The sequence below is a fragment of the Poeciliopsis prolifica genome, unplaced genomic scaffold, assembly GCF_027474105.1.
Source record: "Poeciliopsis prolifica strain line A6 unplaced genomic scaffold, Auburn_PproV2 SCAFFOLD026, whole genome shotgun sequence".
Lineage (NCBI taxonomy): Eukaryota > Metazoa > Chordata > Actinopteri > Cyprinodontiformes > Poeciliidae > Poeciliopsis > Poeciliopsis prolifica.
Window position 1 is genome coordinate 3375731 of NW_026562401.1, and position 70260 is coordinate 3445990.

At 39.3% G+C, this 70260-nt stretch overlaps 5 protein-coding genes across 9 annotated transcripts in view; 2 read left to right on the forward strand and 3 right to left on the reverse strand.

The window, feature by feature from the left end:
• Positions 1-1321: 1321 nt before the first annotated feature.
• si:dkey-92i15.4 (uncharacterized) lies at positions 1322-10208 on the reverse strand. Of its 2 annotated transcripts, none has more exons than XM_055048126.1 (7): positions 10134-10208; positions 4067-6480; positions 3776-3971; positions 3147-3245; positions 2840-3047; positions 2627-2743; positions 1322-1920 (listed from the first exon to the last, which is right to left on the reverse strand). In XM_055048126.1, exons 2-7 carry the CDS (start codon positions 6226-6228, stop codon positions 1757-1759), a joined length of 2946 nt encoding a protein of 981 aa, XP_054904101.1. In that variant the 5' UTR covers positions 6229-6480; positions 10134-10208; the 3' UTR covers positions 1322-1756. The 2 variants fall into 2 exon arrangements, with proteins under 2 accessions (XP_054904101.1, XP_054904100.1); XM_055048125.1 differs by lacking the exon at positions 10134-10208 and adding an exon at positions 8436-8727.
• A 1189-nt stretch (positions 10209-11397) lies between these two features.
• cunh1orf43 (chromosome unknown C1orf43 homolog) lies at positions 11398-15346 on the forward strand. 2 transcript variants are annotated; one of them, XM_055048200.1, is made up of 7 exons: positions 11398-11642; positions 12513-12614; positions 12716-12824; positions 12915-12968; positions 13045-13211; positions 14116-14174; positions 14287-15346. In XM_055048200.1, the coding sequence occupies exons 1-7, from the start codon at positions 11577-11579 to the stop codon at positions 14504-14506; spliced, it is 777 nt and encodes a 258-aa protein (XP_054904175.1). In that variant the 5' UTR covers positions 11398-11576; the 3' UTR covers positions 14507-15346. The 2 variants fall into 2 exon arrangements, with proteins under 2 accessions (XP_054904175.1, XP_054904174.1); XM_055048199.1 differs by having other exon boundaries at positions 12716-12968.
• An 858-nt stretch (positions 15347-16204) lies between these two features.
• On the reverse strand, positions 16205-30057 carry tuft1a (tuftelin 1a). Its single transcript, XM_055048036.1, has 12 exons — positions 29863-30057; positions 23263-23340; positions 21924-22025; positions 21758-21844; positions 20511-20561; positions 20296-20370; positions 19509-19619; positions 19201-19424; positions 18627-18732; positions 18437-18520; positions 18183-18277; positions 16205-17129 (listed from the first exon to the last, which is right to left on the reverse strand). The coding sequence occupies exons 1-12, from the start codon at positions 29920-29922 to the stop codon at positions 17057-17059; spliced, it is 1146 nt and encodes a 381-aa protein (XP_054904011.1). The 5' UTR covers positions 29923-30057; the 3' UTR covers positions 16205-17056.
• An 11206-nt stretch (positions 30058-41263) lies between these two features.
• LOC129371345 (cingulin) lies at positions 41264-61634 on the reverse strand. Of its 3 annotated transcripts, none has more exons than XM_055047908.1 (20): positions 61435-61634; positions 52643-53525; positions 52434-52504; positions 52278-52347; positions 52078-52173; positions 50515-50636; positions 50211-50322; positions 49923-50135; positions 48795-48943; positions 47992-48112; positions 47053-47265; positions 46740-46961; positions 46407-46655; positions 46123-46293; positions 45595-45756; positions 45312-45485; positions 44782-44900; positions 44527-44635; positions 44284-44447; positions 41264-43851 (listed from the first exon to the last, which is right to left on the reverse strand). In XM_055047908.1, exons 2-20 carry the CDS (start codon positions 53522-53524, stop codon positions 43713-43715), a joined length of 3558 nt encoding a protein of 1185 aa, XP_054903883.1. In that variant the 5' UTR covers position 53525; positions 61435-61634; the 3' UTR covers positions 41264-43712. The 3 variants fall into 3 exon arrangements, with proteins under 3 accessions (XP_054903883.1, XP_054903881.1, XP_054903882.1); XM_055047906.1 differs by having other exon boundaries at positions 52434-52531; XM_055047907.1 differs by lacking the exon at positions 61435-61634 and adding an exon at positions 53621-53663 and having other exon boundaries at positions 52434-52531.
• Positions 61635-62863: 1229 nt separating this feature from the next.
• Positions 62864-70260, forward strand: part of she (Src homology 2 domain containing E) — a 9262-nt gene continuing 1865 nt past the window's right edge. The window contains exons 1-5 of the mRNA XM_055048127.1: positions 62864-63729; positions 64716-64842; positions 66865-67119; positions 67346-67685; positions 69277-69396. Coding sequence (XP_054904102.1) covers positions 63283-63729; positions 64716-64842; positions 66865-67119; positions 67346-67685; positions 69277-69396 — 1289 coding nt within the window. The 5' untranslated portion in view covers positions 62864-63282. The remainder of the gene's footprint in view (positions 63730-64715; positions 64843-66864; positions 67120-67345; positions 67686-69276; positions 69397-70260) is intronic.

A 70260-nucleotide genomic window follows, 5' to 3' on the forward strand; every position in this document is an offset into this window, starting at 1 on the left:
TTCTTGAGAACAGGGACAAAACAGGTCCTATGGATAAAGCACAAAATTTGAATAAAATATACTCAAAATACATATTTTTTCAAATATCTCACTAAACTAATCTGGGCCATGTAAGTAGATTATGTTTTCCTGGTGTTTTCTGAAAATGTTATGTGAAGAATCTGCATTTAGTACTTGGTTTTGGCTCCTTTTGCATGAAAGGTGGCATGGAGGCGATTCACCTGCGGTGCCGCAACTCGGCTTCCTTTAATTTGCTGGCAACAGCTTATCTACACTGTCTCATCTTTCAAGTGGCTGTATCTCATAGCCGTAAGGATCTGGGCCAGGTCAGCATGCTGGCCAATCAGGCACAGTGACACTGTGGTTATTAAATCAGGTATCAGTACATATCACATGTTTGACAATGTGATCAGGTACAAAGTCCCGTTGATAAAAAGAGCATCTCCATAAAGCTAGGGAAGAATGAAGTGCTCTAAAATTTTCCAACTGGTGGTTATGCTGATTTTGGACTTGATAAAACCAAATGGACCATCACTAACAGATGGTATGACTTTCCACTGGCTGTGGAAACGTCACTGGATATCAAATAACTTAGAAATTTCACTCATCCCGTCACCCTTTCACATTATCGTGACCTCGGTTACATTATGTTTAGATGTAGCACTCTATGGACAAGCATCTTCAGCACTGAAGGTTTGTGGTTTACCCAATGCCATTCATCAACTGTCAATAATCACCTCCTTCTAGCTGGTTGACAATTTTACTAACAAACTTTAAAATGGTACCAATGAAAGAACCTTTATTAATTCTATATTAGTGTCTCTTCACTTGTGTATAATTTTTAAAATAATATTTATATAAACATTATCTTAGAAAGATACTGTCATCAACTCCGTTCATCATTCAACGTGGAAATGACCTGTTCAGGGTTTGTTGGTTTTCCTCCACTCATTTAGCATGTCTTGCAGTCAAAACATGCAAAATGCAGTTTTCCTGCCACCTGAGTTGTTGAACTCTACAGCTCTTCCAGAGATGCCATGAGCCTCTTGACTGCTTCTCTGATGTCTTAAACAGACAGCAACTGAAACGGTGTTAAAAAGAAATAGACAAGAATACTACAAAAGTGTGTGGTAGAAAAATATAAAGTACTTTTTTTTAAAGTATCGTTTTCTCCCTTTAACAAACCCTAAAAAATTAAGTCAAAAGAAATATTTCATAAGCATTTTAAAATTATAATTGTGTTACAAACATAAACCCATATGTCAATCAAACTAAAGCAGGTTAATATTCCTCTCTCTCTTATAAGAGTAAGAATACTTAATTTAATGAAAATATTGGTATTTATTAAAAATACATCAAAGTACAAGCAGTTATTCACAATAAAACACTTTGTGTAAAATACATTAAGTGCCAGATTTTTACATAATGACAACATTTTCTCTTTTTAAATGTTGGTTGGTTTTATAACACATGGATACAATTCATTACTCTAAACAACTCAGGCCTTGAGGTAGATTTACATGGCAACACATAATGAGAAAAATGTACACCTTTGACCTGGTTTCAGGCGTCCTTTGCTCATACTATCATGATGACGTTTGTCATCATGACTGTTTGTTCAACACATTCAAAGTTCAGACAGTTTCATTGTCAAAAGTTATTTTCCATGGCAGGATGCAAAGCCGTCAATTGCACAGAGTTTCTGGTTGGTCCACATTCTTTAAATTGTGAACAAGGTGAAGCATCGGCACTGTCCTCATGATTGCGTAACTTTAAGCGGGCGTCGTAGCACCACCTCCACAGGCCCGGAGGCAAGAGTTTTGATGAAATTCCACACTTCCAGACGTCTCTTCCCCTCCACGCTGAAACCTTGAATTTCTAAAATCTCATCACCAGGGAAAATCTTGTCAACAGGACCATCTGAAAACAAACAAACAAAAACCTTTAAATACAGTTTTATGACAGTGGTTTTTCAAAAGATGCAGGAAAAAATATTTTAACAGGAAGATGTCAATTAAAAGTTGTTTTTTTTAAAGCCTTACTAACTTAGCTCATGCTGCAAGCAAAAAGGCCTGGGACTCAGTTTGTCTATTTAATATTTTCAATTAAAGCTGAACAGAAAATCACATATTATCTTCTGTATTACACATACAGGGCACACTTCTAAATCATTAACATTTTCACAGCCACATATCTACTGTTGCACAGCACAAAAGAAAGAAAACCAAATACTTCCAACACACCCAATATTTTGACAAACATAAAACTGGAAAAACAAATGGTGTGATTGTTGGAGAAAACTACTGACAGATTAATTTGCGTCCTGATGATTAAAAAGTGAAAATTAACTTTTGCTTAAGTCTCTGCTCTTACACTTTAAGTTTAAGGACATATTTATGTCCTCAGATGTGATTACTTTCTTGCTTTTCAGCCACACTTAAATGATGCAGACCACCAAATCTAACATTAGATTAAGTCATCAAATATAATGTAACATAATGTAATAAAGTATAATGTAATGTAATATGGTGTGATGAAATTGAGGAACTTGCTGATAGTTTTCATTTAATAAGTTATATTGGTCTATCCCGCATAAATGGTACAAATAGTTTTTTGATGTTCTTACCCAGGAAGATATTCTGAACGGTGAGTGGTCTGTTCCCTAGATTGGACCCTACACCTCCCATCAGGCTGAAACCCAGATCTCTTCTGTTCTTCTCGAGCTGGATGCACACACGCTGGCCTTTAAGGTGTAAAAATTCACACACGTTGGACTTACTTTAAGTTCCAATGTCAAAGACTCGCATGTTTAGACTCTTTGTAAAGCATCGCCTCTCACCTGCCTCATACTGAGTCTCTGACTGACTCAGGTCACCTTTCCTCAACACCACCACTGCCATCTCTCGAAGCTTTGCCCTTCTGAGGGTCCTCTGAGCCTCCCAGTGAGAACATTTTGAAAAAGCAGTGCCGTTAATGGACAAAACATGGTCTCCCTCACGAATCGAACCCTCCTGGGCTGCAACACCTGAGTTAAAGACCTTGTGAACCTGAAAGCAACATAATGAGACAGCAGAAAAATGAAGACATAAAATGTTTTAACATTTAACATGGGAGAAAAAGAAATGGGGTTAGGGTAGTGTTCTCACAGTGACAGGTTTGTTTTGGTCTACACCTCCTGCCAGACTGAACCCAAGTCCTACTCCCACCTCCTTGTGCAGAACCACTACATTCACATCATCGTAGTCCTGCGTGACAGACAAAAAACAGAAAAAAGATTAGTGCCATAAAACATTTCATTCCAAAAACATAAGAAGTTCTGAAGAAAATGGTAAAATTGAAATGTAGAGTCTATCAAGAAAATGTTATTCTGTATCATAACTTGAATGAACTGTCTGAACATCACACGCCTCAGACTACATTCACACACTCACACAAGCTCTGCATGCAGGCCTTGCACATGCTACTGGAATGCAGATGGATCAGTTTAGCATTCAGAGCTTTTTACTACAGAGACAAAGGTAGTTTGGTTGGAAACAAACAAATGTGAAACAATAGTTTCACCTTTTCTTCCTGAAATACACGAGACCTTGAGAAGACCAAATGTTTCCTATATGAGAGTAATAGATGGAAATAGTTCAGCTCTCACCCCCTAAGAAATAGATGATTCTTTAGCCTTAATTACTGCAGTTGGATACAAACACAGTTTTTTTCCAGTTATCATTTGTTTAAAACACTGACGTAAAAAGATAATAGAAAAATTGTTCAACGTCTGTACCTGTAATGTTTCATCCCCTAGGTTCTTGACCTCCTCCACCAGCTTGTCGAGCTCATCACTGGGAAGCAGAGAGACACAGGAAAAGGCAGAGACATCTGAGCTTATTGAGGCAGATCGTCGACCTGGTCTCTGCCAATCGTCCTCGTCATTATCTGATTCGACGTCAGTACCAGAGAAGTGGCACAAGTTTGAAAGACTGATACAGCCGGAGTGAGAGAGAAAAACAAACACAAGTCACTTTAACTACAACTTTCATGAAATAAGAAATCCAATAATTCAAGCATAAGCTACCTGAGGCTAAAACTCCTGTTTTCTGACTGGCTCATGTTGCTGGTAATGGTTGCTGAGGAATCCCCAGAGTCGGAGTCGGTTGAATCATCGTCCTTCTGTGTGCTTCCATCATCATCCTCACACTCCCCCATGTATTTGTTCCAGTTTTTATACTCTGGGTCCAGGCTGGCTATCCATGCATTCAGATCCAACAACTGTTTCCTCCCTTTAGGTAATTCTGCTTTTACATTTGAATAGAAGACATCCGACGAGTTGTTTTGGTAAGAATTGTCAGGAGGGAGATCGAAGGAGTCTGTATCTTTAGCTTTGTCTTCTTGCCCAGTGACATGAAGACTTGTGGTCTCTGCAATGGGAAAGAAATCCTCTGGTTCTTGGACAGGTGAAGGAAAAGGTGAGGTGTTCAGAGGGATGTTTGTTGGAGTCTTTTCATCATCACTGACTGGTGAAGAAATTTGCTGCTGTGGCCTTGGCTGTATGTCTGATGTATGTGTGAATGTCACAGTGTCTCTCAAGTTTGAGTCCTCGGAGAAAAGAGATTTGTTGTGCTGTTGCGCTCCTTCATTAAGAGGGATGTGGAAAGTTTTCTTGTGGCTGTAATATTGACCTAAATCTTTGGATAAATTGTTGTTTTTCCTTCTGTCTAATACATTACTTGAATCTGTCTCTGACATTCTTGATTTGAATCCAAAGTCAACCAGTGATAAAGACTTCTCTGATGCAAACATCGTCCTTTTTTCACTGCTTCCATCTGTCTCTGTCTCCCACTTACAGCTTCGCTCACCTATGTAATTTGCGGACCCACTCTTCTTAACCCCTTCTTGGCGTGAGCAGGGCTGTGCCTGTACAGACAAAGTTCGCCTTGGGATCTGGACGTCGTTTGCTGCTCTCTGTGTCAGAGCTTCAAATTGATTTATCTTATTTCTCACGCTGGCTGAAGAGGAGGCCGACAGACTCTCTGGAAGTTTTTTCCACTCTGATGATGGCAAGATGCCCTCACTTGGATTTGCATGAAAAACATCATCTGCAATTCCACTCCTGGGTTTACTTTGTTGTTTTGTTCCTTCATCTCTTTCTTTGCTGCCCTTCTGGGCTTTACTTACTTCAGTCATGTCTGTTTTTTTGTCTTCTTGGTTGTACGTTCTCTGTGCATGTATAGATCCTTCATATGTTTGGTACTGTGCCATGCCAGCACAAGCCCTGGCAGACCTAATTCGACCTGCGACTGTGTTCCTGCTCCTAGCTCTATCCAAGGACTTTGTGCCCACTTCTATTGTCTCCCTCCTGTAACCATCTCCCTCTAAATACTTTCTACCTAACTCTTCTTGCCTATGTGTCTCTGTTGATCTCTCTTTGAGTTTGACTGTCTCAAAAGAAGCTAACGTCTCAGAGTTTTGAGAATTTGCTTCCTTTGGAGCCCAGATGGTTGCGGCTTTTCTCACCGGACTGTAGTCGTCACACAATGAGAACCGCCTGGGAAAGGTTCCCCCAACTGTTGTATCACCAGCAGATTCAAAGAGTTTCTGTATGCGTTCTTTGATGCTCTTCCCACGTTGGGGCCCTGACGGACAGTCGAGCCCCAAGGCAGGCCCAGACCCGGTCTTAAATCTGACAGGCAGTGTGTTGGCATTTCTGACTCTGTTTGCAAAGTCTTTGTTATTTACAGAACGATTGTCTTCAAAGTAACATGGACTTAAGGAAGAAGTCCCACCTCTTGGTATATTCTCAATTTTTGTCCTTTGTTCCTCAAAATCTCTTGCTTCTGTTTTAACAAGCAATTTTGGTTCGCCATCTGTGGTAGTCCTAGGTAGACATCTTGGCTTTGATCTCCAGTCTAAGCTCATACTTCTGCTTGGTAGGTTGCCTCCCCTTTCCTCTGTCCTATCCAAGCCATGGAGTGCCAGGCTTCCTCCAACAACAGTCCCATTCTCTTGGGGGTTTCTCTTGACTGTATCATTCTGGTTGATGTCTTTCTGGTAGACAAAACCCAAGTCCTTTTTTGTGTTTGAACAATCGGTGTCATCAGCATTCTCAGCTGTCGGTCGCTTCCTTACCCCTGACCTACGAGTGAGACTGTATGAAGGAGAGTTAGCTGAGCGGACAGTGAATCGTGTACCAGTCCTCTCTGGGATATTTTCACTTGTTGAAGGTGGGAGCAAGTCCATTGTTTGAGAGTTAATAAAGAATTTTTTTTTTATGAAATTGTGTTTCTCAAAAAGAAAAAAAGTAGAAGTTAGTGTTTGACAGATCCCAGTCTTTTTGAAGGACTTTTGCAAAAAAAAAAAACAAACAAAAATACTCTGGAAGTATCTCTAATTGTGGTTGACTATTAGATCGTCTTCTTTGGTTCTTCTTCTGAATTTGTTCTCGGACACTTCAAATTTCAATTCTCAGCTTCAGTTACATACTTCCAGGACCTGCCAAATATAAAAAGGTAAAGTTTTAGTGTTCAGTGTTTAGTGTTCATAATACATTTTGACGACTAGAGCAGAAACAGTCAAACAGGCTTACAGTGACCAATATATTTAGGATGTAACAGAAATACTTTACTAGAGAACAATTAAAGTGGCAAACATATTGCTTTTTGTAATAGAAAATGACACTTTGAAATGTATGTTTTGGAAAGTGTCATTCCAATAAAATACATAGAATTTGATGTGACAGGCCACCTAAACTAGTAAATATCTGGGAAGGAGAAGGGAAATGTCTCAATTTCTTTACATTTCCATTTTTTATGAATGAAAATGGAAAATGCTTGGTGAGCAATTGCATCCTATTTTACAACCCATAAATACAATTCAGCAAGAGCCTGCACCAGTTACCGTATTAATAATGAGCGTCTGTGTATGTATAATTTGATTGGAGCATAAATAGAGACTACTAAGATGTCAGAGTCTTGTTAAAAACAGTCAGCAAATAGCATCATTACGACCAAGGAGCACATCTAACACAGCTTTTCCTTTATGAAAGAGTCAGAAGACCAAAGCCTGTGTTAAAAACTGTGTGGCAGGAAGAATGAAGATGGGGAAGCTGTTCTTCAGCAGGATGACAAAAACTAGTCAAAGATATATGGAGCTAAATACAGGGCTACTGAAAGGAAGTTGTATTTTGGTTACAGGAGCATAATACAACCAGAGTTATCATAGAATGGTTTAGATCTAATCATATTCCTTTGTAAGAATGGCCTAATCAACGTCCAGATTTAAATCCAACAGGAAATCTGTGACAAACTTAAAAACTACTGTTACAGTCTCTCTCTTTGAAGTATAACTAAATTTGAGCTATTTTGCGAACAACTTGACGTATTTTTTGTGTGTAGAGTTGGAAGAAATGTACCGCAAAAGCAAAAAATTATTAAAAACACATTAATTCCTGTGCTGGCCAAAATATTTTGATTCAAATTTGTGAAGAAAACAAAATAACATCTTTTTTTTTTTACTTCCACTTCCCTATGTGGAATAATGTGGAAACTTTATGTTAGTATTTCAACAAAACTATAATGTGTGAAATTGCATACGTATTAAAGTTGTATGGGTATTTTTGCAGGCCACTGTAAAAAAAAAACTATATTAACTGGTAGGAAAATATAAAAAAAACTAAACACACTTTGAACTTTTCAGTCATCTAATATTACAATATTTTATTGTCTTCATGACATTCTCCTCAAAGTAAAATAAAAACACCTAAACCCTGACCAGCTCTCTGCTTTCGACACACACCATGATATCTGTTTATACAAGCAACAAGCTCAAGACAACTCGTTGGCTAAACTGGAAAAACTCACCTTACAGCAATCCTGCTCAGCTAAAAACAATGCTTTTAAATCACCACCACAACACCAGTCTCTATGCAGTGCGTATCGGTCTGAGTGAGACAGCCAAACTAATTGAAAAATCTTGTGTTGGTGGATTCAGATATACTAAGCAGACATCGTAACAACAGACAATGACAAAGCCACCTTAATTTCCATACAGGCCACTGAGAGAAAGATAATATTGCTGTCAGACAATGTCCTTTCATTGACCTGAGTATACAGCAGCAACATAACAGGCATTTCCAGCAGGTGAAACTATCCCAAAGTCATGACTGACAAGAAAAAAATCCAATAAATTATTCAAATATAAACTCTAAAAACCCAAAGCACCATAACTTGTATGGTTTGAAGCATTTTAAGTCTATATAACAGTATGTATTTTCTTAATAATAGCCTTCAGTGGTGCTTTCCAGTGTAGAAGAGTCCGAGTGTCGGCTTACAGAAACACCTGTGCTGCAGGCTTCCCAAGCCTCCCATCTGTGTACCCTGGGATAAAACTTTAAACCTGCATTAATACAAAGAAAGAAAACTGCTTATTTACATAAACACTAACCGTACCTTCACAAAACGTGTCCTCTGATCACATCCCAAGCCATCATGTTGGTCGTTGTGGACAGGGCTCAGTGGTGACATCAGCACCTAACTCCTCTCTTTTTCTCTTTGTCGCTCTTCTATTCGCTTTGCATGATGGACGGCATACAGTGATGCAAACCTGCTACACTGGTTTGTCTTCCTGTCTTGGCTCTCTGGTTTCCTCTCAGCTTCTCTCTCTGTCATTCTGTCTCCTCCCACTTTGCCATTGTTTTCCACCCCTAGCAGAGTAGCATTCCTGACTGCAGAGTGTAGTCCTCTGCAGAGAAGTCCAAATGCATTTGCTCCATTGCACATTTCTTCTGAATTCCACAAGTTATGTAAATGAACCTTGCCATCAACAAACAATTTGTTTCTCAATTGAGGGAACTAAGACAACCAAACGAAATTGATCTTCTAACCTTGATAATTGGTTCTGCACCCTTGGCGGTAAATACTGCCATCAGCCCTTTGTGTTATGTGCCAACCGGTTGCTGAGGAATTGATTGTTTAGTCACATTGGAAAGTTTTTAAGCATAGCAACCAGTTTCACACTACAGGATTGCAATTGGATTTAAGTCCAGACTTTAACTAGGCCACAACAAATACTAAAATGTGTTATTGGAACCATCCACAGAAAGACTGTTCTTAAATTCAGGTTCAGTCTGTGTGATTATCTTAGCCAAAATATTTTGCCAGGCAAAAACGACTGGTGTGACAAATGCTTTAAACATCTATTCACCAAAAACAGCCTGACTCAAACATCAAGCATCAAGCAGTGTCTGATACTTTCTGGGAAAATATGACTTTGTGGATAATGATTCTTGCTAGAGCCCCAGAGCTTTATAAGAGGTTTTCTAAATTAATCCACATGGAAACATATCAATTTATCTTTGTTTTTAACCTGTTACTGAATTTGTTTAAATTGTAAGAAAAATATTAGCCTGCTTAATGCAGTCAGGGAAGTTATATTTAAAGGACTTCTTCTTTCTGCAGATCAACAATTCAACCAATTAATAATTAGACTGATGATTTAAAACATGTATCTGTCACTTTGCTGGTGTTCCACAGAAATTGTGGGGCAATAAAGGATATTTCTATTCTGTGTCTATTTGATCTCTCCTCTACTCTTTGTACACTTGACAAAGAAGAGCAAACTGTGCAAACAATCTTTAAGGGGGAAATACTTTTTCAAAAGACTGTTTGTGCACACATCTACCAACCAATGCAGTTAGGTTTGTTATGTTTATGTAGGCTCTACACATTCTTTAGACACCTTCAACCTATGAAACGTGACATCAGCATTTTAGCTTCCAGAGAAAGAAGTTGTGATACTTGTGTGAAATGCACATGATTGGCATTTCCCACAAGACGATGATAATTACATCCACCTCGACACAATGCGAACAAAACTGGAGTCAATATATGACAACTCTTATTAGCAGAGTACTCTTAACCTGAGCCGAAGGAACCAACAGAAAATATTAATATTTTATTTGTAACTCTGATGTCATGGCTTCTACATAACAGACATATTGGTTGAAAAGCTAAGGCAGAGCAATGTTGATAAGATAAAAAGTACTACTTTGCAGCTTATTAAAATCCAGTTAGTAGGCTAGTGAGCACACATGTTTTCTACAGAACCAAAGACGAAACTCAGATAAATTTATTATTAAATGTACTTACAGGATTTGTTGTAGACTTGGGATGTGTCAACCTCCTACAACTGCTGTTTTGCATGCACCTGCTTCTCGCTTTGTCTTCTGTCTAAACAAAGGAAACTGTGGTTGCTGCTGCTCTAAATATGAGAAGGCTTGATTTCTGCTACAGCCTGTCAAACTAAGCTGAATTAAACTCGGTAATTTCAAGAAACCTGTTAGTCTTATTTTCTCAGTGAAAGACGCGCAGTACAGATGTAAGGGCTGGTGCCTTTCTGTTCTGGGAAAAGTGTGTGAGTGGGGCTAAATAACTCAAACACAACTCCACAGACACCCACACTTGTTCATGACAGAAGAAAGACCCTCAGTGTGTCTGCAGATGGATGCAAATGAAGGTCTGCCTTTCTCAGCGCCACCGCTGCTCTAAATAGATTTTTTGATTTATGGTGTAGGACTCTGTAAATGTCATAAGGACTGGAATTGGCTCTTTGAGCAACAAAGAGCAAAACAGCAAGGGAACATGGAGAATAAAAGGCAAAGCAGTGAATGATAGAAAATTAGATGAAACCTTTTCACAATATGACACACAAAAAGGGTTTCTTAATGTTTCCAAAAAGATTTCAGTCCTTTGAATGTGATTTGTCTATTTCTTAAACTTGGAAGACATTTCTTCAGTGAAGTAAAACTGCCAGCAGGTGACAGCAGAAGTCACAGACAGAATGTTGGACTGGAACAAATCATATGTCAGAGCCACATTGTGAGTGGCACTTTCTTTGAGCCAAAAAGATGTGCGAGACATTTCAGTATCAATGGAGTCACGTGAAACTGTGGGAATTCGTGATCTGGTATATTAGTGTTTCACATTAGATATAAACAGTAATGGCATAGTTACTTTGAAAAGTAACTTTAATCAAATTACTGTTTATTACTTGATTTGGAAAGTAACGAAGTTACATCAGAAGTAACTTTTTTAGTTACTTTCAGCGGCTGTTGACATTGATGTTCCACCACATGTGAAAATTACATTGAGTTCTGTCAATACGTAATTGGAAGTTATTGTATGATGGTAACATCAACTATGTGTCTCTTCTTATAAGGTTGAACTGAAGGAAGACTGTTTAATGGTTAAAACAGAACAGAAAAATAAAATAAAACTTTAGTATTTGCATGTTTTCGTGCGTTCCACTGAGGCCTGTCACGACAACAAATTACGCCGTCCCACTGGATTTTCTGGCAGAATCTTTCTCTTTACGGTACAACGTCAGTCACGTGACTATTGCGGAAGTCAACAAAGAAGACGGGGAGTGTAGCGACCCGAACCTTCCTGATGTTTGTCACTTTTTTAGACATTTTATAATGTATTTTTTAAGCGGAAACCTAAGGGAAGCCTCAGGTCGAATGAAGATAAAAGTATTAATTTACTGAGAGACAATTTTTAGCTGCTTCATCTGAAGAGAAACAGATTTGAATCATGGATAAAGATAAATATGGAGCCTCAAAAGTGAACGTGTTTCTTGTTTTGACTTACGGCATTTTGGTGAGTTTCATAATTTCTGCAAGTTTGTTTAAGTTTTAACCAGATTGGACACATCTGGCTCTAAAAGGTCTGATTGGAAAAATGAACATGATCCAGATGTATTGATTTATACCGAATCTGTTACCACTACTTCAGTCAGCTGCTTAGCAAACATGGAGCTTGTGACTTGTTAACTGAATCCTCTTTAGTTTGCACAACAAACTAAAGGCTGTTTTTCGCTGCAGAAAGTATTTCTAATCTAGCAGATTTTGATTTTCAATAAGAAAAGCTTACTACATACATTAATGCAGCCAGGGAAAATTGTTGCATCTCATTGGAATGACTTTAACCATAGGAGCAGTGTAATATTTTAACAATTTTCTTTTAAAACCGTGTTTTATCATACTGGCATTTGGCCCATGCTTTGCCATCAATGTTGCTTCATTTGCTTGTTCAATGTCCGTCTTTAGTCAATATCAGTTATTCAATTTCTGTTGCAGAGTGTAATACCACTTCAGTTTAAGTAAATTACCTCCTGAAAGTAAAACTTATAATACAAATAACTGGCTCAAAATTCTGTATTTGAAAGGAAAAAGAAAAACAAACCAAGATAACTTAGAATATTTTTTTTTTTTCATAAAGACATCTCTTCTAAATAAAGCAAAGAGTCTTGTTATGAGGCAGTTTTCTGCTGGGAAACTCTCATTACCACAGACAGACTAATAGGGTCAGCTGCTCACATCAACAACAGGAAAGTCCATAGTTTCTGTGTCCCAGCAGGACAAACCTGTTCAACTGTCAACAAGGTGGACAGATGGTTCTAATGTTCTGGCCAAGTATTGTGTAAGAGGAGTTTAAAAAGACTATTTTATTCTTCTGCTTTGTGTTTAGGTATTTGTTTTGCTGTTCATCTTTATAAAAAGACAAATTATGCACTTTGCCATTAAGTCTCGAAGAGGACCACATGTTCCCATTGGCCACAATGCTCCAAAGGTGGAACACACACACGCACGCACACACACATCATAAGTTTGATCCTGCAAAGTATTTTAGTTGTTAATCTACCAGCTGAATGTGTTTTGTTGGTCTTGTAGGAGCTGAAACAAGTAATTGAAGCCAAATTGTGCGAGGTCCAGAAAATCCACTATGAGCCCCGTCTGTTGTCCCCAGCGGATGACCGACTAACACAGAGACGACAGTCTGGTCAGAGTGTACAGAGCCTGCACATAAGCACTGCAACCATCAGGAATCATACCACTGATAGAAATGTGTTTTGTGTGTTTATGTTTATAGGTTCTGATGACTATCTGTACAGGATGAAAGCACTTGATGCTGTCCGGGACACTGGTAGTATCGCTTTTCTGTAATTGCAAGAGAAATAATCCCATCTCCTACATCCATATATTTCCTTTGATTTCTTTAGATTTTCCTTTCCGTGAACTGGGTGGGACACCCAGCGCTGTGACGGGAAAAAGATTTCGGACCTGGCTGCTGCAGCTGCAAAATTCCCACAGCATGTTTAGAGACAAGCAGAGCTCTCTGATAGACACAGTGTTAGATGGTTACAACAAAGCACGCCATGGGGCCGAGGTCAGCAGTTTCTCTCATCGACTACGTTAATCTGAATTGTGTTACCATCAATAATATCATGCAGTATGTTTTGCTACAACAGGAACCAAATGATAAGTATTTTGTCTAAATTTATAGAAAAGACATGGAGAAACGTTTCATGTTTTACATTCTTCCTGATATAATCATTGTACTTTTATCAGTCAGAAGATTTACGGTTGAATGCAGTGGTGGGTAAAGTATGTAAAAATTTTACTTGAGTAAGAACTACTTCAACATATTTTTCTGCAAGTTAAAATAAGTTTAAAAAAAATGTAAAAATGATATAGAAGTACTCTGTAATTGATTATAACATTCAAATTTTAAAAATGTCAGACCAAAATATAAAGTTATGTTCAAGTTCTTGTATTTTCAAGACTAAAATGAAAAAAAATAAACCAAATAAATAACCATCCAAAATCTTAAATTTTACAAATATTTTTTTCAGTATAAAACTTTGAAACCAGTGGGTAATAGATATTTGAAAATGTTGCCATAGTGATGATAAAAAGTGTGACAACTACACACATCATGTCTTGTTAAATGTGCACATAATGCACTTGGTTCTCATCCACAATCACTCTTTGTGAAACAAAAGTTTTCTCATAGTTCTCCAAAAGCCAAACCTTTGTTTTCTTCCTAGTGTGTTAGTTTTAATCAAATGTAAAGCATTGTGACTTCTTTGAGGTGTTCTGATCATTTCTTCAATCTATTTGGAGTTGTGCAGCAGTCATGATGAAATACATTCACAAAGTGCTGTCATAGAAGCATTTTGTGCAAATCTCTCTTATAAAAACTAAAGTGAATTTCTGTCTGTAACGTTGAGGACCAAGTACGACACGATAGATTCAGTTTTCTCTGATGTTCTACCTGTTTGTGTCCTCAGGCTTTTGGAGAAGCAGAGTTCATCAAGTACCAGGAAGCTCTAACTGAGCTAGCTGCTATGTAAGGAAGCACAGCCTTCCCCCACTCAGATTCTTCCCAGAGTTTGTGTTAATCCCAGCACGGAATGTCAGTTGCGCAGTAAGCAATCTGCTTTTCTGTTCTGTTGTTTCAGCGTGAAGTCTCGCGGCAGCACACTGAGCCACCACCACCAGACTGCAGCCAGAGACCTTACCGGCACCACCGAGCCCAGCAGCCCTTCCTCCTGCTCCTCGTCCCCCACCCAAACCACCTACCTCACATCTGCAGCGCAGCAGCGCAGTAAGAGGCCCAGGAACTTCCTGGAGCTGAAGAACTTCAAAGATAACTACAACACGCTAGACAGCACGCTCTGAAATAATTATGGATGTGTCCAGAGGAAAAAAGTTTTAAGTCATTTACTACTGCCTGTAATCCCAGTGCCTCGCTCACTGTCACCTGACAGTATGTGATTAAACACACTGCCTTCTTATTATGACTTGCACTGCAGAACACTGCACATCAGACTACTGATTCAAACACTGCTATTTGTCTACGTGTGGCACCGTCCTATTACTGCATGTATACTGTAAGTGCTATAATGTAACAAAGTAAACAGGGTTGACTTGACCAAAACAAAGAAACTTATCATGCTTATGCAACAGCATAGGACAATCAGTATTTATTGCACAATGTAGTCACCTATGCAGATATGTTCAAATTAACCTCCTAAGTGTATAAAATAGTTAATAGCTATGAAATAAACTACTGTATGTGCATTTTTCTATCATGAAAGAAAACACTGTTTATGCCAGTAATTTTTATGTTTATGTATGTTTCTATGTTGTTCCTTTGAGCCATATATATATATATTTTACTTCCTTTAAGCCTTTTCTTACAAAAGCCATATAATTCAGGAACTGTATTGATTAAGTGCCTCTTTTTTGATCAATTATCTTAATTGAACAGCATTTTAATGTTTTAATATGTGTTGGGGTTGAGGTATGACTTCAGGGGAAGACCGTTGACTGTTTAGTCTTACAAATTAGCCTGCTGATATGAGAAGCATCTATTTTTTAATTGTTTGACTTGTCTAACTTTGAGTACTTTTTATTTCCTGTGGTGCTTATGAATACATGCTGCCATGCAAAAAGCAGCCAATCCTGTCAAGTTGCAAAATATGCTTAACGTAATAAACTGTAAATTCTCAACTGAAATATTAACTTCTTGCCATTTTCCTTTGTTATGGAGTCTGCACAATGTCAAAATGCAGAATGACACGTTTCTCTCAAACACAAACATCATTATAAAGACTTAAAGTCATTTGGTGAATTTGTTGTTATAGAGGCAGCTTTAAAGGACGTGAACTCATGTACTTTAAATCGTTCTACTTGTCACAGCAAGTAGGAAACATGTCCTAATCACAAACATGTCGTTTGTGATTAGAATGTGTGTGTGTATTCTTAGAGACATTTGTCTTTCTAAAATAAATGTCGTTTATAAAGTAACTGAAAAGATTTTAATCAGAAAAAGTATTTACAAATACTACTTCCAATTGCAGGTAATTTACTACTGTAAAATATTCATATATATATATATATATATATATATATATATATATATATATATATATATATATATATAATACAGAGAGTAAATAAGACACAGATCCGGGTTAATTTCTCCTCAAATTTTACTCCTAATTTGTTCTGGAAATCATTAAATCGTTGAACATTTTTGCAATGTTTGAGTTTGTCAAAGTAGCATTTTGTAGTGAGAGAAGTGTCCAGCAGAGGTCGCCCTCATCCTCACAGGAAGTTTTCATTTTGTCTAGGAAGTTTCTTTGAGGAATTGAAATATTTTCTTTTGCCAGGATTTTTTTTTTTAGTTTCCAGCTAACAAGTATTTCCAAGAAATTACCAGATTAGTTGTTTATGTGTCTCTTCACAGTGACTTATTAATAATAGTGAATATTTCCTGTCAAGCTATAACAACTATAAAGCATGCACTTTGTAAAGTGTTTATTCTGAAAATTACAGAGATAACAGATCAGGACATATATTTAATACAAAAACTCTTCTATCAAACAGGTTTTATTTTAGCATAAATAAATAAAAAGCAGAAAGTCGTTTGAATTTTCAACATCTAATTACATTCACTGAAATATGTACAAGATGAAGATTCAGACAATGACATGGAAGTGAAATGAACATTATTTTTGGAGGAAAAATGCAAATTAAGACACTTTCAGTTTTCCTTCTGTGCGCTCACAGTTTCATAAAGTGCCCTTCTGTTTTAGGGGCCCAAACAAATTCTGAAAATGTGAAAGACCCAAATAGTAATTTGATTTTTTTTGTGTATATAAATTTCTACTTGCATATGGCTGTGTACATATGAAAGGGTCATATATTCGCAAATGACAAACCTGTACAGACACAGTCTAGATGATGTCAATGCTTTTTGTGTCGTTTATCACGACAGTGTGAGAAAGCAACAGTACATCGATGCTACATTACTTTAGTAGAGCGTTACGTTGTCATGAATAGGGCATAAGCTGCACAGTCAACACTATAAACTCAAAGTTCAAATGTGTGATAAGAATGAAAACAGGTCAGAACCAGGAGAGGTCTCACTCTACTAACAGCAAAAAAACCAAAATGCACATCTGAGTCACTAGAGTATCTACGTAAAACTGACTTGCACACAGTCATGAGGCAAATATACAGCGGGTGCTGCTGATCACTCCACTGTTTCCTTCAAACATTGTTTAGTTGGGAAGCGGCTTTAGTGGAGCTGTTAAAGTTGCAGTTTGGGAAGGCTCAGCTCTGATTCTCCTTTCAATCTGATGTGGTCACCAGCAGAGCTGCTGTCTCAATTCAGTCTGGAAAAATGTCTGCTGCTTCCGGTTGTCAGGTTCCCCTGTTTTCTCATGACCGGATCTCGATGACTTTGATGAAGGGCAATGGTTTGTTAGAGGAGGTGGATGGCTTCAGTGGTTTACTGCAATAACAAGGGCAAAGGGAGTTAATCACTTTTACTAAAAACAGCAGAACATAAAATAAACATTTAGGACATAAAATAAATAAATGAAAAGACACTCACATTAAATTAGAATAAACTTTACATGTTTTAGTTCAGTTAGGATTACCCCAATTATTAACATTTTCTAAATGCCAGAATAATAAGAGAGAGTTTTGAGATGTATTTTGCCTTCAGATTCAGAATATATTTGGAAAAACTGTCACATTTTTTGGGGTTATTGTTCTCCATGGTTATGAAAGAATTTGGATCCATTTCTCTTGACAGAAAAAAATGAGGTCAGATTGTTGCATTGGTCACTCCACCTCATCCACTTTATTGTGTGGAAGTTACTTTTTAACAAATTTAACTGTACACTAAGCGTCATTGTCTATTTGCTCCCAAGTTTTAACTTCTTGGCTGATGTCTTTAGATGTTGCACCAGTTTTTATACATAATGTTCTTTCCTCGTGATCAGTCTTATGATGTGCACTAGTTCATCCTGCAGCAAAACAGCCCCACAACATAATGCTGCCACTCCCCTGCTGCTCAGCTGAGATGGTGCTTTCATGTTTGTGGAAAAAAAAAAAAAAAAATTAGGACTTTTGTCCTTTGTGTGCATTTGCAAACTGCAATCTGGCTTGTTGCAGTTTTTAATTATAGGCTTTGTCTTTGCTGATTTAGTGATAATATATAAATAAGGTCCTAAAAAATATTTTATTTGTTTTGGCTAATTTAGTAGTGGCTTGTCAAAATGGTTCTTTGTTAAATATGACGTGTACTGTAGAAAATCAGAAAGTCACAGGTTTATAGATATAATCCCCTTAAAAATATTTATAAATTAGAAACATTTTTCCTCACTACTTAAAGATAAATTTCCTAAATTTATAGTGTTTGATTATGTTACTACAGAACAAGATGAATTTATTTGAAGTTTTTTTTTCAGATAATTCACATTCTTACCACAGGGGTGCCATAAATTGTGAAAAATTGCTGCTTTCGCAGAAAAAAAAAATCAAGGACAAAATAGGTTACCTGTACACAATCTGTGGATTGCGCTCTGTTGAGAGATAGGAGCTTGACCTTTGTCCTCCCAGGAAGTAGTCCATCTGGTCACGCATTTCTCGATTCTGCAAACAAAGTGGTTTAAGGGTTATTAACAGTATTACCAAGCATTGCATTTTCTTTCTCTTTCTAGAACAAGGTTTTTCTTTTTAAATTTGCTCCCACAGTCCAGATATTTTTTTTCTCTTCTCTTTACTATAGCAGAGGCCAGGAGCGCTTCTCACCTCAGCCTCCAAGAATGCCACTTTCTCCTCCAGCTCTTGGATCACGCGGTCTCGCTCCTGGATCACCATGCGAGAGTTCTGGAGCTGAAGACGAGCAAACAGAGAAACCAAACAGTGAGCAAACCCTGCACAAATACGAGCAAGAAGTCCGTGTGTTTGCCTCACAGAGTCTGGCGTATGTGTTTCTCACCTGCTCAATCATGTGTCTGACTTTCCTCTGTTGGCTTTTCAGCATGTCATCCAGATGGTGGATCTTTTCTTTGAGAATAGCCACCTCCTTCTCCAACTGCTCAGCCCTAAAAATACACATCGTAGATATCAAAATACCGGAATTCAAACTCTGGGACCTTTTTATGTTTTTGTCACGTTGCAAACACAAAAAAGGGAAATGAAAGGCAATTAGATATAACTTTCAGGGTTTCTATGTTTTTTGTCTATATTTTTTTCCATTGTACAGAATAAAGAACCTATAAATTCTTTGCCATTTACTCTAAGAGAATCAGGGAGAAATCTACAGTCTGAATAAAACTAAAAGGTGTCCAGTTTGCTGCATTGAACGGGACATAAGACACATGCATAGGAAGGTTTTCTGGTGAAATATCCATTTTCTTCTGCTTTTCAATTATGCACTACTTTATTTTCTTCTACTAGATAATATCCCATCAACTACACTAAAGTTTGAGGTTGAAACATGTCAAAATGTGGAAAAAGTTCAGTGAGTCCTTTTGTGATGCAGTTGGCGTTGTGTGACTTTGAAGGCTGACCTCTGCTCCCCCTGATGGCCTTCCTCTCTCATCTTCCGCAGCTCACGCAGTTCGTCCTCGCGGCTGTGGATGGTCTCCCTCAGGGTGGCGCTCTCGTGCTCCATTCCTCCCAGCAGCCTCTGCAGCTCTTCAATGCGCTTGTCTTTCTTCTCTCCGGCTTCTTCTGAGACCCTCAGCTTCTCCTCCTTGTCGCTCAGACAGTCTCTAAGCCTGCTGCCTTCAGCCTAAATGAGACAGAGAGTCGAGCTTCTTTAGATGAGGAGATAAATAATGGAGGGTAAAGGTGATAACCTTTGTGTATATATTACCTGCAGTTTCTCTTTCTCCTCCTGGTGCTTCTTTTCTGCCTCCTGCAGCTGTGCATACAAACGCTTGCTGACCTCTCTCAGCTTGTTTCTCTCTGCTTCTTCATCTGCATCCTGTAGATAAACAGCTGTTAGCTTTGCAACTTTTCAGTTGGGCACATACTTTTATGATAATAAAAATTGCTTTTGTTTCGCCTAAGCTCTGAGGGTTTGCCTATCATAAACACAACGGGCGTGTCTGCGTGCGTCACTGGAACATTTAGGTTGCAGTGACCTAAATGTCAGTTTGTTTGTGCAGCATGCAATGCATACGTTGGAGATGTAGTGTGACTCACAGATACGAGTACAATTGGGACGTAAACACACAGAGAGCTGAGTTGTGTTTGTACAAAACTCTGAGGGTTGTGAAGGTGAGGAAATGTGCAGGTCGAAGACCAAACAGGAAAACTATTTTAGTTTAAAGCATCTGTGGAATGAGGAGGGTCTGAAAACAACAACATGTGTAGAGGGAGGAACAACAAAGCGTGTTCCAACGATATTTTTCACACAGCCTGGGGGGAATATAAGGAACATTGACGCTTTGATATAATTTCTTCATGTTCTTTTTCCCTCATAACCTTTCTGTTTGTGCCTCTGGGAGCGGATTGCTTTACACAATGTTCAGTGTGCTGACGCTACAAACGTGAGATTCAATATGTTCTCTAAAAGCCTCACGCGGACGAAAAACAAACAAAAAAAAAACACCAACAGCAGCTTGAAGCAGAGCATGTGCACATGTTTTTCTGCTCACCTGTGCGGCGGTTTTGGGAGCAGACAATCCGTTCTTTCGGAATGGGATTCCGACCTTCCACCCGTTTGTGTGCGGCTGTATAAAGAAAGACAGGAAGTCAGCAGGGGGAAAAAAAATTAACCATGGCAGGAATGATAATAGAGGAGAAAGGAAATGCCATAAAGCACAGGATGACGGGGAGAAAATAAATGCAGTGAGGGACAAATTTCGGGTACCTTTGTTTTGGCCGCCATCTGCTCTCTCAGGTTCTTCAGACAGTACCTCACCTGCAACCAACACAGACACAGTGTGAGTGTTTCAAATGCTATTCAGGCATTTTAATGAATGAAAACAAACAACTCCCCAACTTTAAATCCTCAGCATGAGGAATTTAAAATTACTCAATTTCATATCTACCAGCAACCTTTAGTCATCAGATGTGATAGACACTAAAATACAGTCATGTTAGGCTCTTGCTGGATTAACGTACTGGTAGTTGTAATTACAAGTTTCTGCAGAAACCAAATAGGAACCTGTCAGAATTTTCTTGTGCTATTTTACAACCACTAACTTATTTTTACTTTTGACACATTAGTTATATTTTTAGAACTCACTTTTCATATATGTCCAAATATATTCCGTTCCACTATGTTATGTGCATTTCTTGGATAAATTAGTTTCCTTTTTCCTGCTCTTGAGCAGGAATGGAGAAGAGGAAACTTTTGTTGACAGACTGAATATATTTAGTGAATTAGGCCTTACAGTCTGTTTTCAGACCAATTTAGAGATTAAATGACATTTTCTTAGCACACTATACAAATTTGCTCAAACGTTTGTCCTGTTTGCAGCTGAGATTGATGCTGGTGGAACGAGAACTGTGATCAGTTGAATGTGAACCAGACTATATCTGTTTATCTGGAATTTAAGGAGCTAAAGTCATTTTAAAGAATTCCTGTTGTGATAATTTATTTTTCTTGTTTTGAAAATATTTCACAAAAACTTCTCTGCAATCCTGGCTCGACATCAAATGTAAATAATTAGTGACACCTCATGTAAGAAATACTAGAGAAAATCCAGTCTGTTTAATTAAAAAGTAACATAGATCTAAATCTAGCTGGATCTCAGTTCTGCAGTTTTCTATTCTGTTGTAGCAGAACAAAAACTTATTTTTACCTCAAATGCAGTGCACTTTAAAATCAACAACAAAAGATACTGAAGCAAATGTTTTAGAATTGCACTTAAATAGGTGTATTAAGCTGCAACCCTCATTTGTTTGGGACTTTTTTTTTTTTTGAACATGCATATTTTAGTCTCCAATTTTCTGAGCAGGAACGTAGGAAGCTGAGATGAAACAAGGAGGAAGAGATCAGCATGTTTGCCAGAAGGATTATTTACATGTTCCAAAGATGCAAATGCTTCATAATCCAGGAAACATTCTCACTGACACTATTGTGTCAGCAGTAGTCATAGTTCAGTCACTGACCTCCTGTATCTGTGCAACTTCATCTGACAGCATCTTCAGGTTTTCTTGTTGTTTCTCCTGCTCTTTTTTGCGAGCTTCCAGATAAACCTAAAGCAAAGAGCCAGATCAATACCAAGCCAAGTCAAATGCCTTCACAGAAGCAGACATCCATATCTGCTACACACACCTTGATGATCTCCACCTGCTCCTCTTTGGACTTCACTGGCTCAGGGTACGAAGCGGTCCTATCGCTGGCCGGTTGCACCAGGGCGAAAGCTCGTCCAATTGGCTGCAGATCAGTGACGAGAGAAATAGTTTGTGATCGACTTTACAACACAGAACATGCAGGAGCAGCTTGGATGTTAAATAATTGTGAAACATCGCTCTGGAATGTCGGCAGCAATAATGCAATTAAACTGTTAGCTAATAGAAGAAAGGGGGACATACTGTCCCTACATGAGCAAGCCATTCCTGTGTTGCATGACATTATTGTGAGCCTGCATCACAAGAGACATTTAGTAGAAATCTCTATGGAGACCAGCCCATAAACATCTGCTGGGTGGACATGAGACTTTGAGCACAGAGAGAGAGAGAGAATGTTACGTAACCTCGCTGCAGCGGACGTCCTCTCAGTTCTGTTAGAACAAAACGAGTCGCAAGACATCTAGATGTGTGTAAACTACCGTGATAAAAACCTGATGTCCACTATGACATGTTTATGGGCTGTACTTACAGTTGATATGCAAGAATGCTGCATGACCCCCTCTCTGAACTAATTGCTTACTCACTGAAAATGTCACCTAGAGTGTCAGGTTTTAAATAGAGACTTCACAAGTAATTTCTCGGAATATTTATCCGTGAGTGTGTGGAAATTCTGGCTTGGATGTGCAAATAATTAATACACAAGTGAACACAACTTTCCTTTTACTCCTAGAATAAAAAAAAAACTGTACAATTTTGTATGACTCCTCAAATCTGGGTCTGCCTTGTTTAGGTACAGTCTCCTTTGATGCATTAGCAAACCCAACCCAATTCACTAAAAGATTGTAAAATCTTTATAAATATAAAAACTTCATATTTTAGACAATCAGCATTACCAGCCCCTTTTTACTACGGTATGAGACAGAGAATATCTCTTCCACACCCCAGTAAAATTCCCAATCAAACTTTATGACCTTTAAAGAGCAAAGCATCTCAACATTCACTTTAAAAGATTACCAGAAAACCCAGAAAGTTGCAAGTGAGCCTAAAAGTCCATATCACTCCAAAAAAGAACTAAAATATAATGTTGAGACTTGTCCATTTTTAATGTGTTCCTAGCATATCAAAGTAAAACCATTATAGTAAGTGTTTATTTTTAAAAGATTCATAAAAATATAAAAATGTAAATACTGATCTGGACAAGTGCTAATCACAGTCAGTCTATCCTCAGCACTTCTCCTTGCCGCTACAATCACATAGTTTTCTTCCACATCTGCTTTTTATCACTTGTCCAAAGTGTTTCTCATCTGCAGGAAATGTCTTACCTTATCTCTGTGCTGGTCTGCGCTCTGGTTCGCCTCTCTCTGGTCGTGGAGCGTGAGTCGCAGTCGTCTGCAGCCGTCCTGAAAAACGAGGCAAAACGAAATGATTCAAAAGAGTCAGTTATGTGATAAAGAGTCTGTTTGAGGGCTATTTTGAGGAGGAGAAGAGGGGGGACGGAAAGAAAGGAGGAGGACAGAATGAGTCATAGGGTGGGAGAAAGTGGGCAGCAACCAGTGCAAGACTGGGAACAAACGTCAGAAAGAAAGCGAAACTTTTTCCAGCCCTGCACAGAGACAGATTGTTTGGTTTAAATTGTGCGCTGTGGACGTCAGAGGGACTTAGATGCAAAACCCTCCAGAAGCTCGCAGCCAGCTGGAAGCTGTTATGTGGAGTGAAACAGAGCCTTTCCATGGCAACAAATCCTCCCAGTAGCCATAAACAATCTGGCAGAGGAATAAAATAAGTGTGTCCATGAAGACTGAAGATTGAAATAGGTAGAAAACACTGAAGAAAACGACCGTCATTACCAATTTGACGAGTTTATGCCATTATTCAAAGTCTCAGACTGCTTCAGTTAATGAAGCGACTCTTTCTTTTTTTTTTTTACCCCTATTATATTTGCACTGTACATCACACAGATGATCTGCAACTAAACCCTAAAAATTAAGCAAGTCAAGGTTTAACTGAACTGAAAAGGCGGATGGAAGTCAGCTCTTTCAATTTAAATGAAAGCAAGACAGAAATATAGAAATATTTGGAATCCATAGACGCTGCAGTTCATTTAGCTCTCAGTTTGGACCCTCTGGAAAACTACGTAAACCTACCTGTCCTTACGCCTGGACTGCAATGCTCTGGATTTTGAGGTAAGCCGTCTTTCCTGTTCCATGTGCAAACACTGAGCCACAGGCACGGTGAACACTAGATGTTATACTACATGGATTTTAGAGTCAAACTTCATAATTCTATCTCTTTTTGAGAAGACGTTGCCGGGAGGAGAAGCAGCCTTCATCGCTGATCTCCTTCCTCATTAGAGAGCTGAGATCCACATCTTCTCTCTGGTCAAACCTGCCGTTTGAGGTGGAAAGGCAGCCAAGCCCTTTTGAGGCACAGCCCAAAGCACACACACTTTTTCAACAATGTCTGCTCTTCCTATTTGATTTCAGCTTGTTGTTTCTCTGTATAGTACAGTATGAAATAAAAAAGACTTATTTTGAGGAGAATGCTGGACATGCATTAAAAGGAATGTGAAAGTAGCTTCTGTAGCGGGAAATCTCTGGAACAGGATGTTACTGGGAGTGTGTTTCCCAGCACAAGGGAAGTCCCCCTGAAAGAGGGGCTCAGTAAAATGTCAGGGGTAAACTCTGCAGATGTGAGGGAAGAGGTGACAGACGTTACGTAACTGTAATGTCTCAAATCAATGTAGCATGTTCTGTTTATTGGCTCATCTTTTGTTCAACTCATAATCAGAGATTAATACAGCAGCGCAACAAATTATGTCATAACTTTAAAATACAAACACGGACGCAGAGCTTCGTTAACAGCATCACTCTTGTGCAAAATTGAAAATCTGCTTTAATCTCCATCTGTGTGAAACTCACAGTGAAACTATGATGGATCACTACTTAACCTGGTCGTGGTTAAGTAGTTATGATTTGCCATTTGTTTTTCAGAGCCTTAGCTTTCTTTCAGCACGTGACCTGCCAAGCTCCGACTTGTTTCCATGTTCGTAACAGATTTAAAGACAATGCTTCATCAGCTGAAAAACAACAGCGTTCAGAGGCGGGGTGGTTATGTAAAGTCCTGCTTTTAGCTTCAAGATTAGATTAAGCACCAACAATGTCTTTCACATCAAAACAGAAATTATTTTAGTGGCAGCAATAACCCGACGATGAATCAGTTAGTAAAATAAAGAAACTGCTAATTAATCCAAACAGATAAACTCCTTCATCTTTGTGAGGCATTTATTGACCTGACATGTTCTTGTTTTATTTATATTGCTTCATATTTGGGCTATCAAGGAAAGTATGGAAGAATTATGTTTTTCCTTCCGACCTTCTATCATGTTTCTGTGCATTGAAATGATGTCTGGGTTTGGTTTTCTGTCCTTTTTTGAAGTATTGGTTCAGTAACTCATTAACAAACATATAACCAAAACAACCAAAGCAGTAGTAAAATGCTGAGCATCCATGAGGGGGAGATGGGGATTTAGGTGATTTTCTTTAGAGACCTCTATTGCTAGGGGTGTCTGTTGTTGTGCACAAGCTGCAGTAAAATACAAAATAAGAATTTGTTTTGTATTCTGTTAAGAGTAAAGTGGGATTATCAGTCAGGTTTTGCAAGGGGACCCGACTGTCTCTTAATTTTACCCAATAAATTAGGTCTTGTTGTGTAATATCACGATAAGTTGTCATAGAAAAGGAGCTTTGTTTGCAGAGTCTTTAAATTTGCTGCTTATCTTTTCAGGACTAACAGCAATGAAAGATGTGGATTTGAACGGGAAAATTAGAAGGTAAGACATGAAAAGCCCAAAAAAAAAAAAAAAAGAACCCTCTAAATGACACAAGTCCAAGTAAACCAACAAAAATCCAACTACAAAAGGTAAAATTCTCCTATTGTTCAACAGGCTTTCCTCTCGGATTGCAGACTGAGAGGAAAAGCCGTCTCTGAAAGCTCGAGTGCACCCCGATGACGCCAGGAGTAGAGAGGAAGGCTTCTGAGAAACAGGGAACAGTGGGAGAGCTGTTAAGAAGGAATGCTTCATTGTATGACTTCCCCGGCTCCTCGCACACAGGACCCTGTTAATCCTCATTCTGGTGCGAGCTATTTACACGGTAGCCTCCCTGTCTGTCCATCCCTCGGCTGTAATACTAGCCTCCCGGTGAACTCAGACAAAAGAGAGCAGTTGGACGGGACCTGCAAACAGCCACTTTAACTCAAACACGCATTAGCTTCTGGCCACTGACAGAAACATGAGCCTAAGCTCACACACAAACCTCGGTGCGTCAGTGGGGACAAAAGATCAGGACACGCCGAAAGGACATGGGGACGCTTTTGTTTTGGATTTAAACATGAGGAGGGGTGTAAATTATCGGAGGTAAACATGCTGAGGGGTAGGGAGACACCTGGGAATTCACCTGGTAAACAACATTTTTGGAGATCTGTTACACACAAAAACAGGGTTTAGATTTCCAACTTTGTGCCGTCAGGTGTGGTTCCTGCATACCACAAAGGATACCACAAGATGTTTTGTGTGCACACACCATAATGCATTTAATGTTTTGATTCTCCTGTGCACTCAGGCTGAACAGCTGTCACTTTTGTCTTTAGTCCAACAGCAATATAAACCTCAGCTCTGAGAGGACAGGTGTGATCCGACAGATCAGCAGCGGGTGAATTAATTATCATTCCAGATTCATCCATCCCTGCACCGATCCTTTACCAAAGGTTCAGTATGATACTTGGACCAGGGAACAACAATGCAAAGACTGTTCCTCTGTGAGCATCAGGAAATGCTTTTCGTCCAAATGAAAGATAATCTCCCCTCTGAGTTATTTCTCAGATCAGGAAATATTTGACTAAAGAGTAAGTCAACAAAGCTCTTGCACCAACTTTAAAGGCCTGACAGAAACTTGGGCTTTATTTATTCGGGGAACATCAATCTTGTCAGTAAAATAAATACTGCGGCTAACACACCCAGCCTGAGTTGACAAGGTGCACTTATCGGTAAGCTTAAGGCTTTGAGGGTCCGAAATCTCTCAAAGGTTGATCGGAATCAACCAGTTTCAACTTGATCAGCCAGTCAGAAAATCAGAAATCCAAACAATCAGGTAACTAGCTTTTTAGAAAGAAAACTGCACTTATTTTTTTGTATCAAGAAATATCTGCATTTCCTTTAAACTACATGAGTGAGAAAGACCAAGACTTTCAGTAGATAACAAGAAGACAAAACAAGTACAAAAAATGTCTGTTTTATCCTTTGAGCTGCCAATTAGGTTTGATTTGGTCGGTAGGTTAGATTTGGAAATTGGCAGCAATAAAATATTAAAGCCAGTTAATTTGTACTTAATTGTGTTTATTTTAAAGTATTAGTAAAAGTTGTTTTTTTCACATTAAGTCTTCTGTGACATCATTTGTGCTTAAAAAATGATTTATTATGTCAGAAGGAAGAGATTTTTCTACAAAACATATTTTTGTGATATCTTTTCATAATATAGATTTTAAAATCAAAAGAGAGAGAGTTGAAGTTGGGACTAGCGGGTCAGACTTCACAAAAACCAGATTGGTAAATCGTATTGGTGCTTCTCTAAAATATATTGAAGGTTTTTGGACATTTTGTTTATTTGTAGTGCCACTTTTAGATTTGAGAAGTCACAATAGTTATGCCTTAAACAAGGAAACGTTTCCCAAACACAAAAATACGCGTTAAGTACTGGATGAAAGGTTATTTTATAGAATCGGGTCAGAGCCGCAGGAAGCTGGGCTGTTCCACCATTGCCATCGTGTGACACCTTACAGGGCTGAGAATGCACATAATAAAAGTATTTCCATGGAACTAAGTCACAGAGTGAGAGTTGTTGGATCAGGACAAACTCCACACTGATATGGAGATACTTGAAACTTAACAACCCTCCTCCTAAAATCCACACGTCCTACAAAAACCAGGTGTGCTCTGGCATGTTTCAGATGCGTGTGTAAGTCGTGTCTCGCCCATTCCCTGCCGCTGATGTCAGCCTCTCCTGACGAATAGTGAGGAAAGTCACGAGGAATGTGCACAATGGGGAAGTTACAACAACTGAAGGGATAATTATGTCATTGTTTAAAAAGAGCCTTACCAGACGAAAAAGGGAATTTGTAAGCAGTAGTTTTAAATTACAAAATATCACATACTGATAACAGGTTTATAGATGATTTTAGAAAATGTTTTAGAAACTTAGTTTTAAAGTCTGTGTTAGTTTTTCTTTATTGTTTGAAAGCCACCAAAAGAATGAGACACTTGCTGAACAAAATTCCCTCTCATCACCATTTATTCACATTTTAGTTCTGCGTAGCCTTTTTGGCACGCGAGGAGGTGAGACTGCATCCATTTACCTTACCTTGAATAAACATATCAGTCACCAGATATGTAAATACTGAAGCTAGGAGATTATTTGCCTGCTGAATTTAACGTTGATAAGGTTAAACAGGTCGTCTGTGCGACACTGCTGCAAAGCTGCCTTTTTCAAAAAGTAATGGCTAATAGATTAAATGCGGCCTGGATAAACAGATGGTTTATTGGAGCTGTGCGCATTCTTCTGTGCCGTTATCGGTTTAATAGGTATGTGAGAGGTGCTGCCCTTGTTACACTTTGACCTTTCTGTTGGATCTACTTTGCACGGAGAGGAGCGATAGATTATCAGTCTAGACCGCAGGGCAGAAATGTGCAACTTTATCTTTTAGAGGGTTACATCTTTCAGCTCAAGCTTAGCTGGTAGGGTTTATGAAGTGCGGCCTGATGGGAGCTCAGCAGGAGAGCACCGAAGTGGAAGATAGAGGCTGAAAGTGTCATGTTGCGCCGCAACCTTGTAAAACACAGTGCTGGCGAACAGTTTGCCTTTTCGGCGAAGGTCAATGATTAAACCGAGAGAATCACACACTGATAACCCCAGTCAGGGTAAGTCTTTTTATGAAGTGTAGAACTGTGTCACTGTCATGTTACATTAACATAAAAAATTTTAAAAAAAACTCTCTTTTGTGTTTTTACACATAAATTGTGCCTTAATGAATCCCTGTTTAATTCAGAATAAACCAGGTCTGATCAGTCTCAGTGTCAGTGAAATTTAAAAGAGGGAATTTCAAATGTTGACCAGATTACAAAAAAAAACAGGCCAATAACAGCCATATTTTCTCAATACAAGGAGGCACCTACTCCCATTTAGGTGAACTTGCAAAACTAAAAAAAAATTAAAACTTGCTTGGACACCCCTTGCACAAGGGTGCCCTTGGTAAAGAGTCATATCACCTTTATTAAAAAATTTTTTGCACAAATGTTCCAAACCCTAAGCTGCAAATTAATAGAGGACTTGTGATTCCCCCTGATGCGGTGAAAATCACCCTTACTGAAGTCAATCAAGCACATAGAATTTAAAATATCCTCCAGTGGATGAATGTAGCAAAGCAAAAGCTGGAAAACAAACAAACAAACAAAAAAAAACCCACTTTTTAATCTGTCTTTGGGCAGGCGGGAGACAAAGTGCACAACTTGGGCTGCCTTCTCGGTCTGTCACAACTGCTTGGAAGTGTAAGCCTTTACATGATGTGACCAGAAGGCACCTGTCACAGACACAGATGTTATCTGGACTAATTCTGACCTGGTCTCTATGTGAGCCTGTTCAGGGATAATGCTGTAATTACTTTAGAGATTTAAGTAAATACAGCACTTAGAGCAGATGAAGGCACGAACCATCTCAAGGGTATGCAATCAAGAAAAGACATGTAGAAGAAAGGGAGGAAAAACAAATAAACAAAGGGATCAAAAGTTTCCCAAGTTTTCCACAGAGGGCACAAACATCCAGAGATATAGTTGGAAATGAATCCAAAGTGTATGAAAGTTTGAAGGAACTTACAGGATATTCATTGCTCCTGATGTCTTCAATGGTGCAAAGACTCCTGGTCACTCCGTTCATCTTCCTCTCGGATTCGATAAATACACAAAGAAATAAATAGGTGAATAAATAAATGAACTGCGCTGTGACACGTCCACAGTAAGCCGCTCGTTGTCTCTCTGTCCTACCCGCGCTCACTGCCCGGCTCCTCTCTTTGGGAAGAACTTTTCTCGGTGCGTCACTGTGGGAGTGAACAACAAAAACCAAACAGAGCCGCCCACAGAGCGGACCGAAACAGCCAAATAGGGAGCAGGAGAGAAACACACACACACACACACACTGTCTGTAAGGGGAGTGTCAGAAACACATTGTCGCACAGAAGCTGCAACCACCGGTACAGCAACTTTCTACAACAATGACCTCCTGCGAAATGAAATAAAGTGTGAAGCTTTACAATATGGTCATTATTATTATATAATACACATGGTCAACCCTATAAGTTAAACGCTACTGTTTAACATATAGGGTTTCCGTGTAAATTATTAAGTGAGAAAGATTAAATGCCTGACTGAGCCGCTTAAAAAAAACAAAAACAAAAAAAAACAAAGTCTCCTCTCATTACAAAGCAGTGGAAACAAACTGTGATTTCAGGAGCTCTGAAAATATATCTGGTATGTTGACAAAGTTACAAAGTTCAAACAATGTTTTAATGAACGAGATAATATATATATTTTTTAATTGATTCGTTTTGCTGAAATGAATCAATTTAATCAAGACCGCACACTGCGGTCGCTCTACCCGGACATGACGTCAAAACTAAACTAACATAGAAGCCACTAGAGCACAGAAATATAAGGTTAAACACAAAAGGAAGACACAGAACAGTCCCAAATACATAAACTAGAAAACAATTCCTTGAATGCAGCCCCAGTTAATTGGAAAACATTAATAAATGCAGAAACACAAATGACAACAAAGCCGAACTGCAAAAACCTGGAGGGACAGGATCTCCCCTTTTTCCGGTTTACCAATCCTTGAAGGATTTTATTTTAGTTTTTCAAAAAGTCTGATGATCCGCCATTCATTTTCTGAAGCGGTAACAGATGAATGGGTGACAACCATTTCTGAGGCTTTAAGACTCCAGTTTACCACAAATGGACAAAACATGGCCAGCCTACCAAAACTACTTCAAAGTTATCAAAAGAACCCAGAACAATATTTCCACCAAAGCCTGACACTGTGAATAAATACAATGGGAGAGTTTTATGACCAAACCACAGCTGAACACACACACACCCATCTCATCCCAACTTCACAATGCTCTGAATTTATATACTGAGAATTTTTTTTAGTCATACTGAGCCCTCCAAACGCTTTGCACTACAGGCATATTCACTCATTTACAAACACATTTATACGCCCGGCACACCGACAGCGTGGGGCCAGGTGCACATCAACATGTGACAAGAGGAAGCTGGAATCAAAACAACAACCTTTTGATTGCAAGAAGAGGCCCCTCCAATGGAGCCACACACTCTCCAAGACCTTTTGGTAAATATTCAGTGGACTGATAAGACAAAAGTGAAACATCAGGGAAGACGTGTGTCTGGTTGCATGTAGACTTAGCTTTTAAAAACTACAATTACAGCTATAGTGACATGTAATGTCGGGAGGATGATTTGGATCTTCGTGACCTGGACGACTCGCTGTCATGGATGGAATCACAAATTTAGCTCTTTACCAGAAAACTCCGAAAACAGTCTGGGCCTCAGTTTGTGACCTTAGATTTTGTACGAGAGCAAAAGCAGTTATTAGATTTAGGGGTCAATTACTTTGAGACCTCCTCCCCAATGACTAAAATCCAAATTTGAAAAAGTGCTTGTTGTATCAACTGAAGTTATCACCATCAGAAGAAATCTGTACAGGTACAAACATAATGTAAAATGTCTCAAAAGTAAAACATGTTCGTGTAACACTTGTTTGTTATTTAATTGCTGTACAGTATGCATGTTCTCGAACTGTACATCTGGAACAAGATGACAGTGCAAAGTGGCAAACAAAGCATTCCTCTGGCAGCATGTAGCTGACTGACCGAGGTCACAGCACAAAGACTAAAACAATTAATGGCACTGGAAGGACAAACACAAACAGAGTAGCACAAAATATAAAACTGGACGTATTTAACAAAGGAGGGAAACTGAAACAGAGATTCGCACTGAAATAAAATGAATTTGCCTTTCGTTCATCTGCTTAGTTGCAGTTTTGAGTCTTTAATTAGTAAACCTTTTACCCTAATGAATCACCAGGCAAGAATGTGGTTATTTTTAAAGTCTCAGTGGGAGGTGGTGTTTTTAAATGGTTGAATTATCCTGTGGAATGAGAATCCTCCACACACACAATATCCTCAAAACCGCAGCACACCCAAACCTCAGGGCTACATGTTGAGATGTGTCCCACAAACAAAGGAGTCGTGAGGCTGCATCCGACCATTTTCAGACACATTGATCCAGAGATTAGACACCAGACTGTTTTGGGAATCCAACCTTATAATGGGGGACTCAAACTGGTTATGTCAGTGTTATGTCTGCCTTTCTGGTTGACAGCAAAATCGTAGAGCATAAAAGTTTGACTTCAAGGATTTTCCAAAAAAACAGAAGATGTTACTCAATCCAAAGATGTTACGCAAAAATAAATACCTGGGTTTTTTTCAGTGCAAGGCAGACAAGCTTAAATTGAAGCGTCTTGTTCAAAAGTGATGATAGGCAGGAGCAACAGATGGATAGGCGGATTGGTGTGATAATGTAGATCACTCTATCGGCTGAAAACGATAATCAGATCAGAATCAGTTGATTTGCCAATATTGTCCACACACACAAGAAATTTCCCTTCAATTCATTCTGACTTTTCTCTCAATAGACCTTTTTCACGCTTCCAGGTTTGAAAGCGGATGTGGGCTTGGACAACTTCCGGTGGCTATAGCGTTAGCATTAAAAGGCTAGGAAAATGGCTCAGTCTCGGCGCAGTTGTTTCTGTTCAGTCCCTGGTTGTTCATGTGGGGCAAGAAAACAGCCTTATCTGTCATATCGGAGGCTGTGGATCCAGGCGATCCGAAGAGATGAAGGTCCGGACTTTTGCATAAAGACGGGGAGCACTTTAGTATGTAGCCGCCACTTCACACCGGAGGATTTTTTAGCGGATCCACCACAAGACGCCTTAGAAGTGGAGCTGTTCCTTCCCTGTTTGACTGGAATATCTTCACTGCACCGGCAATGAGAGAGTCTGCTTTCGAGAGGGCTAAGAAACGGCAGTTTGTCCTCTCAGAAAGCTAGCCAGGCTGAAGATGCTACTGCGGACCATAACTACACGAGACATCCACCCGCAGGAGCCGGGGCGGTTGTGCGCATGCGCGGGGCCCGGGCCGTTGTGCGCATGCGCCGGGGCCCGGGCGGTTGTGCGCATGCGCGGGGCCGGGGCGGATGTGGGGTTTGACAACTTCCGGTGGCTATAGCGTTAGCATTAAAAGGCTAGGAAAATGGCTCAGTATCGGCGTAGTTGTTTTTGTTCAGTCCCTGGTTGTTCATGTGGGGCAAGAAAACAGTCTTATCTGTCATATCATGCGTTCCCGACGGACCCGGACCAACGGAGGCAGTGGATCCAGGCGATCTGAAGAGATGAAAGACGGGGAGCACTTTCGTATGTAGCCGCCACTTCACACCGGAGGATTTTGTTAGCGGATCCACCACAAGACGCCTTAGAAGTGGAGCTGTTCTTTCCCTGTTTGCCTGGAATAACTTCACTGCACCGGCAATGAGAGAGTCTGCTTTCGAGAGGGCTAAGAAACGGCAGTTCGTCCTCTCAGAAAGCTAGCCAGGCTGAAGATGCTACTGCGGACCATGACTACACGAGACATCCACCCGCAGGTAAAAGATAGTACATTGTATATATTTTCCATGTAAGATAATTTCAGTAAAATGTAACTGTTGCTACAATATTATTATTATTATTATGATCACATAATAATGAAATTGTGAGGTTATGTGGTTATGTATTTTGTGGAAAGATTAAGTCAATGGCTGTATACATACATGCTCCGACTCACAACATGTATTGATCTTCACAGAAGTAATGTTTCAAATATATAATTAAAACTTATTGTTAACCGTATATTTTGCTATTTTATTTTGTGGTTTTACAGGTGCACTTGATGAAACTCTGGATTATATTAAGGAGTTGGAGGTCAGACTTCAAAAAGTGGATTTGTCTGCCACTTTTTAGCCGCTACTGTGCCTCTGATGACCAGATCCGGTTCTACACCAAATTTCCATCTGAATGTGTGTTCCGGATCTTCTGGGAGTCCATTGCACCCTCTGCATCACGCCTGGTGTACTGGACCAGAGCACAGAAACTTGGAGAGGAAGCATGTCCTGAAGCCAGCCCTGCCTGCTGCATGTCTCTGATTGATGAGTTCCTGATGTACTCATTCAGTGATGCAGTGGGCATGAAGGAGCAGCTCATTGCTGACATGTTTCAAGTCAGCATAGCTACTGTCAGCCGAGTGACCATCACCTGGGCCGTCTACCTCTTCATTGTGTTCTCTTCCATCAACCTGTGGATTAGTCGTGAGAAGGTAAAAGCCAGTATGCCTCTGAAATTTCTGAAGTTCTCTCCAAATGTCCATGTCTTCTTGGACTGCACAGAAGTTGCTCTGGAGACGCCACCATCCCTCACCTTACAGTCTGAAACGTTCTCTGCCTACAAGAACCACACCACTCTGAAAGGGCTGATTGGAGTTGCTCCCTGTGGGTTGGTGACATTTATTTCAGCGTTGTACTCAGGCTGCATCTCCGACAAAGAAATAACGAAGGTCAGTGGAATCCTTCCTCTGCTTGAGCTGGGAGATGAAGTCATGGCAGATAAAGGCTTCCTCATTCAAGACCTCCTTCATGAAGTTGGAGCCAAACTCATCATTCCACCATTTAGGCATCCTGGTCAGTTCAGCGAGGAAGAGACAGAGGAGACCCGGACCATTGCTCGGCTGCAGATCATTGTAGAGAGAGCAATCGCTAGAGTAAAGTGCTTCCACATCTGGGATTCCCCGCTGCCTCTCACTTTAATAGGAACTGTCAATCAACTCTGGAACAACTGTTGTGTTTTGGCAAATTATCAAGGCCCATTTTGTGTTGCAAACTAAATTATTTCTGTATGGTAATTGTTGTAATGCTATGTAAAAAGTTAAATGACTAGACTTTGCAAAAAATATTCAATTAAAACACACTTTAGCAGCACACTTGACTTTCTTTTTGTATTAAGTTGAATTGCAAGGAAAACAAATCAAGTACAATTTACAATATCTAGTAAAAACAAAAAAAATCCATAAATAATTATATTTTATAATTGTACACCATACACTGATTTTAAAAAATACTTAAGACAACCTCAAGGAGAAAAATTTTAAAAATAAGTTTCAAGACAACTGCAGTTAAGAAAACAAATTTTTGTAAATTATCCAACTGCCTTTTAAAGACATTTGCACATCTCTGTATGTTTCATGAGTAACAACTATTTACAGTGATTCACACAGCTTGAGATTGGATATTTGAAATGCAAAGGAACAAAAGGGTAAGTTATAAATTTTATAATTCTTATTGCATTGACATGAACACATCAATGAAGGTGTTGAAGTAAAATAAGTCCAGTTTAGATTTCATTTGTTCAATGAAAGCCTCATCACGCTACACCCGCCCAACAGTTATTGTTGTTAGCGTGTCTGCAACCAATCCGCTGATTGCCAGCTGACCCTGTACCTGCCAGTAGTAGGTGTGTGAACGCCTCAAAACTGAGTGGTCATCCTGGACCTTGAGGAGAGCCATTTTTCAGAGTACTTGAATTACAGTCACCAAAACAGGAAGTGCCGCAGCCCTATCAGATACAGCTTCCGGTTGCCGTGAAAAAGGTCTATAGAGATATTAAAATATGTACAAATATATGGGTAGAGTGTTTTCACAACAGGTTGAATTAGCGCAAATATACGTGGTATTGATCCGAGTAGATGTGGATCGTGACTGAAAAAATTAGATCCGCTCTACAAGCAGCGCAAATGAGTTCGACCTGCAGGGTGGCTGAACTCGACGGCCTTGGAGACGAGGCGAGGAGCTCAGAGTAGAGTCACCGCTCCTCTGAAGAGAAAGATGCATCCTGTCACCCGCTTCAGTAAGGCGATTCCTGTCAGGGTTGGTATATATGCTTGGCTGTTCAAAAGCTTAAATCTTTTTCTCCTATGAAGTCATTCTTTCCTTGAAATGTGTGTATGCTTGGACTATTAATCTTCACGTTTTCATCTGTTACCTGAAGGTTTTGGGTTGTGTTTATAACTTCATTCACCTTGACAAAACCTTAATTTACTTATGAAGAAACGTAATCCAAGCGCATAGTGCTGACACCACCATATTGAACTGTGAGTTTGGTGTTCTTTCCATGATGCGCTTTGGTGATTTTGTGCCAAATACAAACACATTGTCTGGAATGATTTTCCCAGACTTGTTTTCTTTTGAAGAAAATTTAGCTATTGTTCAAAAATATGTTGAATACAGCCATATTGAGTGTACACATGAAATAAATAATATGTGTTCTCATTATGCCCATTTGTCAGATTAAACACGCTATTTGAAAACGACAGCATTTACGCCTTTAATAAAAATGTTTTCTTTTATTGGTGAAATGTAAACCTTAAAAGCTGTGTTTTTATTAGGTTGAGGTGGAAAATCCGCATAGTTAACAAAAATAAAGGCTTTTAGGACATCAGTCTGTGTGTAACTAATCTAAAAAACATAATTCACAAAATGGGCCAATATAAATGTACTGTATATACAGGAATGGCCTGAATCAAAAGGTGTTTTAATAAAGTATTTGATCAAAGGTGTGCACTCTTATGCAACAGGCACCTTGTTATGTTTCACGCTTTCCAAATAAACCTCCGTTTGTTTGTGTTTAGTTCAGTTGTACAAGCTTGATGTCACGCATTTGTGGGAAAAGTTTAAAGTCAAAATTCTTGACATCACAAAATTCTGCCTTTTTAACGGTGGTGTGATGTGAGCGAACGTTTACGTCACATGTCAAATAGATATTTGACAGATTAGAGTTACAAAACTTTGGGTTGAAGTGCCGAGGTGGATACGTCACCTGGATTATGAAAGGCTAGAGTCTTTCAGAGACCAGAGAATTATGAGAATAAACACTTTAAATGTCAATTTGATGATATGGGAGCGGTTTTAAGCTGTTTCCATGAGTCGGGCCACAACAGTGATGACATTTTAAAGAGAAAATAATTATGACCGATGCTTTAGCTCATATAATTTGTTCTTTGTCAGTAAGGTGAGTCTGGTGAAAAACAAATGGTTTTCCTGTCATTTTCACTCCTTTTTCATCACCGGGGCTGTGGCTACTTTTCAAATTATGACCTCTGTATTTTTTCAGTGAACTCAGAAAATTTCTGTTTCTTCTGTTATATAACAGGACTAAAGTAAGCGTGACTGCTGCGGTTTGTTAATTTTTCCACCAAAACATTACACCACCTTTTCTGTCTGTTTTCATCACTGCCTCGGCCTACATGTTGTTCATAAGGATCGGTATTTATAGCGCTGACGTGTTAGAATGATGACAGAGTTGAGCTCCACTCCTCAGGTTCTGAGTTTCTCAAAGGGCAGGTGGCGACACGCCATTTTGTCCAGGCCTGAAAGACTTGTGTTTCCTTACGTGGAAGCCCTGGAGGCAGGTGGAAACACTTCACACATAGATGACAAAGGCAGCCATTTGTAAGAGCAAACCCACAACAGTTTCTAAACTGGACACACGCCCAGTTCTTGGCCAATAAGCTCCCAGGTACAACAGTCGTGTCTCGAAAGCTGCAATATGGAAACCCAGTCCTGCCCAAAGAAAGTATGTACCAGTTTAGCCTATAGTCTCACAAAACAGGTCATGCACACAACATGTTGATGCTGTGCAGGTTTGGCCACTCCAGCGTAGTGAGAGCTGGTTCTGGTCTCGTAGTAAATACTGAAGGTGTGACTTTATGCCAAGAAATTATTATCGAACAAAACCTTTGAAGGTCAGCCCCTCCTATGCAGGACCATGAAGGGTTTCTCTTTTGAACATCAATCACACAGTAAAACCACAGGCTATGAAAGTACACTACTTTGTTCGTTTTCAATGAGCAGATGCAGTGATAAACTCCGCAAACAGTGCAAGAGAGACTGTTCTGTGAACCCAGGTGCCAGACAGGATGTAAACATTTCTGTCACCCGAGTACAAGCCGGAGTTGAGGCTTCAGGGTGCCGACTTTCATCGCTTTTCAAACAAATTCCTCACCTAATGAAAACGTTTTGTGTTTTAGAATACGATCACAAACTTCAAAAATAGTTTTTTGATGTTTCATTGACCTCTGTCAACATTTCTTACTGAAAATCAGATTTGGTTTCACAAAAACATCTTACAGTTGTGAAAAAAAAACATTCCTCTGAAGGTGTTTTCACGCTGACACTGCACATTCCAGGCGTGCTTCGGCCAACAGAGCTCCTGGCGGCAACATACGATCCATCTGTCATCAGCCGACTTCTCTGTCACACAACCCCTCTAATATTTGGACTAAAAGCCTCTGAGCAAGTCGCCTCATGGAATCGGTAGCTTGTTTTTGTTGGTTGGTTTTAGACGCAGTGGCAGCTGAAGCACGGTCTATAAATATTCAACGAGATCAATTAAGTTTGTTTAATTCTGTTTTATCTGCTTTTCTGAGTATTTTGGGATCATTATCCTGGTTGAAAATGGAGTTTAACTTTGATTTAGAAACTGCTGCAAGAAAACATGAGACCATAAAATCCTATAACTTTTATGATCATTGTGACCACATCTGCACATCAAGGGCAGTGAAGTTGCTGGGTCAAAAAATAAAACCGTCAGTTGATCTGAAACATTTCAGCCGAGTGGCAGAGGAAGATATTTGCCTCTGCGAAGAAAGAAAAAAGTAAATCCTGTTTTTGAGTCCATGTCTCTGGGCCTGTATATGTGAACACGGTCTGGAAAATTACCCATTTAGACACATACAACATTCCTTGTCCACATACTCTCAGCAAATACAATTTTTAGTTGGTTACAAACAAACATTAGTTTGTAACCAACTAAATTATTATTACAAACAAACATTAGTTTGTAACCAACTAATATTGGTTAAAAATATTAGTTAATATGTCCTCACCAACATTTAGAACTCAGACAACAAAGAAAACTGAGGTTTTCAGGGAACTATTCACTGACATCGGTATGTAAGATCTGTTTTCCCTGCATGATGAACAATAACAATTTTGCAACAATGGATAAGACAAAAAAAACAACACTGTGACATGTGTTGCTTTTTCAGGATGCCAGTCTAGTCTGGATTTTAGAGCTCTCTGTGAAGCTACTATTTAGTTACAATTCAAATATTTTGTTTCCCATTATCTCCCAATCTCCAACTGATTGCTCAGAAGAATTTCTCAACTTCTTTTGGATAAAAAAAATAAGTTGCGCCTTCGTAAAATACTCTCAAATCATTCGATTGTGTTCAAGTCACGCAACATTCCTGGGAACTTCATCGTTTTCAGTTTTTTGCCTGCTTTTCTGGCAGTTTTTCTTTGTAATGCCTTCAAGTAGGAATATTCCTTTCTCGTCAAGCGTGTCATAACTTCAGGTCACTTCTTTATCTGCAGCTTTTGCTTGTATAGAGCAAGTTTACTCTCTGCCAGTTTAAAAATGTTTGTTTTTCTTCACTGGAAGAGTCATTGTTTACTGTCTCACCTCATCAGGAAAAGAAGGCTGTATTGAGAAAGATGTTGGTGCCATGATGAAACCACAACTTTTAATGTCAAGACAGAAAAACAACCCAGAGATCACAGATATATGTTTATTATTTATAATTGGATGCCTGCAGAAACTTTCCTCCTTGCAATAATATAATCTAGTCATCATTCCTTCTGTTTTTACCCTTTTAGTTATTGCAGACTTCATACACATCTGCCTCAATTGGAGCGTGTTTTCTCCTGCTTTTCCTCTTTAGAGGACTGGCTGTGAGGAAAGCCACACAGCCAGTCCTGTGTGGCTTTTGTTGGACCGTTCAATAATAATCAAGTAAAACCTAAACGATTCCCTGCTCCCACATCCTTTACCAATACTCTGAACTACACCTAATAAACACCCATAAAGCCCCCAATAATAGTAACTGGGTTGAAAGCTTTATTTCAGTAGCTGAAATATGGTCTGACTCAAACCATATTTATACCCTATGGAAGTCATTAATAATGATAATAATAAAATGTGAGTGTATTCTTGACCATCTTGGAAATTTAAAGTAGTTTTGACTGCAGAAATGCATCAGCATTAAATGTATCAGATTTGGCTTGAGAGAGTCCAGTTTCAATCTCACTTCCCTGAACAGTCTGAGATTTTAGAACAGTTGTTTCTTTGTTTTGTTCAGTAAATAATGGGACTAACTTCCAGTAAGCGGCATCATTTTAGGAGAACTGTTGCTGTTCTGAATAAAACTCAAAACTGTGTAATTTGGGCTTGAAACTTATTACATTTTGTACTTTTTTTTTTTTACAATCTGCATCTGCGAGAAAACAGTGATCACATTCTGATGCTCACATGGTAATTTCTGAATAAATATCCATTTTAAAACTGTTTCTCTTCCATAAAAGGATATTCTATTAACTAAACAATAATTGGGGAACATATCTGAACTCCCTCACTCCCTTTAGCTGTAAGTGCTGAACAAATATCTTTTTATTAATATAATCTTGAATTTATATTATCAATTTTGTTAATTATAATTTCTCTGCTATTCACTGAAGGGGGTATGTTAGAGCTTGAGCTAGAAGGATGTAGGTTTCATTTAATTGTGATTTGAATCTTATTGACAAATTAATGTTCTTGTTTGCAGCCCAGGGTTTGTGAGCAAGTCATTTATGAACGTTGTGCTTGAAACAAAAAATGCTGTCAAAAAACAAACATGATCTGTTTCATTATCTGTGTCCTCCGACAAGAGCAGACGTCTTTCCGGTGTCGTCACGCTTCACTTTAATCCCCTAAACGTTTCCTTTTTGTTTTCATCATATGATAAGATGGCGCAGTATTTTTTGGCTTTTGCACAAAGCAATGTGACAAACTGTTTCTCACTGAAGTAGTCCTGACAAGTCTTCCTGGAGACTTTTGTTGACACTCTGACTATAATCTCTTCCGCAGAAGTCATCCATCTTCCTGAGAAGTTTGGCGAAACATGAGGCTGAACTTTCCAAAGGTCACTCATATTGTAGCTGGCAGCGAGTTATTGTTTGAAAAAAAAAAAAAAAGTCAATGTGTGTGTGCTCTGAAACAAAAGAGAACGTGTTAATTTAACATAAAGTATTTATTGTAGCTAAATTAACAGATAATAGAAAATGAAAATATGTATTTTGTGAAATACAGTAAATGGAAATTGTTTAGTTAATTACAGTGCAAACCAGAATTGTTTAATTCTTCTGCACAAAACAAACCAATCAGTACCGTTTTCCACATGAAACAAAATGCAAATATAAACATTACATTTTATTTATGTAAAGCCAATCACTTAAAGTGTAAACAAAATAATTTCAAGAAAACAATACATAAACATTGATTTTTTTTTCATAATTGAAAAGCATTGTAATAAATTGACAGTAAATACAAGTTTCACCGACATAATACAAAGAAATGCATAGTAATTAGGCCGTCTTTATATAAATACCTGGCAGAAGAATATTTTGGCCTTTAATTTCTATTGCTACAGAATAAAATATGTTAATTAGATTTCAATCCAATGAAAGTCGTTTCCAACGTTTCAACCTGCTGCACTTTGAGCTGCAAACCGTCTCTAGCAAAGATGCACCAGGTGGGTTCAACCTAAACGACTGCAGGGCAATTCTTACACAATTACACAACAGTACAATATAACACTAGGCAGTATTTTTGTTTCTCCACAAAATTCTGGTAGATTAGGTTATCAATATTTTGTGTAGATCAAAATAGAAATGTGGAATAAATTCTTATTCCTAACTATCCTAACATAATAGGCATTTTTCATTGCAAGGCTTTTTTTTTTTTTTACAAACACTGCATTAATTGTCTCATTGAACAAAATGCAGCAGCTCATTCAAATGTGGTTTTATCTATTTATTATATTTGATTAGGATAATAGGAAAGAAGTGTACATGAACTCCTCTGCTGTGGCCTCGTGCATCACAATCACAACTATTACTGACGAATCCCAACGAAGTAACCGAATGATTATAGCTGTTTGAGTCGAAAGTCATCCAACCCTTCGACTGGTACCACCTCGTTTATGATGCTGAGGTAACTACTGAGAAGAAAAGCTGAGAAAACAAGAAAGGCAAGGTGCAGTTACAGGTATCAGCAAACTCAAGTTTTAAATAAAAAATTAAGATTTTAAAATTTCTCAAATTTCTGGGGCTTTTTTTGTCCAGAGCTTTATGACATTCTGGACATTTGAGAACAAATCATGAAACAAAAACTTCATAGTGTGTTACAGGCCCATTTCACTGCCTCCTCAGGCATCTTAACTACAATAAATTTACTTATAAAAAATGACTGAAGTACGCTACACTAAACGTGATGGAAGAGAGCTTTGGCCCCTTTATTCTGCTTGTATAAAAAACTTAGTCTGTCACTTTGTTTTAAGACCCAGTTTAAAAAATAAAAGTCCAGCTCAATCTGATCATAAAATGTTGCATTTTATGAATCCTGAAGGCATTCAATCAGCAAATTAAACACTGAAAGCGTCACAGACAAAACTGTAAACCCAAAATGTGATGTGGAAATTCGAAGATGAAGCACGTAATACAAATTTGAAGCAATAAAAAAAATCTACTAACTTTATGCCTCATTAGGTGTTTGACCTTTAGAGAACAGAAAAAGGATATAGGTTTTTCTGTTCTCTAAAAAAGGTTTGGAAAACTCAGCATTTTTTATACTTGGAAAAACACATGAAAACTTTTCATTTAATGGGTCTTTATTCCATACTTTTTGTTCAAGTTTTTTCCATCAAACTCAAAATAATAAACTAATAATCAACATTAGTAAGACACATTTGGTCCTTTTCTGCTTTACTATGTTATATTGTTTTGTTCAAATAATCAAATAATCTGTTGTGTGTGTTTTTTTTTTTTAAGTGATCACAGCACAGGAATCTCGTGACTTCATCATGGATAACAATCTCTGCAGCTGCAGAAAGCTTTTGCAGGCTGTCGTGAAGCTTCTGACGAACAATCTCTACAGTCTGATGCTCTGCCTGTTTTTCAGACATAAACTATAAAAGCTTATGGTTGTTTGATCCACTGTTGCTGTGGTAAGATCTATATAATGTAGCCAGGTTTGATCTGATGACATCTGCACTGGAAACTGTTACAGAAAAAACTTTTTAGTGGTAGTAAAGAAAGAAAGAAAAAAATTAGCTGAGCTTCTCAAAGTGAAGCAGCTCTGAAATGATCCGACACATTGAACTTGTTCCAAAAAGTGCAGTAAAGTCTGCTTCAGCAGCACCTTGTGTCGGGTCACGCATTGTGTGCATGAGACGGAGGGGGAAATTCCTTTAAATGGTGGGGATGTTTTGTTTCCTTACATTCATGCTGATGTGGAAAAATGAGTCCCCATGTTCAGCTCTACAATGAATCATTAAGGTCCTCACCGCCCACCCTCATTGTCTGCTGTGTTTATCGTTACACTCGAGCTTTTCCCCCAGTCTACACAAGCCTCCCCTTTATTTATAGTTCTCAGCAGAACCTCTTGTTCTGTTCTAACCCAGAAGCTGATCCTCAGCAGGAGCTGGTCTGGAGGTTGCTCTCAGTGAGGAACGAGGTGATGGTGGACGGGTCGTACAGGCTGTCGTCGTCGTCGTCTGAGCTGAGGGCGGACGAATCCAAAGCCGGCCTCATCGACGCTTGAGTTTTCCTCCTGTCAGACACAGACAGCAATGGGTGATTTTTAAATGTTCAGCTTAAAACATTATGAAGAGTTCTTCTACTTAGTCTACAGCATTCTGAAGAGCAGAGCTCCCTCCACTGGTGGTTAAAGAAACAACATGTCACTCTGTTTTTTGCCAGCATATTTGTGAAGTAATCTTGCCTGTAGTAAATGAGTAATGTACAACTTTAGCCCAATACAGAAAATATGGCATTCCAGGGAGATTATGTAAGCCTCAGTCTACACGTCACAGCTGAGCGATCTGCTTCCACTAATCATGGTGTCATTTTTACGAGCTGCTTTATTCGTCTCGTGACGTAAAGAGAAGGAGGAGACCCTGTTCTTCTGTTAGTGACTCAGAAAAACATTTAAGATGATCTCAGCTGTACAAAGTATGTAACAAACCCAAAAAGAAAAACTTACTTGAGCTCCGTTTCCAGAGTGGTGACTCTGGCCTGCAGCGCGTCCTTCAGCTCCATTTGCTCCTCCATGTCTCTCTGGGCTTTCCTCCTCAGAGTCTCAATCCTCTCCAGCTCCGTCTCTCCCTCGTCCACCTGCCGCTTCAGGGCCTTCACCCTCAGGGTAAGCTGCAGCACGCGTTAAGTCTTAAATCTGACGCAGTGTGTTCCAGTGTGTCAAACACCGATTTCATCACCGTATTTATACCTGATCTCTCTGTTCGGTGTGCGTCTGTCTCTCCTCGTCCAGCGTCATGTTGAGCTCTTTCAGTTTCCTCTCCAGGCGACGTTGTGACGACAACACTGTGTTCTTCTCTCTTTATTATAGATGGGAAAAAAAACTGTAAATAAAAGCAGTTTCTCACACTTGCCATTCTCTTGGATTAGTGTCTGTTGCTAAAAAAATGTAATCTTCCTTTTTTCACAAGATTAAGGCACATTTTTCTCTCTATGTTGCGCTTACCTCTCCTCAGCTCGCAGGCGGTCCTCCAGCTCCTGGATCTTGTTTTCCAGCTGAGAAAGTCCCGCTGACGAGCGAGACTGACCCTCCATCTCAGCCACACGGTTCCTCAGCTCCTTCAGCTGCCGACACACAAATTCACACGGATCTATTTTCTACTTTCTTTCTTGCTTGCTTATATGAATGGGGACAAGTGTTAAGTATAAACAATACTGAACACTATAACCTTTACAACCTTGGCTAGTTTGCAGTGGTTGTCCTGGTGGACTTTAACAATTACTGAGTTTGTTGCCAAGTCCAAACTAGACATGTGTCATGTTTCTTCTTGCTACTCTTCCATAAAAACCATATTTTTGAAAGAATCTCAGCAGCTCCTCCAGAGTCATCTCTTGGCCTCCTGTCTGATTAATATCCAGTTTGTCATTGCAGGAGAACAACGATATCTTTGCAGGTTTGCAGTGGTACTATACTCTAATTTTGAATAAAGGATTGAACAGAGTATTACTCTTCATTGCTAAAGCAGGTGGACATACGTGTCTCTCCATGGCGTTCTTGTCCAGCTCCAGGTCCTGTTTGGAGGATCTCTCCTGCATCAGCTCAGAGCGCAGCTGGTCGAGCTGGTCTCTGCTCCTGGACACCCGATCCGTCAGCATCTCCACTGAGCTTTTCTCCTCCTCCAGCTCCAACTCCACACGCTTCAGCTTGTCCTGGTGGACAGAAGAAGACATCAACAAGCTCTCTACAAAACGTCGTCACCCAACACTGCATGTTTCTGTATTATTGCTCTAGAGCAGATACTAAAAGTGAGCGTCATACCTCGAGAATGCGAATCTCGCGCGTTTTCTCATTAAGGCTGGTTTTGCTGGCTTCTACCTCTCCCTCTAGGTGGCGCAGTCTGTTGGTGAGGAGCTCTTTGTCCAGCTGGTGGTTGTCCCTCTCTTCGCAGGCAAGTTGAAGCTCCTTCTTCTGTCGCAACATCTAGTTAAACAGATAAGATACTGTTATACTGTGTATTCTTATGATTTAGTAACTGCATAAATTCATTTGTTTTAGAAATGCAGTTTTGAAAGTGAAACGTGTAGATTCACTGGATTTCTCCTTCCACTCAGATGTCCAGTACTATGCATACCAATGATGCACTTTGACCTGTGGAGCAGCACCACTCTGTGCAATGAATCTTTATGATGCATTTTATTTTTTGAACAAAATCAGTGAACTAACTTAATATTGAAATGCTATTCTAAATAGCAGAAAAGGTTACTGCATGAAAGCCATTCATCCCCAACAAAGAAAACTTCATCACTAAAACATTTATAAATGGAAATAATCTGAACAGCTTCATACTTCTTCCTCCAGGCGCCTTAAGCTTTGTTGGTGTCGTTCCAGCTCAGATATTGTTTCGTTTCCATGACGCTGTGCTTCCTGCACCTCCTTTCGTGTTCGCTCTCTCTGCTCCTCCAGCTGGACTTTCAGAATCTGGATCTCTTCTTTTGAGGTCACATTCAGAGTCTCGTACTGAGAGAGGGAGAGAGAAAGCAAAGTGTGAGAAATACATATAAATGGACTGAACTTATTGAACCATTTCCTTCTAAGAAGCGAGGATGAACAGTGAAATCAGCTTCTCTTACTTCTTTGCTGAGTTTCTCCATGGATTTCTCCTGCTGCCGTTTGCTGTCCTCCAGGTGGGTGATTGTCTGCTTGAGCGTCTCTCTGTCCCTCTCCGTGTCCTCCAGACGCAGGCCGAGTTCACGGTGTTCCTGGCTCAGTCTGGAAGCTTTTCTCTTCCCCTCATCCAGCTCGGATCGGAGGCTTCTGACCTCGGCGTGCAGGGCGAGCTCCGCCTCAGAGCTCTCGGTGGCGTTGCTCTGCAGCTGAGCCTGAGCAAATCAAAGCAGATCAGTTGTTCTTTTATGTCTGATGGTTTTAGAGCGTCTCCGAGTAGGATAATGTTTCAGCTTCACCTCTAATCGTGAGAGTTTCTCTTTGAGGCGGGTGTTAGCCGCCTCCTGATCCTTGTGAGCATCTTGGAGGGAGTTAACATCCATCTGAGCTTTACTTAGACCTGTTCTAGCAGTTTCCAGTTCTTCCTCGGTTGCAGAGAGTTTCGCTTTAAACTGGCTGGTTTCTCTTTGAGCCTCACTGAGCTTCTGCTCCAGCTCCAAGATGGTTGCTGGGCTTGGGAGCTATTTAGAGGAGGGGAAAAAAAGAAAATGAGATGTTTTTGAAGTGCAAACTTAATATCTTAGTATAATTTTACAATAAGAGTGAACTGGCCTGCTTATTTTTCTCTTGTGCCTTTACACAGTCATCTTTGGCCCTCTGTAACTGGTCCTTCAGCCTGTCGATCTCATACTTTAGCTCTGCCTCCTGGTTCTGGTGAGACTTTTTCAGGGAAATGATTTCCATGACTTTCTTGTCATACTCAGTCCTCTGCTTCTCCAGCTCTAACCTGGTCTTGTGCAGATCAGCACTGCACCGCTGGAGCTCCTGGAAACATTTAGTTTATACAGTCTGATGATTACACTTCCTATACAGATACTCATCACACTGATGATCACCTGTCAGAAGTCAGCAGCAGGAGTGTCAGATTAATTTTGTGTTTTTAACGATGCATTTGAACTGTTCTGTTTTGTTTTTTTAGGGTGGAATGATAATACAACCAACAGCAATGATTGTTTAAGAAAGAATTAAGAAATTTGAATTTAATGAGGAATTAAGAGTTCTTTGTTTCGTATAGGCCCATTTCAAAAATTACAACGCAAAAATGCCCTATGAATTTACAAGAGGCATTTCCAAACTTCTGATGCTTTAAATATGGAATCTGTAAAAACAGAGACAGTAGTGTTTTAACGACAGGAAAAAAGGATAGAAGGAAAGACAAGAACAAGGGAAAGTGGGACAAGAACGGGAGGTAAGACACTTTTATAGAAAGATTTGAAGGAGGGAAAAACAGAAGAACGAAGTGACGGAAGAAAGACCTGAGAAAAGAACGACTGGGCAAGGAAGAAAGTAATGGAGGAAGGATGAAAAGACAGAAAGAAGACAGTCAAGAAAGAAACTACACAAATAAGGAGACTAAAAAGGGAGAAAAGAAGGAAGGAAGAGCATATATAACAACATAGACCCCATCTTCTAAAATTGAAAATTTCAAACTGAAAAAGCTCTTTAAGAGCTCATAGGAATCCTGGAGTAATGCCAGTAAATTTACTGCACCTGATTGAGAGCCTCTGACTGGCTGGAGTCTGCTGCCTGCTGCTTCACTGCGCTCATTCTCTCCTTAAGCTCCTTCAGCTCATCCTCAGATTCCTCTTTCTCTAGACGGATTTGCAGAAGCCTGAAAAATGTTCAAAAGCAACTAATCACAAAACATCGCCCCATGTACTGCTATTTTAAGAACCATTTAATCACCTCATCAGAAGCTGCTGGATTGGATGGGTGAAAATTATGAATTCGATTCGGTTTAGTTAATGAGCAAATAAATGTTGCAGCTTAAGTTATCGCATCACAGAGATATATGCACAGGAACACATTACGTTTGCATACACACCGACTATCCACACCACTCCTGTGTTTTAATGTTTCTGCTAACATGGAAGGTCACAGATTTTAATAAATAGCTTTAGGAAATAATCGCAACCCCACTTGTACTAGAATAATTATGATCTTTAATTTGTATTTGGACATCTGGACCCTAGGGTTAAGATAATGCTTCATGAATGAATGACCTGTGTGTGGGTAGTCTTAACACAGAAGGCTGTTAGCACAGTTAGCCAAATCTAAATTTCCACATGTCAACACATAAACGCTGTGAAATACGTGACTCTCACTGTGTTTCAGGGTTGCTGGGCGACTCTCTGACAAAGAGAGGAAGAAGCAGTGACCAGAAAGAATGAGGAAAGAAAAAACAGAAACACATTAGTAGAAACAAAAGCGAAAAGAAGCACAGAAAATCCATGTGCAGGTGAAGAGTCCCTAGAGAAACTTTGCGAACCATCTGAGCTCTTGGCTCGACTCACTCTTGTTTGGTGCTTCGAAGCTCGTCTCTGGTGGAGTGAAACTGCTCCATCCAGTGGTTGCTTTCGTCTCTGCAATCCTCCAGCTGCTGCTGCAAGGTGCGGACGGACGAGTTCACACGCAGCCGCTCGGCCTCGATCCCTGCGTGAGACTTTAGCAGAGGGCAGAAGAAGCAAGAACAGATTGAATTTGATGCTCAACATTTTTCTGTTTCAACTCAGAAGAGCAGAAGAATTACATAAAACCAAACTAACCACTTTTTGAACCATAACAAATAATGTCGGTATTGACATGAGCCAATATGGTTAAGTGAGTCCTTGGTCTTAATGATAGTCAAACTCAGTCTACTTTAATACTCAGATGCAAAAAAAAAAAAGCAAATATAAATGTACGTCAAGTCAATCACATTTTCAGGCTTAAATTATTTGATGATTTAATGCATGTTCTAAAAAAATACTTCATTAACCTTAAAACCTAATAAAGCTGTTGTTAAATGGCTACTGGCTCTAGACTATCCTAACATGTTCTAGCTAAAACTTACATTTGCTCAGAGGTTAAAGAACAGACACAGTGCCTTGTAATAGATCACATACACCCAGAACTTCATAAATAATAATTATAAACCAGGAAGTGAATGACTGTGAAATGCACTGAAAATAAACCACGGTTCTGAAATCCTCTTACAAATATACATAAATAGGACGTACATTCACATTTAACCCCAGGGAGTCAATACTTTGTAGGACAATCTTCCAGACGTGTCCATGTGTTTTTTCGGTCTTCATCAAGCTGTTTGTTCAATAATGTTCTCCAACAAACCTCTGGGGTTTGAGAATACAAATTACGTAACTTTTAGACACAATTTGTTACAAGGTATATTTATGTGCATGATAACAAAGGAGGGTACATTTTTTCAACTTTTATTGGCAAAACAAATTTTATGTAAAACTTTCCTTCCACTGAAAAAAATGAAGTTTTGTTTTTTAACAGGACAAAATGTGGGAATCTTCCAGGTTGTGAATCCTTTTGCAAGGCACTTGTGCATATACACTATTGTTGACCTCAGGACCCCTGTGGTCATTTGGCCAGTTTGGCTCCAGCTCTAAGTGGCTGCTGTCTGCTCTGCACACCTGAGACACCTGCTCCATGCTGCTGCGCAGCTTCTCCATGTCAGCGCTGTACTGCTCTCGCAGCGCCTCGATCTCTCTGTCGTGTGACGCCACCTCTTCCTTCAGAGCGCCTTTCAGAGCGGTGAGCTCCCTCTCTCGTTGTCTGAGTGTCTCCTCCAGCTTGTGCTTCAGCTGGGAGAGCTCCATCAGCTGTGCTTGACTAGACATCAGGTCCTATAAACAGTAAAGGTACAGTGAGTACAGACAGGGCTTTTAGAAAAAGAATCCCCCTAAATGACAATGTTGTACCGTCTTGCTGCCGTTTTCTCTTCGTAGCTCATCTTGAAGCTCCGCCAAGTGGTCCTCCATCTCTCTCACTCGACTTTCTGCTTTCTCTCTTTCCATGCGCAGCTGAGTCAGCCTGCAACAAAAAACAAAGTCCTACTTATATCTGCGAATGATTCTTTCAATAGAAGTAACAAGCTGTTTTGCATGTGGTGCAAATAAGCAACAATAACTCCTTGTTTCATTAAACTCTTTGAGTCATGACCCAACCAGTGGCATTAAGCCCTCATGTGAGTCTGAGTGTGCGTGTGTGTTTCTGTATCCTCACTCTGATTGTGTTTCGTTTAGCTCCTTCGTCTTCCGGTCCAGAATCTCCTGGAGCTGCAGATTTTCATCCAGACACGACTCGAGCTCGGCTTTCAGAGCGGGGTCAGAATTGCTGGCCGAGTTCTTCACACAAGCAGACGTGATAAATAAATAAGAGCACTGAAACACGAGGCGTCAGGCAGTGCTGCCTGAATAAACAACTGGCTTTTAGGAAACGCTTCAGCAGGTTTGCTTTTACCCAACAATCAATATGCATAAGAGCTCAAGTTATTAAGAGCTATTTGAACTTAGGATTTGTGAGCTACTTTAAACCAATGTATAATGAGTCATTATAGAAGATGGATTTTTTTTGTGAGTATTTGTGTACATCTCTGACAAAGCCTGAAGGCTTTAAGGATTAATCTAAGGATTAATCTGAAATACCCTCCCACAGAACCCCATCAGCCCTTCTGGTTAGATTAGTTAAACAGCTGAAGAAAACTGGAAACTCTTTCTTCTTCTCATGCAAACTAAATATTAGGCAAACCTGCTTCTCATGACCATGCAGCTTAAAACAAGTGTTGGACTGGAAGTGAGCCATATAATTACAGCCAAGTTGCTCTATGAATGCCAAACCCTTAATGAAAAACTCGTTATGTAATCCAAACTGCAAAAGCTACAGGAAATCCTCACAAAGTCCAGCACGCAATTACAAAACCATAAAAAAATTGGTCCAGATCTGATCAGATGTTTACATTCATCAAAATATATTTGTCAAGGAAGGTGATATAAAGAGCTCAATCTCTCTCTCGTTTGGCTGAAACTTTTCAACAGAGGACATGTAGCTTGTTCATGTGGACAGCTATAAAATTCAGTCATGACTTAAATGTGACCTTTTTCTTGAATTCAGTTCATGCTGATGTTAAACCGACTTTTGCAGCGACATTTCTTGAAATTCATAACCAATTTCCACTTGTCTGATGGTGGCATTTTAGGACAGGTAGTTGAAAGTTTGTTTCAACTATAACATATAATTGGACTCACATGTCCAATTATATGTTGGACATGTGAACTTAAAAGCCAAGTTTTTGCAAAGATACCAAGCAGTTTAATAGAACTGAACCGCTCTGACAAGAACTGTCATCAAACATCCCGCCTAAATAATGCCAAAAAAGGTGCAATTTCTCTGCAACAGGTTACATTTTATTAAGTATAAATATATATATATATATATATATAAAAAAAAATATAAAGATGTATGTGTATGTTTTCCTGTCAGTACATATAAGTGGTGTAAAATAAATCATCAAAAAATCCTAAAAAATACCTATTGTCCTATGTTGTATCATAGGCCCACCCTAAATACAGAGTGTATCAAATACAGAATTAAATACATCAAATTAATGAACAACCCAACACGCCTGTTGTATGCAAACATCAGACCGAAACTGTATTGCACTGAGAATATCCTAACTTTGGTTTTGTTGAAAGAAAGCAGGGAGAACCAGGACAAGTCTTACTTTGTGCCTGAAGGTCACAAGAAATCTCTGAAACCTTTTCACATTTTTCTCTCTGTTCCACTTACCCTCCTTTCTTCGCGCAGGGCAGTCTGCAGTTGAGCCACCTTTGTCTCCAACTCCCTTTTTTCCCTCATCCAGTCCTCCCGAGGGCTCTCCTTAGGCTACCCAGAGAAAGAGTAAAGGAGACGGAACTGTTACCGTTCTCTGCATTGAATACTAGAAGGGATCATTACTAAAAAATAGTGTTGTTTCGAGAAGAACAAACCATTATGCTGTGAAAATTCTGAAAAATACTCCTGACTTTGTGTCTGATGACATCATCGCTCTCAGAAGAACTAAGAAACGTAAAAAGGGACAAGTTAACGCCAACTCTCTGATCAGATCAGTCTAATATAATCTAAAGGTATGCGGAGGTTTGTACCCCTGTCTCAGGATGTTGTACACAGTCTTCATCATCTGGTCCTCCTCAAAACTTATCTCAGCACTCTGAACCTGGTCCAGCAAAAGGTCAGGGGTCACCTTAAGACATAGACCAGAAAACTACTCTTGCAATGTTGCATGCTTTGTTTTGTGTATAGCTCACAGAAAAGCCTGCTGTGATGCCTGATCAGAACACAGCTGGGTTCTTACCTGCGACTCGGTCCGATCCACATGTCGGGGCTCCTCTGAGGTCCATTGATTGGCTGAAAGTCCAGCGACTCTGGAGCCCGGAGCCTGGCCGTGTCCCAAGCTGCTGTGAGCTGAGGATGGAAGCGAGGTGTAAGGTTTGGGGTGGAGCAGAGGAGACGTAGCTCTGGGATGCTGTTGAGTGGGTGCGATTCCTCTCTGTTGGTTTCCAGGTGCTGCACCATCATATCTGGTAACCATTCTGTTGACAGGGGTCTGTCTCTGATAGGGAGGAGGCCCGTTAGTCTGTTGTCGAGGATCAGAGTAAGAATCACTGTTCCTAACTGATTCCAATAACCTGTTAGGCCCTGTCTGGTGAGAATGATCCCACATAGTGCTTTCTGCAACCCTTCCTCTGTCACTAATACCCCACATCTCCTCTCTGCCTCGTTTTACTCCAATCCCTCCATCCAAATTCCCATAACTCCCAGACTTGCCATCCCCAGGGGGTCTAGATAGCTGAAAATCCTCACTACTTCCACCTCCGTCCTTGTCTAGCAGTGAGCCGTGAGATTGAACCCGGCGGAGCGGTCCCAGCTGGCCTCCCACTCCCCGAGCATCATCCCTCTCTGCTTGAACCTCTGCCCTCTCTTTCCTCCGGGGAAGGCTGCCGTAGCCAGAGGAGGAGTTGGTCCTGAGCTGGACCCCGTATGAGTCTCCCCTCTGTCCATCCTTCAGGACCACGTACGGCTGCCCAGCGATGCCCTGCACTCTGACAGCTACGCCATATTTGGAGGTGCTCTGAGGTTTGGGCCTCTGCTTGGGTAGGCCTTGTCCAGAGTCACCAAGGTCATTGATGACGCGGACCTGGGCATTGTAGTCCGCCGGGTGCCTTCTGTTGGTCATACTACAACAAAAAAAAACAAGAAAAAAAAGAAAAATCTGATTTGGTTACAAAAAAAATGTAAGAGGCTGGAAATAGATAAGAAATCCTCTACTGACAATAATTTAGTTGGATCTGCCCACAAACAGGTGCTCTGTTTCATCCATTCATACTTCCAACTTTGTTGTAGAAAATTTTAGAATATGAAAGAGAACAGAGGTCTTCATAATGCTATTTTCTAATACAGGATGCTAAGGACAATTTTAAAATTTCAATTCTAATCACTTCATCACTATTAATGGAAGAAAAAAAAAACATGTCACATCAACTGCTGTCTGATATCATCTCTAAAAAATTAACTGTTTATTGAAGGAATAATATGAAAAAAAATTCAGAATTATGTTGTGATAATTTATACAGTGCTTAAAGAGAAAATCAGCCTCAGCAGGTCAAAGTTTTACAAAAAAAAAACCATATCAGAAATCTGTGACACATTTCTGATCAATGCTTCTCCACATACAGAATATTTTTCAACTGCTGACTATAAAGCAGTAACATTTGCTTTCCTTAAATTATTTAAGGGCCGTCTCCACCAGAGATCTTAACCTGAACTACTGATAACAAAGTGCATGTTTAGTGGTGAACAATAGTGTTTTGTAAACAGTGAGGCGGATGTCGTACTGTAGTTTGGCCCCAAAAAATTCTGCAGATGACCTTCTACTGTAGGAAAGCACAAAAATAGAAAACGCAAACCATTTGTAGGCGAATGGAGGTTGTTGGGTAAAATTAAACAGAGACAACTTTTTTTTTTAGAGGAACCATCAGCTACAGTCTATGGAAGACAGCCTATGGTAGAGGGAGCATCATGCTACAGGGTTGCTTTTCTTTGACAGGATATGGAAGCTAATCAGAGTTGATGAATGTAGGTAAATATGGACCAAGAATGACAAAAAAAAAACTGTTAAAAGGCTTGAAAATATTTGTGCCAGTGGTGAAGGTTCACATTCCAGCTGGACAGCAACGCTAAAATAGAGTGGCATAATTCAAATGACATTTGTGTGTTAGAATGGCCCAGTCAAAGTTTAGAAACTAAATTGAATTCAAATTATGTGGTAAAACTAGAGAACACACTGCATTCAATCTGAGCTTGAGCTACATCTGATTGAGAAAAATCCCAAAATACCTCCAAATGAAACCGTTCAGGTTTAAGTATATAAGAAACTCTGAATCCTTGTGTCTTAGTTTGTTAAAGTCTGTCACATAAAAATGTGATAGTTTGTGGCTGTAGAGTTCAAGGAGTTCTAATACTTTTTAAGTTTAGTTTTTAAGTTAGTAAAGTAACCAATTTGACAAAGGGTAAGCTTTATCTTTTAGAAACATGTCTGTCTTTGAGAGGCAGATAGACTTCTAGCCGAATAGACAGAGCTGAAGCTGTGACCCTCCTACAGACTCTCCACCTCAACATACCACAAAATAAAGTTTTGATAAAGTAGGATAAAGTTTTACTTTCACATCGCTGATTCTTATCTGAATACTTTCAGCTGCTTCACAACTCCAGAGACAATTTAAAATCCCAGAACTCAACCACAAAATAAAACTATTTATAAAATGAACACATATTTACTTCTCCTGGAATAAAGCGGGTACGAATGAGTGGGAGAGATTTACAGACAGTTTCTGATCCTCGACTGTTTGTGTGAACTTTGTTCCTGTTGCTCCCTATTAGTCATTAACCTGAAAGCACACACCCAGACGTGACGCTCCCTTTGAGAGGAGCAACACAAAAACTTTAGGAAGTGTCTGAGGTTCATATCAGAGTGAATTCCTTTTCTAACACTGAACAGCCAGAGGGCAGACAGGTGCCGTATTTGACTGGCTCAACTCAACGCACTAATAATGCCTGGCAATTAGTGTCTTTTCAGTTCTACTCACTAAAAATAGTGAATTAAGCACTCCAAGTATTGTCTCATAATAATGCCCTGTGTTACGTAACAATACAAGATTCAACATTACAAAGCTCCGGTTAATAATTGTGACTACGTAACCAAAACACTCCCTCCTTACCTAGCTGCCATACTCCTTCCATCCCACCTCCTATCTCAGGAGATGACAGACAGAAAGTGGGCATGGAAAAAGAGAGGGAGGGTGAGTTGAAAGACAAAAAACAGCCAACTTTTCTTCTCTTATCAGCGCTTCGTGCAATAAAATCCAGCCAAGCTGATACAGTGAGTGAGCAACCCTTCCTCCCATTCACACAGAGGGACTGACTGTAAAGGCAAGCATCAAAAACGTAACCCTGCTTCCCCTTGAAACATCAATTCAACCTCTAAACAAAGGATATCTTGTTCAGGAGACCCTTTGGGGGTTTTCTTTAAGAAAAAAAAGAAGCTTTGGTCCACTTCAAGAAAATGTAAAAGCTAACCAATAGGGAGAGCCCTTGCTTTTTGCGCAATACCAACGAATAAAAGAGGAACAATGTGAAGATAGCACTTGTGCTGTCATTAAAGATGACACAAACAGGTTTCAAGTATATTATAGATGCATGGGAATTATCTGTAGGTGGATACAATTGTCAGGATGGTGCAGTTTGTGCAGTTTTCCCAGCGTCCAAACCGGAGGAAGTGTTGTGTCGAAAAAAAAAAAGTGAAGTCATGCATAAAGTCTGTGACCCAGTGAGACTTACACAGAACCCAGGCATACCAGCTTGACATTGTTTCACACACATATTATGTAAAAAGTAAAGAATAGTGTATGTTCCCAGAAGTAGTATTGACTTACAGGAATGTGGAAAATGGTAAATGGCCTTTATTTGTGTAGCGGTTTATAAAGTCAATAGAACTCCAAAGCGCTTCATGTGACATTCAATCAGTCACACACTGATGGTGACAAGCTATCAGCAAGTGAGGAATGTGGAGTTGGAGCTGAAGTTGTTTTTTATTGTCTAAATATTTGATCCATTGTGCCTTTTCCATGAGTTCCACTTTTTATGTGTCAGAGGAAAAATGAAATCCCGTTCATGGGGATGGGATGATGCCAGGGAAACTCAACCCATTGTCCGTCTGATGTGGGGCGGAAAACAAGGGCAGCGATTTTGAGAATGCAAAAAAAAGTGACCCCCTTCAGATCCCTCCCTCTCTGGTCTAATTTAAAAATGTTGCCATCAATAACTTCTCTATCTGCATACTGCACTTTTAAAGTTTTATTTATTTTTAAAATAAATTTGGGAAACAATTGATCACTGATTGCTGAATAATCATTAATAATAATGCTTGTAATTATTTCATAAAGCCAAAACATAATGGCCAATCAACTGAGGGGGTAACTGAAGTCAACTATATATTTCCTTGATCGGCTCTGACCACTGACCTCCTTTATCTGTTCACTCTTGTCACTAGTGGGGTCGGGCTCCGGGACAGATCGCCAGTCTGTCGCAGGGCAACACAGAAACAAACAGGACAAATAATCTTGCACACACAATCACCTAGGGAGAATGTGGAAAGACTAATTAACCTAACAGTCATGTTTTTGGACTGTGGCAATCCAAAAACATGGGAATCGAACCCACGACCTTCTTGCTTCAAGGCAACAGAGCTATCAACTGTGCCACTGTGCAGCCCCTGATCACTGACCTGCAGGTCAAATACAACACAAAGATGTTTTTCACCTGCTCACTGAATACATCAGAACTGGGAAGTGAATGACTCCAGATGTAGCATGTTCTTTGATACACTTTGTTCTGAGAAAATAAGATTTAGATGAAGGACGTACATTTTGATGAATAAAAGAAGATTATCTTTGTTTCATACTGTCCTTATTATAGAATCTGCAGCATTTTTCCTTCTTCTGTCAATGTTTGTTACATTCATTTGTAGAAATTTATATTTTTGATGCGTCACAGACATCAGAATGGAGATTTAACATTTAAAATCTTCTTAAATGTTAAATGGGTCAATCAGACCTGAAAGAAACAAATAGAAATATATATTGGCCAATAAAAGGCTGGTTGATGCTTTAATATTCCTTTCATTTTAGTTTTTGGTCAGTTTAATGGTGTACTTCTCTTTGGTCATTCACATTTTAAAGCAAGGTCAGAACAAAAGTAAACATAGCGCCACTTAACAGAAATATAAATTTATGTCCATTCTTGCAGAGATTCCGGATCCGTTTTGCTATTACTGAAAAACTTAACTTTAATGCAATAAGATATAAAGATCAAAGCCTGTTTTAATTTCCATTTATCTTCCATCACTGACCAATGGCATTAAAGAGCCTATAAAACACAGGTATAGGTTTTCAAGTCAGCTTGCTCAGCTCTTACAAGTCATTATCCTGCAGTTATGCTGACATGATCTGTGCCTCTGATCACTAATTTAATTCTCATACAGTAAATTGAATTGGAGCCACCCTGCTATTAGGAGGGAAAGGAAAATAGAATAAGGGGAAGACTGTCAACAAGAGGAGAGACCCAGAGTGTCGAGTGATGCTGAAAGTCAAAACATCACTCCTCTGATTTATCATTTTCATTTTTCTCTCATCAGTCTGTCATTTTTTTTTTTACATGTTAATTGGGCCAAAGTTTTATTATTAAGGTGATATGTCGACATACAACTCATATTTGGAGCAGAATAAAAATCTATGAACTATCATATTGAAGAGTTAATTTGTACCATGTAAAAGGTCATAGAGGTAAGCGACTGAACCCCCACCAATTTCATTATTGTTTCCTAATAATAGAGTAGAGTGGGGATTGATTACTCCTGTCTGATCAGGATTCATTTTTTTTGTCCCGACGCCAAGATGAGTCAAGAAGGATTAGGTATTTCACCAACACATATTATCAGTCTGATGCTTTATCATAGCTAACAAAATGAATGCCACGACAATGCTGGTCAACTGAGTAGCTTTAAAATGTAGTAAATTCCAAAAGCTTAAACGTAAAAATGCTTTATATTGTGCTGCTTCACTGGTTTTCTGACAACAACATATTTAGTGTTAACTAAAATTTGATCTGGAAATCTTGAAGATGTTGATCCACCACAAACAAGGATAAGAAAGCTACTATTACGATGTTCTGATTAAAACTAAAACAGATATTAATGAACACATGTTTTGTTCTCAATGTTTATGTTTTTATGTTGAGAAATTTCTCAATAACTTAAGATCGTATTTGCTAAGGCTGAGTTCTCAGTTTCGGATTTTCTAAGAAACTGAGAAAATCCAACAATGTCAATTATACTGTTAAATATTGCAATGGCAGTATCATTTGCAATACACCTGCTACCTTCTTTCCTCACTTTCTGTGATTCCGTCACTCCATTAACGGGATTTCCAGAAATGTTTATGGGGAATGAGCAACGCAAGCAAAGCAGGTCACATACCATAAAAAGAGAGGTGCAAAACAGGTGGAAAAACTACCAAAATAAAAGTTAAACTTCCTTTCAAAGCAATTTTCCTTTTTCTTCTGAGCGAAATATTAATGACTTGAAACGTCAATGACTGGTTAAAAGTAACAGAACTCCCCCTCTGCTCCTAGAGAACAGTTATCCACTTACTGCAGAGGGATATTCTTCTTCTCAATTACACCCTTGACTTAAAACCAAATCCTTGTCCTCTCTCCAAACTAGTTACTACTCCTCTTTCACACACACACACACACACACACAAATGTCCATTTATTCCTCTTTTCACATCCAAAGTAGTTCATTGGCATGACGAAGCCTGACTTCAGTGTTGCCACACAGTACACAAATGACACCATATTAGAAGCACACAAGTATGGCCCTCCCTTCCCTCACATTCCTGACACTTGTGCCTCTGTACCAAGAGGCTTATTTGTGGGATTTTTAGACACTCTCAATGGCATCTGCTGCTTGTCATGTTAGACCAGTTTGATTTGTACCAAAGTAGGTGTGGATTAAAAGATGTGTCAGGATCTTCCCAGGTTCCGAAGCTTTTTTAGTGAAATGTGTAACACCAATTTGTGAGCCCTTCCCTACTTCCCTACTTCTAATCTGCTGAGATTTATTGCATCAGTTTCATCTGAGCTCTCTTTTCTATTACAGAGGAGCAAACAGTCACTGGTGTTTTAATTAATGGCTGTAGAACCACATTAACTGCAACTGAACACAAACAGCTCATATTGGTTAGCATTTCCACCTCGTGGAAAACTCAGATTACCTAACTTTTAAAACTGTCAGCCCACAAAATCCCAGAGGAATACTAGTTGGGAATATAAGCATTTCTGCTAAATCAGTTTAACACCTGCGCTTCTGACTGGCTAAAACGTGACCAGGCTTCTTCACAGGTTCAGACGCCCAGGGGCAACATTTATCGGTAGTGAACTCAAGTATAACTTGTAGGCAGAATTTATGTAAATTAAATTATATGTAAAACAATAAAGAGCAAATTAGTAAATTTCAATGTCTTTTTCACGTCTTCCCAAACGTCTACTAAATTACATTACTTGTATAACTTTTGATGTGATTTTAGTTACATTTTGGTTTCATTTAGGGATAAAATGTCAATAAATCACCAGTCCATTATACACTCGCCATTCATTCTTTCATTCAAGCTGTATTAAAGACACAGAAGACAAATGCATGAAAACACAAAATACTGAAGTCATGTTTTTTTCTGACCATCTAATTCAATAGCCTAAGGAAAATCTCTGACAGTTTTCAGTTGGTTTTACGATTGTATTTTTACTTTGATGTCACAAAATGGGATGAAAAGTAACTGCTTTTAAAAATGGTACAAAATGAATGAAAAAATAATCAAAAATATTTATCTTTTAAAAATATAAATGAATAAAATCAAATATTTATCACAAAGTAGCCCAATCTGGATTTACCTATCTAGAATGTCTAAATTGAACTCAGATAGGCTTTTACAACATACCTTCATTTAATTATATAAAACATAGCAGTCAGTACAAGTGTTAGTGGCATTTAACTGTTAAATAAAACCCAATATAGAACCGTAAAGCCACTTGAACTTTCTCATATATGTACTTTAGGACAGAATAAAAATAACCTTTTTCTGACAAGATTTTGATTTAATATTTTACAGTGTTGTAAAACTTGGCCAGTGTAAAACTGTCTTTTAATCATGTTCTGTCATCCAGTAGAACCCATATACAACAGCGTATTGGTTCTATTGATTGATATATTGATCTGCGTAATGATATATTGTCACATAAAGCATTGGCTGAAAAAGCATAAAGTGTCTTTTCTCAGTAACTATGATATTTTATCTTTTTATTGCCTTTTCAGAACATATGTAGGCTAGTGTAATTAAAAGCACCTTTAAGTAATTGCATTCTTTATCATGCCAACCATAAAATGCAGAGCAGAAACACAATCTGCTGTTTAAATAGGTCGAAGTGGCTGTGTGAACATTTTATTAAACAGCAGTAAAAGAAACCTACATGCATTTCTGGATTTACTTTATACTTTCTGAAATTCTTAAGACCCACATTTGTTGAGCTGTGACCCCCAGAGTGTTCCCGACCCTTACTTTTAGAACCGCCGCTCTAAAAGCACAGGTGTGCAGGTGTTTTTTTTTTTTCATACTCCTCGCGTGTGTACAAATACAATAAATACTTACACTCCCTTCGTTTTAAAAACGGACTCTTTTACATTTACACGGTTATAATCACTCTTCCAGGTTTGACCTAACCGTTTAAAGTTGGTTGTTTCACTTCGCAAAATTAATAGTTCCCAAAAGGCCACTTCAGGTTCTTTTCTCAATAGCTAACAAGCTGAACTTGTAAATAAATAAAAACATAGCATCGTTGTAATCTACTGTGCTCGTCTAAAGACGAAACAAGCCACATAAAATCCCTGCTGAAGCGAATAACTGTCGGGAAATCACACTGACTGTCTGGTTGAGCCGTCTGGCGGTTCGGGAAGACCCAGTTCCAACCGAAACTTACCTTTTTTTTTTTCTTTCTTTAGAGTATCTCCTCCGTCTCTCTTCTTATGCTTCGTTTCGTCTCGTCGCCGAAGAGTCCTCAGATATATTCCCAGACGTCCATCAAAGGCCACACTAAAGCTGTGTGGAAAAGCAACTCCTTCGCAAACAAGTTCATTGCGTTGCGGCTGGAACTGCAACCTGTTACCTTTTTTCTCGGGAAAAGGACGCGCCGCCCACTCCCATCATATCCAGCTCTCTGATTGGCCCGATCTTCTGGAATGGGCGGGGCTTGGTGCGTTAGCTCTTTCTTCATTCGTGAACCTTTACGTCAGTCATCCAGCTCGTTCTAAGTAGTTTTTGGACACTCACTTTGAAAGCTTGAAAAATCATCACAAGTGAACTGAAATGGACAATATTTGCTGCAGGATGAACTGCAGCTTCGGTGATTTTCAAGGTGGACAAAATTTAACTTTAGAATGGCTGCTTCTTCAATTTGTCCGCTAGATGGCGCAAATATTCTTATATATGCACCACTGTCCCAATACATCACACAGATTAGATTTTCAATAAAACTTAAAGTCAACAGCAGTTAAAACAACTCCCGTCGACTCCTGGACCCGGCGACATTTGTTTCTCCTTGCCCTCTTTCCTGTCAGCCTACTTTTGAATAAGGGTCACTAGAGCCCACAAAAAAAATTAGAAAAAGAAAAAAAAAAAAAAAGAATGATACATTGAGTGTCATGCTATTACTATATTCAGTGTAAGAAAATTATGCTGAAGTTGTTGCTTCCTGGGCATTAAGTTATTCCTGAACAAAGACAATTTCTCTGGAAAAGAGGCCGGGAAAGGCCCCCAACGTTAAAAATTCACAGAAACAATCTGATTACAAACATTATTTATTACAAAATTTATTTTGTAAAATTTAATTATTATGTAATATGTTTATTATTTTGTCAAGTTCAGATCCAGATTATCATTCTTGCACCATGTGAAAAAGCAGTCAGCCAGTTTTCTGCACTCAGACATCTCTGAATCACTGAGCATCTGCCATAAAAGTAATGACTTGATTCTGTATTGTACCGAAAATACTGAGTGCACAGAATAAATACAATGGGGTGAGTACAGTCCCAATGGTGCTCCATGCTGCTTACGAACCAATCAGAGACAAAATCTGTTTGTCTTATGAGCTCTGCTTGTTAGGTAAGCATGGTCCCAGGTTGGAGAGGTGCCTTCAGCAGTCTGAGGGTGACAATGTCTTAATTGGTTATTATTGCACTTTTTTTTCCTTTTTTTTTTTTTTTACAATATCAATACACAGCCTGACTGTGGATTCTATTACACTTCCTTTGAAGACTTTCACTCCCACACCGCCCCTTTCACACAGCTCCTCCCCACGACTCCAGCTTTATCCGTTCACAGCAGCTTGTCTCTCCATCGCATCACTTCTCTTGACTGGCTGACTGGACGCACTTGCATCTCACGGTCTGGGTATGGGATCTTTACTGAGTTCAAAGAAAAACTTCCAGTTCTTTCGGGTGTTCGCTCTGCAGAAGCTGCTTTTCAAACTACAGGGATAGTCGTCGCTGCAGGTGCAGAGTGACCAGAGAACAGCCTCTGACGAGAAAACCTGTCCAAGACGCACCAGAGCCTCAGGAAGTGTCCAGCGCAAGAAACCATCACACTATCAAAACCCTCGCTTGGTACAGTTGGATATAACTGCATACCAAAATAATCTCGACGTCAAAGTAGGCGAAATAAGTGTGCGTAAAAGTTGGAGCTGTTACGCACGGGCAAAGCGTAGCCTGATGCAAGAAAAAGTTGAAGAACACGGATCTATTGGCGTTTAAAACCTAGGAAAAGTGCAATCATGGCAAAATGGTTCCGAGATTTCCCCATCAACCTGAAAAATGGAACTGAGAGAGTCCGTTCTGCCTCTGAGTCTGGTTCACAAACCAGACCCAAGCCTACTTTTTCACGGGACAGCTTGAAGGGGAATCAACGCAAAGATGGAGGAGTGGGGAGTTTGTTAGCTGGGAGAAACAGGAAAAACTCTGCCTCAGAGCTGGGTAGCAAAAACGCAGGTTATGGAGGAACTGTCTGGGACAGCCTGACCACTGGGAAAGGTCGAAAAAACTCCAAAACTGAGAATGGGGCACCAGATGAAAACCGTCCGGTGAGGAGCTCCAGTCTGGCACAGGCGTACATCAGCAGGATGATCAAAGTGGACAAGCAGGACAAGACCCCCAAACTCGATGGGATAAGTGAACAGAAGTTATCCGAGAACGAGAAGGGGAAATCAGACATAAAAACTACGGTAAGTCACTTCAAACTGAACTAAAAGCTACTAGAAATGCAAGTGGAATTTAAAAAATGTATTAGGCCTATTATTATTATTATGGGTTTAACTTTGAAAAAAAAAAAAACTGAAGCTGAGAAACATGCACAACTTTTTCTCTTTTTAACTGAACCAAAACAGAAGGAAGTTACATCAAATGTTTGCTTTAAAAAACAAAAAACTATAGATATTTTTAACATTTCTTTCGTTTTTTGCAAATAAAAGGGAAACAATGAGAAAAAAAGTTAACCAAATGTGATTTTAAATGTACCAAAATAATTCCTATTGACTTTGCTTTGCAAATAAAACCACACTAGATACACACGTTTTTTGTGATACATTGGTCCTTATTATCAGTATTAAAAGAAAAAATCTAAACAGATAAAAATCCAATGTGTTTTTTTTTTCTTTTTACAATGTTCTTTATTTAAAACAAAACATAAAAGAACATACAATTTTACCAAATACATTTCTTTCCATTTAAATTTTTGAAGTTAGTTAAGGGACATTTGTTCAAGTAAATTTTTATTTGTCATTGTTATTTCAAGATCTTAAAGTTAAAATAAAACCAAAGCAAACACAAAAAATATCTTTTTTTTTTTTTTTTAAATAAACGGAAACAAGGGAGCATTAGATTGAAAGGCATCAGTTCATAGTTTGGAGTGTTTTTCTTTGTGTTCTTTCTTTGTCCCTCCTCACCTCAGTTCATATTCGATTCCCATCCCTCTCAAAAGAACACAGTGTAGTTTCACTACATTGTGTCACATCAAACAGGCAAACACAATGCACTGAGCTCTTTGCACAAACATTTCCGCTTGTCCCTTTATTACTTGTCACTCAGTTATGGACACCACACACACATGCACCCGCACAATCACACACACTCATTGGATTCCTAATGTTCTCTTCTGAAAAGCTTCATCAGAAAAATACCATTCCTTCATTTTGGTCCTTCCTTTTTACAGTTGATAATCCTGGAGGATTATGCAGATCCTTTTGATGCAGAGAAGACCAAAGAGCAGCGAGAGGCGGAAAGAGCAGGGGTGAATGATGGTTACATGGAGCCATATGACGCCCAGGTGATCATCACAGGTGAGTTTCAAGTTAAAACATCTTTTAAAGTGATTATAATTTATCTAGAGTATCAGGTAGCATCCTGACTAAATAAGTGTGCAATTCATTAATCATCATTGAATTTCTGAAAAATGATTCAATGCAATAATTCAAAACTCACTCACATGAACACAGTACATTGTTTACATATTCTCTGTCTCACTGTCTTTTTAAATAATGACTTTAAAGGGACCTGGAGCCAAATTTTACCCTCTGTCTGTGCAAAGACTTTCCTCCTGGCCGGCGGCTGCTATAGTAACACTGTTGTGCAGGGACAATGGGTGCAGCTTCCTCTTCCAGCTTCCTGTCTCCTGCCTCTGTTTCCTTTGCCCCATTCTCTTGATAGAACATTGGCTCTAAATGTGCCCCTGCACTCCAACTGCCCTGCACACATACAAACACACACACACAAGCAGACACATCTAACACTTCATGGTCCCCTGTGTGTGTAACAACAATCCAAAGGGTCCCCCCCCCCACCCGTCACATCCCAACACAACTTCTCTCCTGGTCCCGGTCCTAAACCCAATCACTTCCCAGCAGTCAGGAAGCGCTGCGGTCACCCAGCCAATCAGCAACGGCGCTGACCTTTTCTTCCTGTAACTCCATTGTTTGGTCACACAATAGTGCAGACACACAGGCTACCTGTCAGGCTGTGAGGAAATATAAGTAAAATTCCCCCGAACAAGATGCATGCAAGCAGTACCCAATTAATACACTTTAGTGAAAGAAAGAAGACAATAGTCTTCAGATGAATATTAAAATAATCATATTGCTCTGCTTATATAATTGAAAAATGTAACAAGAAAGTCAGACATAAATTTATTCCTAATCACACTTTACCTTATTTAATCTTATTCACAAAAATATAGTGTTTTGGAAATTTTATAAGCACTCATTATGAACATAGATATCAAATGAATTTTGTGTCTTTAATCATCTATTGGAACTGTTCCTTATTTAGTCGGAATGATCACAGTTAACAGGCAACATTGACACATCTCCAAAACAAAAATCAGGTGATCAAATATGAATTTTGGAAGGGTTTTTTGGGCTAATTCATACATGACCTATGTTTTACATACATTCTTAGAAATTATACATGGATCTTCACTTGAACAGATGTCCCTTAACAACTTCAAAAACTTGAAACCTGCCACTGACTGGAAACTAGCATGACTGGAACAGCAGTGTCATTCTGTGCTGAGATGTCTAAACCTTATTGCTTCTCAACACACCTCTCCAAAATTTACATTTGTAGGCCGAATTGAAATTTACAGCTCCCCACCTGGACATACTAAATCTCTTATGGAGAATACCTTTACTGTCAAGCAAGGCAATCATTGGTCTATTTGGCTACGATAACAAGAAGAATGTCTGGTGAAGTCAATGTGAATTCAGACATGATATATCTTGCAAAAGCATTCCTGGTCAAATATTACTAGTGAATAGAGATGTTCATGATTGAACACATAGTTATAATTTTGACCCAGTTTGGAGGAGAGAAAATCTATCTTCCTATAACTATAACCATTTATCCTTGGAAGGTTTCAGGGACAGACTGCGACAGACTGGCGACCTGTACAGGGTGTACCCCACCTCTCGCCCAAAATGTCAGATAGGCACCAGCACCTCTCACAACCCCACTAGGGAGAAGAGTGTTAGAAAATGGATGGATGGATGGATGGATGGATGGATGGATGGATGGATGGATGGATGGATGGATGGATGGATGGATGGATGGATGGATGAAGGTTTCAGAGATGCTAGTGCCTATTTTAAGCCCTAAAATACAATATAAATGTTACCAATCTCACTGGACAGGATTAATGAAAGTTAGTGACTTGTGATTGAAGTTATTTGTGGTACGAACATCCCACCATGATGAAAGGACAGTTCAAACGCACCCTGATACTGAACAGAAACTTTGACAATGAGTTTGCACATAACCCTAGATTACAGTCTTGTTAAATAGAAATTCTTGACTCTGTTCCATGGCAGAGGTTCGTCGGCGGGGCTCCAAAGACCTCCTGAAAGTGTGTGTCCTGTTGGACCGAGGTCAGAAAGAGGAGAAGGGGGAGGACGGGACACCTTCGCCCCCTAACATCTACGACACGCCCTACGAAGGCGGACTGGAGGGCGACAGCGAGGGCGTGTGGATCCCTGTCACACGACCGGAGTCTGATGTCCGTCCGGCTGGGGAGTATGAACTGCCATGGGAGTGGAGAAAGGAGGACATTGTCAGAGCATTGTCAGGTAGAGAAAGGAGACAGGGGATGATAGGAAGGGTGGAGGACCAGGGCGTGGGGGGAGAATGCCATTTATACAGCAGCTTCATACAACAGCTTTGTGTTTGCTTTAGAGAGGAAACAAAACTATGTTTCTGAATGGACTTCCAGGGAAATATTTACTTAGTATCCCTGGCATGCTTTGATAGGACTTGCTATGAAATGTTGATATTATCTGTCCTGCTTCGTTTCAGCTCAGTTTGAGGGAGTGGACTGCTCTTCCAGTAAAGAGAATATTGCAACCTCCGGCCGACAGCAGCTGCAGCAGACACTGAAGGCGAGGAACTGGAGCCACAAGACTCTTGTCTCAACTTCTGCATCAACTTCCTCCTCCACGTCTTTTCCATCTTCTCCAATTCTTAAACTCTCTCCTCTGACATCACCATCTCCTTCTTACCCCACTCTCAAGTTGTCTCCCCTCTCACCCTCGCCCAGTCCAACTAAACTGTCCCCTCCATCACCTACTTCACCCTGTTCCCCTCTGGATGGGGAGATATCGAAAATGGACTGTAGTCTACCGCTGGAGAAGCAGAGGTAAGACAATAACATCCTCCACCTCCTTGCTGGACTTCTCTTGTTACAGCTTTGTCCCTCAAAATAAAAATATGAAAGTCCTGCTTTAGAGCACCTCCAAGTAAATATGATACGTTCTGCAGAACAGGACCTCAACATTCTCTGGCACTCCTGAAACAAATGTAAAAAGCCCAAGAAGCCTAAATTTTATCAGTCTTTCTTGCCCAATAGCCAACATTCCTGGGTCGCCTTCGATGTTCTCATATCTGCAGCTTAGTCCAGGTTTATTTTTATTTGTATTTTTTTTTGCAGGATTTGAGTCTGAGGTTTGAGATGACCAAGGAGGAAGGCTGATTTTATATATTTTATAATTCTTGAGACTTTTCTCAGTTTCATTATCCACGTGAACACGTCGTGTACTTTATGCCAGAAGCACATGGTGTTCATAACCAAAATGTTTCATCTTACTCTTATCTGAACAAAACACATAGCTCCAGTTTAGGGCAAGATGTGAATCATTATCACTAAAAAAGACTCAAAGATGATTTATTTATCTGGTAAAGGGAATAAATTTCTACATAAAGTCTTGCAGTGTTTCAGGCCTTCAGAAGAAAAACAAGCCAGGTTCCAGCAAATGTTCAATTATTGATATTTGTTTATGGCTGGACAAAAAATGCTTTTTCCTGGCTTGTCTACCTGGTGGTTTAGATGCTTAACAACCACAAGATGGCATTCTTTACTGCTGCTCATCAGCTGTGACTATATAACCATTAGTTTTACCGTTATTTACAGTCTGCTCACTGTGTGTATTAAGAACATCAACTTGGGTCACTTCCTGGCCCTGTTTGTAATTATTTCTTTGATTGCTATGGGCAAGTTTAAGGAAATGGCTATTCTCTTGAAGCCATGTCATAAGTTCTTAAATAAACCTACATTTGCCATATGGATGTTGACACAGCAAATTTCCATTGTCATCTACCAAGGGAAGTCATAAGGTCATATGTAGAGGGAGAGAAAAGAGGTTAAATTCATATGTCACCCTGCAAAAGTTTGTGATTTTGGCTGTTTATTACCAGAAGCAAAGCTCTCCCTCATGGAATGGTGCTAAATGTAAATAAAGGATTCAGGGCGAAACCTTCAGGTGAAACCTTAATGAAACCATAAACCTGTGAAGGTTTATGGTTATTATGGTTAAGCTTGGCCTTTCTTTAAACATGGGGAACATGCTTTGAGCCTGTTTGAATTTATTTTTTTCATGCTATGTTTGAATATCTTTAGTGTTTATATAGGTCACTTGCCTGTAGCTACTGTCAGCAACACTATGGCTCTGAACACACTGACTGCACAGCCACTTATGTTGTCAGTCATTTTACCCTTTTACATCTACATCTATGATTATCGCCTTTATCTGCCAAACTGTAAACAATTAACCAAGTTGACAATAAATTACAGCTGACTGTTATCCTTCATTTTCTCCTGTTTCTGCCTTTTTTGTGTTTACATAATAAGACACTTGACAGATGCCAGATATGTCACTGTGCTACATGATAGTGATCCACTCTCTTTGCATCTCGTCCCCTTCTCTTCCACCCCGTTCACCCACTTCTTCAAGCTGGTACCATGGCAGCGTGAGCCGACAGCAGGCTGAGGCTCAGCTGCAGCGCTGCAGGGAAGCCAGCTTCTTGGTTAGAGACAGCGAATCAGGGACTAGTAAATACTCCATCGCTCTAAAGTAAGTAAATGCATGAATGTAAGTGCAGTCCATGCAGAATTGTTCAGTTTCTAAGTGATTATTTCCGATGATTTTAATCACTAATCAGTTTTCTCAATCTGACCTTCTGATACAGATTTCAGCTGAGTGGATATTTCTTTATTACAAGATGAATAATAAAGAATAGTAATATAAAATTTCTTGTTTTCCTTCTGCTAGTGGGTATCATTTCTTTTAGAAAAAAGGATAACAAAGCAGCAGTTGCAGCTGAACAGTTTTGATTGTTTTAAAATTACTTATCTTTTGCAGAGTTGACATTTTAAACTGTTTTCAGTGTTTCTTTTATGTGAAATTACTTTCACATCCCAATTAAGAGTAGTTAAAAAGCAGTCTTTGGGTGGATATTCTAGAAAAGCTACAGTTTGTTGCTTTAACTTGAAGGTACTAACATTTGCAAAACTATTGTGTTGAATGACATTTTTTGTGACATCAAAAGCATAAAATAGAGGACTGTGTTGTCTTCAGTTTTCCTGTTTTGTCCTGCTCTCTTTTGTGTCTCAAACCCTGAAGAAACCGCAGACATGTCTCCATGTCACAGAGTTTTCTTTTAAATAGCTGCAGCAGTTATGACACTGAAAACAGCAAACTTTGTATATGTTTGTTTTAGTAACAGTGTCTTCACTAAAGAGATAGATTTAATTAACTAATTAACTAAATCTATAGTTAATAGATTTAATTGTGCGTCCACTAATTAGAGAAAACATTGGATTGCTTTAGTTTTCCACCAGCTGATTATAAGGACTGATTAAACTGAATGTCAGTAAAAAGTTGAGTTCTCGGTGTATCTATAAAAATTATAATCAGGGTTTAACTTGGCTTTTTTTC

Excerpts from the sequence above, each read along its gene's own strand:
- si:dkey-92i15.4 (XM_055048126.1), bottom strand. The coding sequence starts at position 6,228 with ATGGACTTGCTCCCACCTTCAACAAGTGAAAATATCCCAGAGAGGACT. Across the intron at positions 3,246-3,775 it reads TAGGGGATGAAACATTACAG|GACTACGATGATGTGAATGT; the intron begins GTACAGACGTTG and ends TCTGTCACGCAG. Across the intron at positions 2,744-2,839 it reads AGAGACTCAGTATGAGGCAG|GCCAGCGTGTGTGCATCCAG; the intron begins GTGAGAGGCGAT and ends TACACCTTAAAG.
- LOC129371345 (XM_055047906.1), bottom strand. The coding sequence starts at position 53,524 with ATGACCAACAGAAGGCACCCGGCGGACTACAATGCCCAGGTCCGCGTC. Across the intron at positions 52,532-52,642 it reads TGGATCGGACCGAGTCGCAG|GTGACCCCTGACCTTTTGCT; the intron begins GTAAGAACCCAG and ends CTATGTCTTAAG. Across the intron at positions 50,136-50,210 it reads GAGAAAACGGCAGCAAGACG|GACCTGATGTCTAGTCAAGC; the intron begins GTACAACATTGT and ends TACTGTTTATAG.
- cunh1orf43 (XM_055048199.1), top strand. The coding sequence starts at position 11,577 with ATGGATAAAGATAAATATGGAGCCTCAAAAGTGAACGTGTTTCTTGTT. Across the intron at positions 11,643-12,512 it reads TTTTGACTTACGGCATTTTG|GTATTTGTTTTGCTGTTCAT; the intron begins GTGAGTTTCATA and ends CTTTGTGTTTAG. Across the intron at positions 12,615-12,715 it reads TTGGCCACAATGCTCCAAAG|GAGCTGAAACAAGTAATTGA; the intron begins GTGGAACACACA and ends TTGGTCTTGTAG.
- tuft1a (XM_055048036.1), bottom strand. The coding sequence starts at position 29,922 with ATGAACGGAGTGACCAGGAGTCTTTGCACCATTGAAGACATCAGGAGC. Across the intron at positions 21,845-21,923 it reads AGCAGGTGGAGATCATCAAG|GTTTATCTGGAAGCTCGCAA; the intron begins GTGTGTGTAGCA and ends TCTTTGCTTTAG. Across the intron at positions 19,425-19,508 it reads AGGAGAAAGAGAAACTGCAG|GCTGAAGGCAGCAGGCTTAG; the intron begins GTAATATATACA and ends TGTCTCATTTAG.